The following is a 72,089-nucleotide window of genomic DNA, read 5'->3' as shown; positions in this document are numbered from 1 at the left end:
CGCAAAATGATAGGATGTTGCCTAAAATTGTCATGTATGATATGTGGTTCAAAAAATGTCATAGTGCAGTATATTGTCAAAATAGTATGTTACTCAACAAAACATCAGAGTATAATATGTCGTCTAAAAAATGCTATAGAATAATATTTCATTGCACAAGTAAAAGTATAGTAACTTTTCAAACTGTTCAAATTCTTATAAAATGTTGCTAAAAAACGTCATAGTAATATGTCAATTAAAAAAGCCCACAGTATAGCATGTCGCACAAAAAATGTCATAGTATAGCATGTCGCTCAAAACACGTCATAGTATAGCATGTCGCTCTAAATACGTCATAGTTTAACATGTCGCTCTAAAAACGTCATAGTATAGCATGTCGCTCTAAAAACATCATAGTATAGCATGTCCAAAAAACGTCATAGTATAGCATGTCGCTCTAAAAACGTCATAGTGTAGCATGTCGCTCTAAAAACATCATAGTATAGCATGTCCAAAAAACGTCATAGTATAGCATGTCGCTCTAAAAACGTCATAGTATAGCATGTCGCTCTAAAAACATCATAGTATAGCATGTCCAAAAAACGTCATAGTATAGCATGTCACTCTAAAAACGTCATAGTGTAGCATGTCGCTCTAAAAACTTCATAGTATAGCATGTCGTCCAAAAAACGTCATAGTATAACATGTTGTCCAAAAAACGTCATAGTATAGCATGTCGCTCTAAAATCTTCATAGTATAGCATGTAGCTCTAAAAATGTCATAGTATAGCATGTCGCTCTAAAAATGTCATAGTATAGCATGTCGCTCTAAAAATGTCATAGTATAGCATGTCACTCTAAAAACGTCATAGTGTAGCATGTCGCTCTAAAAACGTCATAGTATAGCATGTCACTCTAAAAACGTCATAGTATAGCATGTCACTCTAAAAACTTCATAGTGTAGCATGTCGCTCTAAAAACGTCATAGTATAGCATGTCGTCCAAAAAAACGTCATAGTATAGCATGTCGCTCTAAAAACGTCATAGTATAGCATGTCGTCCAAAAAACGTCATAGTATAGCATGTCGCGCTAAAAACGTCATAGTATAGCATGTCACTCTAAAAATGTCATAGTATAGCATGTCACTCTAAAAACGTCATAGTGTAGCATGTCGCTCTAAAAACATCATAGTATAGCATGTCGCTTTAAAAACGTCATACTATAGCATGTCGCTCTAAAAATGTCATAGTGTAGCATGTCGCTCTAAAAACTTCATAGTATAGCATATCGTCCAAAAAACGTCATAGTATAGCATGTTGTCCAAAAAACGTCATAGTATAGCATGTCGTCCAAAAAACGTCATAGTATAGCATGTCTACAAACATCGTAGTGTAGCATGTCGTCCAAAAAACATCATAGAATAGCATGTCACTCTAAAAACGTCATAGTATAGCATGTCACTCTAAAAACGTCATCGTATAGCATGTCGCTCTAAAAATGTCATAGTATAGCATGTCGCTCTAAAAACGTCGTAGTATAGCATGTCACTCTAAAAACGTCGTAGTATAGCATGTCGCTTTAAAAACTTCATAGTATAGCATGTCGCTTTAAAAACGTCATAGTATAGCATGTCGCTTTAAAAACGTCATAGTATAGCATGTCACCCAAAAAACGTCATAGTATAGCATGTCGCTTTAAAAACATCATAATATAGCATGTCGCTCTAAAAACATCATAGTATAGCATGTTGCCCAAAAAACGTCATAGTATAGCATGTCGCTCTAAAAACATCATAGTATAGCATGTCACCCAAAAAACATCATAGTATGGCATGTAGCTCTAAAAACGTCATAGTTTAGCATGTCGCTTTAAAAACGTCATAGTTTCACCTTTAGTCCACAAAACGTTGTTATGTCTTGGCTGTCTGAAGTAGGTGAGGAGCAACACAAAAACAGTCCAAATGCTGGTTTTCAGAGGGTTAGACGAGTATTTATTTGAAAGAGTAAGTTTACAACAACACAACATGTGAGGGGGTTAAAAGCAAATGGGTGTTAGTAAAATAAAAATAAATAAACAGAACTAAAAGTGAACTTCATGTTGACATTGATGGGCATTCCAACCAGGAACAAAGTAAAAGATAATCAATACGAAAAAAACCTCTTCCTTTTCACCTCTTAAAACCCAAAAACACACCGCAGTAGCACCCTAAACTAAAACTACCAATGGGTTCCTGTTTTCCTTTGTGAACAATTCAAAGGTCCCTCTCTATCTCCCCACACATCCACCAACCACTGGAACACATCTCCAAAGTTCTGCTGGGCCAGCTCAGCTTCCCCTCAGAAGAAGTGGTGCCACCTGCCAGATGAAGGAGCCTTTTGAGAGGCAGCTGGCATCGTGATTGGACTGTACTTTGGTCTGTTCCAATCCAGCTTCAGCTCCAGAGACAGCAGGCGGGACGAGTCAACGGAGGCCGGGTGGACGAAGGCATGCAGCTGAGTACAATCCAGAAAACAACAGAGGAGGAGTGCAGCGGCCCAGAGCCAGAACAAACAGAGTAGCATCATATGTCTTTTAGAAAACATCATAGTATAGCCTTTGGTATGAAAAAACACCATCATATACATCGTATATTGTACAAATAACAAGTCAAAGGAAAGAGACATACATTGTAGAATTGTAGCAATTGTGGGCTGACTGATTTACTGATTAGCAGTATTTTATTTTTTACTGATTTACGGTAATAAATAAATTTAAAAATGACGCTACATTGGCTCTGAACCTTTATCTACCTGTGGTCGCTCTGTCTTCTGTAGGATTTGATTGGTTATACGTCACAAGTGAAACTCCTTTCCCTTAACATCTGCAAACAAAAACGTATCAACAAAGTTTTCTGTTAGAGTTTGTGTTCTTCTTCTAAGTTTAACTCCAAGATTTTAAATAATTTCATTTACTGCAAATGAATATCTACTCCAAATGTCTCACTAATAATCATTATCAGCCTTAAAAACCCACAAAACACCCCTCTATACTCGACCACACTTAGTACAGTCTGGTTCCTCCTTCTATAAATCTGCTTGGAATCTTCCACTTCCTGTTTGTCAAAGTGGCCTTCTACCTGGACAGGTTTTGTTGGCGCTCATTCAACAAACATTTTGGGTAACTGCACTTTAATATGGATGGATGAGACTGAATTAGAGTCTGTTTTAATGAGACTGAGTTAAGATGTGTAGCTCTGTCATTAAATAGGAAATTATTTCTCAGAATTCACAGAGAAAAGTCTGAAATGTTTGCTAGATTAGCGTCCCACATGTTCTTTGGCTCAGCTAAAGCTAACTCTCTCCAACTTCTGGATCTCTTGAGTTGCTTGTTGTTAAAATATCTTGCTAGAGGTGCTGAAGCTCAGAAAGTCTGAGATGTTTGTTCAAAATAAGCTCATTCTCAAGTCTGATCTGAACTGTCCTCTTTTGTTTGAACTTTCCCTAACCTTAGGAGTTAATGACAGAGCAGCACATCCAGACTCAGTCTCATTTATGTAGAGATTAAACTTCAGTGTCATTCATTGATGTTAAAGTGCAGTTTTTCAAATGTTTGTTGCACACGCTCCCGACCAAACCAGTCCAGGTGGAAGACGATGTGAAGAGAAAGCTCCAGAGGATGAATATCACACATTTACGTTGGAAATAAATATCCTTTAATTAGACATTGTCATGCAAATGTTGGATTTCCCTTTAATGATGTTCAAATCTTTGAGTGTTTTGTTGATGTTGGTTTCTAAATGTTTTCTGACACTCGGCCCAAAGATTAAAACCTTCTACGGCTCACAAGCTGCAACAATCCACACATTATCAACTATCTTTCTGACTAAACTAAGATAAAAAGTGAAAAACTGCCTGATTCCTGCATCATGAATGTAAACTTTTTGGTTTTTATGTCAGTAAACTGAATATATTTGGGTTTGACATTTTATAAACCAAAACAAGAAATGAATTACTGGAGAAAACGACAGATTAATGGACAAAGAAAATGTGTTTTCCAACATATATGGCTGAATTACTCCATTAAAAGATACATACAATTCAAATTCAATTTTATTGATATAATGCCAATTACAGGTCAAATTGTCTCAAGATGCTTTATTTTGATATTTTTTTGTCATATTTAAAATATGACAAAGTAAGAAATTTAAAGCTCTTGACAAATCCAATTTATTATTTGGTTTTTAAGAGACTAATGGACAATTAAAATAAGTTTCTCCACTAAAACTAATAAACATGAGGTCAAATAGAAGGAAGAGTTTTAAATACTGCAGTCCCACGACAACAAGAATAAAGTTTGTCAACAAAAACTAAATCTGCTGGTGGATTCCATTAAAGTCCTAATAATTGATAATAAAGTGTGATGCTAAAAATGTCTAATGATATGAAGTTGAACATGTGGATGGAGGTTGATAAAAGTTGACCTCCCTTCATTTCTCTGGAGCGACTCCATGGATTTTATGGATGGTGGTTAAAGACCTACTCTTCTAGTGGTCTTCCTTCTAGTCGCTGTAAAAAGTCAGTCCATCCTGGCCGACTTCAACACCTCTTCATGACAACTTGTTCTGCCTCCGACCTGGTGGAAACTCCAGAAACTCGGGAAAACCCGTCGAGACTCGAAGAACTCGTGGAGACTCGAAGAACTCGTCGGGCGGGGGAAGGTGTGGTGGGTGGTGGGGGGAGGTGGGGGAGTAGAGGGGGGAGGCCGCCACCCACCTCCCCGCCTACTCTCCGCCCTGACTCCACCCAGACTCCGCCTTGGCCCTGCCCATGTGGTCACTTCACAAACTACGATGCCAAAGGGACGACGAATTTATTTCTTTGTATCTGATCTGTAGCTCAGTGAGTTAAGGATTTGCCTATGGAGCTGCAGGTCGCTGGTTCAAGACCAGACCCTTCTTAAGTTTTATCAAAATTCTGACAAAGACAAAGAAAGAAAACTGCCGGTGGTCGGTCTTGAACCTGCGACCTTCCACTTGGTAGTCCTCTACTTATCCCCCTGAGCTATTCGCTCAGATACTAATTCTACTTTTTTTTGCGCATTTATCATCTATTTTTTTTCATTTTCGAGTTTTTTTTTAACTCGAGTCTTGACTCGACCGTTTTTCTCAGGAGGTTGGGCTTCAGCCTTTGTGCTGGAGGGTGGAACCCTCAGTTCCAAGACTTTCCAAAGCCTCCACACCTCCCGAGTCCTCAGGACCTGAGCTTTCACACAGTCTGAGGGCTGAAATTTTCTAAGTCCCACAGTAGTTCTCTGTTAGTTTGAACCTTCAGACAGCCTAAGGGCTGAAATTTTCCAAGTCCCACAGTAGATCTCTGTTAGATTTAACTTTCAGACGGTCCAAGGACTGATATCTTCTAAGTTCCTGAGTAGTTCTCTGTTAGTTTGAACCTTCAGACAGTCTGAGGACTGAAATCCTTAAAGTTCTTGAGCAGTTCTCTGTTAGTTTGAACCTTCAGACAGTCTGAGGACTGAAATCCTAAAAGTTTCTCAGTACTTCTCTGTTAGTTTGAACCTTTAGACAGTCTGAGGACTGAAATTTTAAAAGTTTCTCAGTAGTTCTCTGTTAGTTTGAACTTTCTGGTTAACAGAAGCCTTAAAACTTGTGACCATGAGTCTTGATTTCACATTTAGACTATCGATCTGAGTTATTCTCAGACTTTCACCTGTGGGTTTTTTAGAAATCCTGAACAAACTTTGATTCTCTTCACTGAACAGTAAACTTTGTGGAGATCAGAAGGTAACATTAGTTTGATCGATGCCTTCAACTACTAGTAGACTTTATCTGGAAAGCAGTTTTCTGAAACGAGTTCTTAGTAAATCTGTCCACAATCAAACCAAGAACATAGAAAGAGGAAATGTTTGAAGAAACAACTTGATGTTTTAATTTCAGACTAGAAAACACTTTAATACTTTTATCTGTTTTTGCTCTTTTTCATCGTTTTATTTTCTCTTCTGTTTAATTTGATCTTCTAAAGTTTAACTGGTGTCTTTTCAAATGTTTTGTCTTTAGTTTGATTCTTCTTAAATGTTTAGTTTTTCTCTTTTCTCTTTTCTCACCTTTTATTCTTTTCTAATGTCTGATTTGATTTCGAAATATTTTGTCTTTTTAATGTTTAATTGTTGTTCTTTCAGATGTTTTAACGGCTTGTTTGAAAAATTTCCTTTTCTTTCCCCTTTTTTAATTTTTGGATTAAATCTTTAAGGTTTTTCTTTTTAAATGTTTTACCACCTTTTAATGTTTAATTTTCTTTTTAAATCCTTCATTGTATTTTCTGTTTAATTCCTACTGAAAGTTTTATTGTCTTTAAGATTTAATTTTCTACTTAAACATTTAATTTTCTAATTAAATGTTTTGTCTTTTTAAAGGTTTAATAATCTAATTAAATCTTTTGTATTTTTAAATGTTTAATATTCTTTTTGTTTAATTGTATTTTTTAAATGTTTAATTATCTAAAATATTTCACCTTTAATGTTTTATATTTTTGTTTAAAAATTTTGTTTAATTTCATAATTACATGTTTTGTATCATCTGTTGAATTATCTAATTAAATATTTTGTTTGTTTAATATAATTTAACTGTATTTAATGTTTAATTTTCTTTTTAAGTTTTATTGTATTAAATCTTTTTTCCTTTGATTCAATTGCTTTTTTTTAGTATAGTTAATATCTTTAATCTTTTTTTCTCTCCAGATTTTAACCCCAACCTTAAAAATGAAACAAACCCTTAAATCACAATGAAAATACTTCTGTTGTCACAATCATGAGTTAGTCAATTATTCAGTTTATCAATTCAACTTTATTTGTTTAGCACCATTCACACAGATCACAAAACTAAACAAGCAAAGAGAAAAAATTATGCTAAAACTATGATTAAAACTCAAAAACATATTTTAAAATAAATATTTAACATGGTAATAAAATTTGTTGTGTCCAGGGGATGGAGAGAGTTTATTGAAGTCTTCTTGGGCTCACATGGGAAATCATTTAAAATATAAACTTGATATTCAGTCTAAGGAAACTGGAAACTGCAGAGCGACAGAAGAACCAACAATATCTCCTGTTTTCTCCTTTAATGAGTCAACTCTTCTTGTGCTTTCAGACCAAAGAACTACAGACTCTTCACAACCTGCTCAAACTCTTGGTACAGGACCTCACCACACGGGTCAAGAAGGTTTCCTTCTCATTTCTACTCTGAAGCTCACCTTCTCCTGCTCAAATTGCTAACAAATGTTTCTGCTGCTCTAAAGTCTGGTCTCCAGAACTTCCTAAAAACTCTCAAAGTCTCTTCTGCTGCAGGTTGCTTTGTAGAACTGTTCCAGAAAACCTCACTAAACCACATGAAGGGGCCTCAAGCTAGTCGTCCAAATGAAACCGTACAAAAACCAAACTAGCACAAACCAAACGCTAAAGTCTCCTGCAGCCTACCAGAGAACCTCTGAGAACAGAGAATCAGGACAGGAACTCTTACCTTCTGGACAACCAACGCTGGTTCTCAAACAAGAATACAGAATGTGTCTGAGCAGAAACCTCTGAAGACTCACTACAGCCAAGACAAAGACACAACTCAGCTGTACCAAATCCACTAATCACTGCACACATGAGCACCATGTGCAAACTGTGGCTAAAGAACCTCATTTACCAAGACAACTATCCATTACAAAGCCCTAAAACACACCAAGAAACACATTAAAGACTATTTTACTGCTGGAAGCTGTAAGCCAATGCCAAAAGAACAAACTGAAGCAATGGAGCCAAACCCGGTTCTGTGGTGAAGAGAAACAGAGGAAATGTTTGGCTGCAGCTAAATAAACCAGGAAGACACTGAGCTGCTCAGGTGTTCCTGATAACACCAAGCAGCCACCTGGACAGCCAATAGGAACACAGCTTCCTGGAAGTCCAGAGGGCTGGCTTAGTCAAGGAAATTTAGTTTAAAGTTGAAGCAGAAAGTTAACAAAGAAAGTTGAAAACCACCTTCTGATACCTGAAATCTCTGAGTTTTCACACAAAGAACGCCTGAACATGTCAAACTGGTTCCATAGTAGAACCATCATTGTAAAAACGTCATATTATGGTGTGTTGCTCAAAAAACATTGGGACCCGGCTGTCTAAGGTTGCCGAGGAGCAACACAAAAACAGGACAAACGCTGGTTTCCAGGGGGTTAGGAGGATATTTATTTGAAAGAGGAAGTTTACAACAACACAACATGTGAACAGAAAAATCACAAAGTCTGTCTTTAGTTCAGCTGAAAATATTAGTTATTGTCTTTTTTATTGACCAAACTTTTCAGGAAGTAGATGAAGAATAATTAAAGCTCTCATGTAGAAGTCCAACTTATTTTGGATCCTTGTGGAGAGTTTAATCTTAGAGTTTGTAAAGATGTTGAGTTTTTAGAGTCACATGGATTGTTTTGACATTTAATAACGGAGTCCTGAAATAAAATTACAGTTGTGGATTTCTGTCATTTAGTCTGGACTAAACAAATAACAGCAGCATAAATGTCAAACGTCATTATGAGGAGTCTGGATTGAGGTTTCTCACTTGATAATGATCAAAACATGAAATTTAGGTTGGTTTAAAGGAATATTCCACCTTAAATCTTTGAATGTTGACCGAAAAGGTTGGTTTCAGGGAGTGTTCCACCTACAAGGTCCTCAAACATCCACCTTAAAGGAACATTCCACCAAAAATCCTTGGACATGCACCTAAAATGTTGGTTTAACCGAGTATTCCATCCAAAATCCTCAAAGAGACCTGAGGGGCTGGTTAAAAGGAATATTCCACCTAAAACCTCAAATATAGACCCGAAAGGGTGGTTTAGAAAAAATCCTTCAATGTAGACCAAAAAAGTTAGTATGGAGGAATAGTCCACCTGAAATGTAGACCTGAGAAGTTGGTTTGGAAGAATATACAATCCTAAACATCCTTAAATGTAGACTAAAAGACGGTTTGGAAGAAAATTCCACCTAAAATCCTCCAATGTAGACCTAAAAGGTGAGTTTAATGGTATATTCCACCTAAAATTCACTACTGTAGACCTTGGAGGTTGGTCTGATGGTATATTCCACCCGACATCCTTGAACATAAACGTAAAAAGTTAATTCAAAGGAATATTCCATCTAAAATCCTTCAAAGACCAAAAAATCTTGGTGTAAAGGAGTATTCCACCTTAAATGTAGACCTAAAGGATGGTTTGGAGTAATATTCTACTCTAAAATCTTAACCCTATTTAGGTTAGTTTAGTATGTCGTCCAAAATGTGAAAAAAACGTCATAGTTTAGTATGTCATCCAAAATGTGACAAAAACGTCATAGTTTAGTATGTCGTCCAAAATGTGACAAAAATATCATAGTTTAGCGTGCCATATGATGGACTAATGTAAAGTAGGCTGTGAAAAACACTCCAGAAAGGTTTTCTTTAAAAAAAAAAAAACATCATGAATTTTGGCGCAAAAAAACGCCATAGTATATTATGTCGAAAAATGTCATTTTTCAACATGTTGTAAAAAAGTGCCATATGATGAAATAATGTAAAGGAGGCTGTGAAAAACACTCCAGAAAGGTTTTCTTTGAAAAAAAATCATCATGAATTTTGGTGCAAAAAAAGCCATAGTATACTATGTCGAAAAAAAAATGCAATGTTTCAACATGTAAAAACGTGCAATATGATAAAATAATGTAAAGGAGGCAGTGAAAAACATTCCAGAAAGGTTTTCTTTGAAAAAAAAAATCATCATGAATTTTGGCACAAAGAAACGCCAGAGTATACTATGTCAAAAAAAAATGCAATTTTTCAACATGTAAAATCATGCCATATGTTGAAATAATGTAAAGGAGGCAGTTAAAAACACTCCAGAAAGGTTTTCTTTGAAAAAAAAATCATCATGAATTTTGGCGCAAAAAAATGCCATAGTATACTATGTCGAAAAAAAAATGCGATTTTTCAAGATGTTGTAAAAACGTGCCATATGATGAAATAATGTAAAGGAGGCTGTGAAAAAGACTCCAGAAAGGTTTTCTTTGAAAAAAAAATCATCATGAATTTTGGCGCAAAAAAAACACTACAGTATACTATGTCGAAAAATGCAATTTTTTAACATGTAAAATTGTGCCATACGTTGAAATAATGTAAAGCAGGGCGTTAAAAACACTCCAGAAAGGTTTTCTTTGAAAAACATCATGAATTTTGGCGCAAAAAAACACCATAGTATACTACGTCGAACAAAAAATGTCATTTTTCAACATGTTGTAAAAACGTGCCATATGATGAAATAATGTAAAGGAGGCAGTTAAAAACATTCCAGAAAGGTTTTCTTTGGAAAAAAAATCATCATGAATTTTGGCACAAAAAAACACCATAGTATACTATGTCAAAAAAAAAAGCAATGTTTCAACATGTTGTAAAAACGTGCAATATGATAAAATAATGTAAAGGAGGCAGTGAAAAACATTCCAGAAAGGTTTTCTTTGAAAAAAAAAATCATCATGAATTTTGGCGCAAAAAAACGCCATAGTATATTATGTCGAAAAATGTCATTTTTCAACATGTTGTGAAGACATGCCATATGATGAAATAATGTAAAGCAGGCTGTGAAAAACACTACAGAAAGGTTTTCTTTGAAAAAATAATCATCATGAATTTTGGAGCAAAAAAACGCCATAGTATACTATGTCGAAAAAAAATGCAATGTTTCAACATGTAAAAACGTGCAATATGATAAAATAATGTAAAGGAGGCCGTTAAAAACACTCCAGAAAGGTTTTCTTTGAAAAAAAAAAATCATCATGAATTTTGGCGCCAAAAAAACGCCATAGTATACTATGTCGAAAAATGTCATTTTTCAACATGTGAAAACATGCCATATGATGAAATAATGTAAAGGAGGCCGTTAAAAACACTCCAGAAAGGTTTTCTTTGAAAAAAAAAATCATCATGAATTTTGGCATAAAAAAACGCCATAGTATACTATGTCGAAAAATGCGATTTTTTAACATGTTGTAAAAACGTGCCATATGATGAAATAATGTAAAGGAGGCCGTTAAAAACACTATGGTAAGACTTTCTTTGAAAAAAAAATCATCATGAATTTTGGCGCAAAAAAAGGCCATAGTATACTATGTCGAAAAATGTCATTTTTCAACATGTTGTAAAAACGTGCCATATGATGAAATAATGTAAAGGAGGCAGTTAAAAACATTCCAGAAAGGTTTTCTTTGAAAAAAAATCATCATGAATTTTGGCACAAAAAAACGCCATAGTATACTATGTCGAAAAAAAATGCGATTTTTCAAGATGTTGTTAAAACGTGCCATATGATGAAATAATGTAAAGGAGGCCGTTAAAAACACGATGGTAAGGTTTTCTTTAAAAAAAAAAAAATCATCATGAATTTTGGCGCAAAAAAACGCCATAGTATATTATGTCGAAAAATGTCATTTTTCAACATGTTGTAAAAACGTGCCATATGATAAAATAATGTAAAGCAGGCTGTGAAAAACACTCCAGAAAGGTTTTCTTTGAAAAAAAATCATCATGAATTTTGGTGCAAAAAAACGCCATAGTATACTATGTCGAAAAAAAAATGCGATTTTTCAACATGTTGTTAAAACGTGCCATATGATGAAATAATGTAAAGGAGGCAGTTAAAAACATTCCAGAAAGGTTTTCTTTGAAAAAAAAATCATCATGAATTTTGGCGCAAAAAAACGCCATAGTATATTATGTCGAAAAATGTCATTTTTCAACATGTTGTCAAAAAATGCCATATGATAAAATAATGTAAAGCAGGCTGTGAAAAACACTCCAGAAAGGTTTTCTTTGAAAAAAAATCATCATGAATTTTGGTGCAAAAAAACGCCATAGTATACTATGTCGAAAAAAAAATGCGATTTTTCAACATGTTGTAAAAACGTGCCATATGATGAAATAATGTAAAGGAGGCCGTTAAAAACATTCCAGAAAGGTTTTCTTTGAAAAAAAATCATCATGAATTTTGGCACAAAAAAACGCCATAGTATACTATGTCGAAAAAAAAATGCAATTTTTTAACATGTAAAGTCGTGCCATACATTGAAATAATGTAAAGCAGGGCGTTAAAAACACTCCAGAAAGGTTTTCTTTGAAAAACATCATGAATTTTGGCGCAAAAAAACACCATAGTATACTATGTCGAACAAAAAATGCGATTTTTCAACATGTTGTAAAATCGTGCCATATGTTGAAATAATGTAAAGGAGGCCGTTAAAAACACTATGGTAAGGTTTTCTTTGAAAAAAAAATCATCATGAATTTTGGCACAAAAAATGCCAGAGTATACTATGTTAAAAAAAAATGCAATTTTTCAACATGTAAAAACGTGCCATATGATGAAATAATGTAAAGGAGGCAGTGAAAAACACTCCAGAAAGGTTTTCTTTGAAAAAAAAAATCATCATGAATTTTGGCATAAAAAAACACCATAGTATACTATGTCGAAAAAAAAATGTGATTTTTCAAGATGTTGTAAAAACGTGCCATAAGATGAAATAATGTAAAGGAGGCCGTTAAAAACACTCCAGAAAGGTTTTCTTTGAAAAGAAAATCATCATGAATTTTGGCGTAAAAAAACACCATAGTATACTATGTCGAAAAATGTCATTTTTCTATGGTCTCCTCTGATCAGACAGTGGGATGCTGGGGTGTTACTCGACTGACCGTCTGTGCTTTGTGAAGGGGAGGATCTCACAGCGCCATCTGCTGCTCGCTGAGGACAGTAACTGCAGAACGATCCGAGCTTTCATGTCAGTCTCCAAAACACCAGAAAAAGTCTCTAGATTTGTCGGTAGTCGCTTTTGACAAAAAACAAAAAAAAAAAAAACAACTCGCCAGGAGGATTTGGAAAGTCGCCAGATTTATCGAGAAAGTCGCCAAGTTGGCAATATTGAACGTTCCCATTAAAAGCAATCCATGTACATTGAAAATAAATCAGAATTTGCTCATTTCTCAACCGATTTTCATGTGGTTTACTGTATTGTCAATGTCAAAACACGTGCTATTAATACAGAACATTTGATTTAAAAAAAAACGGAAGAATTCTTTCTACATTCATCCATTACATATATAAATTTAAATTTTACATTGCATATAATTAGATATATCTCTATATGAACAAAAAAGAGAAAGATAAAAATATACATATATAGAAATGTTTTTAGATCAAATAATAAATTATATTTATCTCTCTCTACAGCTATAGGCTGTTATATACATATAATATGGAGATAGAATAGAACAGAATAGAGTTTATTGCCATTTACAAGAAACAGGTACACTGAACTGAATCATTAAGCATGACAAAAATAATTTAAAATACTTAGACACACACAATTGACATATGAGCATATAAATGCTAATAGCATGAAAGCAGGGATACAAGCAGATAAGTATTATTTATTTAGATACAAACACAAGTAGGGTGAATAATAAGTGTGCATTGGGTCACAGTAGGTCGTCTATAAAGAAACAGTAAAAGTGTAAATTGTCATGAAAATAATGAAACTCAATAAAACTGAGTTCCTGCATCCTTGTCAATGATGCACTTCCTCTTCCAAGATGAGCTAGGAAGTTAAACTGATGGAATGACACCAGGTCTAAGCCGACAAACCTGCCCAGCCCTGTCAAACTCACAGGTTTAAAATGATCACTGCAGAGCAGCCACTCATCATGTGCAGCAAACCCCTCTCTCCTCAGAGCTGCTTCCACTTCCTCCTCAACACATAGTCTCTGGGAAACCTACATGGAGTAAAAAAAAAGTAGACAGAGAAGTAAATAAGTCTGTACACAACATATTTAAAAAGAAATCATTCTCAGAAATTAAGTACAAAGAACCAAATTCGCCAATATACTGGAGACCAGAGCTATTTAATTTGATAAGTATAACCTTGTTCAGTAACATTTCAATTATTTGAGAGCGATCACCATCACTCATTTCTAGGCAATGATACAGTAGTAAATCATTTTCATTTTGCTGCAGAAACTCCCTGAGGTTTTCTGGGCTCTATCATAAAAACTAATCATGAATTATGAACAGTAAAGTCTGATTATTGCTGTATTGCATAAATCTGCTGCTACAGAATGATAAAGAGGCTATGAAGAGAAATACTGTTTTCCTGCTGTGGAAGAACTACATTATTTAGATTTCTCATGTCATTTTTAATAATAAATCTGCTCTGCATCATAAATTATCGGCCTGGTTTTACATTTTAAAATGTATTGGAACAGAAAAAAACCCCACAATTTTTACTCAATAATGTGGTTTATTTAGAATAAACAAGGCAGCACCAGTAGGACAGCAACATTCACACTTCATCACTTTATTTCGTTTCACACCTTCAGCTTATCACATGACCAGCTTAGTGTCCTGTTATCGTTAGAGGCAGCGTTTAAACGGAGCACCATTTGAGTTTAGAACAGAGATGATTTAACCTGAACAGTTCGCTGAAGCATGATGATCCGTTTCTATAAATCTGTGCTGTGCAAAGTTCCTTTCTGTTAGCGTGTCTGTACTGCATCAGGGACGATCACTGAACTTTATTTTGCTTGTCAAAACCTAATTTTGTCTCCGGATGACATAAAAAACACACATGAAAACTATGAATGATCATATTTAACTGGTCAGTACTTGTTGTATGACTTCCAAAATGAACCCTCCTGTCGTCCTGCAGGTCAAATTGACCCGTTTTAAAGTTTGAAAATGTGGGAAAAAAAAAAAAATTTTCACAGTGAAACTTCTGATGTCCACATTTTCAACAATTTTGGGAAATCTTTGAACATTTTTTGGTGAAAAAAAAGAAATGTTAAAAATGTTTAAGAACATTCAGAAAATAATCAACCAAAATCCAGCGAATTTCACTGGATTTTGGTTTATTTTTTAAATGAATGTTCTTGAAGAAAATAGAAGTTTTACTGACGTATATGGAATCACTTTAGATATTTTTAGGATTTTTTTGAAAATATTAATTTTCTTGCCAAATTTGGGGATTTTTTTTAAATAAAACTTTTAAGGGAAACTTTTAAAGAATTATTGGAATTTTCTTCCTGAAGGTTTTACAAATTTTCAGAAAATTGGGGAATTTTTTTGCAGATTTTTTGGATTTTTTTTCAAAGAAACAATATTTTTTGGTGCATGTAAATGAGGACAACAGGAGGGTTAAAGGCATCACTTCAGAGAATCTGTTTCCATAAATTAAATCCAGATATGATAAAGGCAGAGTTTAATTTTCACTCTAAATCTGATGTTTCGGTACCAAACGCTTGCCTTCTGTCGGCTTATTTAAATGTGTTTTTCAAAGCTTTCTTCCTTCAGAGATGAAGTCTCTAGAATTAGCATCTGGAATAAACTATTTTATCTTATTTTACTATCGCTTCACAGAGCAATAAAGTCACAGTCACCATCTGTTGGGTGAAACAATCTGTGCTAAATCCTCCAGAGCTGTCACACACTCACATGCCATCAATTATTTTAATTGGAATTATTAGTTCAGGTATTTAATCACATTTGGGTTTGATTCAACGATGTGCCGAGTACACCTGAACTTTATTTGTCTTTCCCCATAAAACTTTACAGATTTCAGGAGGATTCTGAGGATCAGTTAAAGGGCCACATGGTCTTGATTTTCTCTGCTGACCAGCCTGAAGGTTGGAGAGCACATCTGTGTGTGAGAATAACAACCAGAGAGGCCTGGAAAGAAATGAAAAATGGCACAGGCTCCTTATTTCCTTTGAGATTTTCAGACAAACAGCTTTGGTGCACGCCCTGCTCTCTTCCTTTCACAGACAGAGAAAATAAAGCAGTGATTTCTTTGGCTGTAGGTGCATCAGACTGAAGAAAAGACTGCAGGACGAGGAGGTAGCAGCTGTAGATGCAGTTAAAATGGTTAGATGTGGTCCTGGTTAAGGTGTGAGCAGCTCAGACAGGACTGGGCTGATGTCTGAGGTTGAGCTGTGGTCGTAGATAAGGCTGAGGTCTAATGATCTGAGAGGAGACAATAAAAAACATCAAGCTTCGTCTGAAGGAAAATCCCGACGGAGATGATTGTGAACACGTGGCTGAAAACATACTTCATCCCAGGTGCTTGTGATGATGTTTTTCGTAGCCTACTGCATTGTTGGAGCCAGTACCTGTCAGGAAAAAAGCCATTGTGACGCCGGGAAGATAAACTTTATTTCATTTTCAGCTGTAGTTTCATTTGTTAGCTGTCCACTTACACTACTTACCCAAGTAGTCCTTGTAGTCCTTAAAGTATTTGTGCCTCAAGCCACGTCCATCTGTGGATAATATGAGCAACATGTGGTAAAAAGATGACAGCTGATGTCCTTATTATACACAGTGGATTCTGATTGCTTGTTTAAAAGACAATTAAAAAGGCATATAACTCAAAATGTGAAATTTGTGCAATACATGTTTATTTTGGCTTTTATTTTCACTTCAGTCCATTTTCTGTTAATCTTTCCTGTTATTTGTATTAGTATACAGTTTACATCTTGTACTTGTGTTATTTTATCCTTCTTATTTGATTTTTTCTTATTTATTTTAATTCTCATTTTTTCTAGACACTTTACACACTTAAGACACTTAGCAGACTGTGACACTATACACAAACACTTTTAGAAATATACATTTTGAATTTTGTATTCACGGTTATTTCTATTTTACTACTAACCTCTGTGTAGTTGTGTATACTCCACTAACCTTTGTTTATTGTACTCTGGCAAAATAATTTCCTCCGGGATGAATAAAGTAGATCTTATCTTATCATTAACAACCGATCTTGTGGCTTTTTACTGATTCATCACATTTTTAGATCTATTTAAAATGAGAAAGCTGGTGGTGCTTTAGCTGGTGACAGACAATGGAACATTACATCTGAATTTGTGAAAATGACCAGAGGCATCCCACAAGGCTCAATCCCGGGGCCTCTTCTGTTCACTCTTTATGTGGATGATATAGTTCCTTCCATAACTGAATTATAAATCTCTATGCTGATGATACCATTTTGTATGTTGCAGTTCTGGTTTTAAATCTCTTCAGTGCTGCTGTGCTGATTCACAAGAACATAAATAACCAAGCATTACGTCTTAATGCAGGTCTTAATGCAGATTAAGCTAAATTCATGATTTTTACAATAATATTTATTACACTAATCTTGTCATCTTTACTTAAAATATGCACAAATATTGAGTACAAGTATCCCAGAATTAGGATTGATTAGACAGCTTCATTTAAATACAGTGTGACCAAACTGGTGAGTAAATTATGGCTTGTTTTTTTTCATTATTACAGTAATAATAAATCAGTTCTCAGTAATCAGTGGTGGATCGTGGTGACATTTTACACATACAGCTGTGACTCTTTACCACTCGGTTTGTCATTCTGGACTCTGATGTATTACTGGTGACAGTTATGACACTCACTGTGAGCTGTTTACTGAAGCTGGGTGGACCTCCCTCCCTGTAAGGGACGACAGATTCTGAATTTTATTTATTCATAATGCCTCTACTTTACTTCACTGCTGTCTTTTACCAAACACACTCATTACTGGATTATGTTGCAGATGCAGGTGTTTCTGCTGAGCTTGGAAAATCCTGTTTTAATCACTGCAACCGACAATTACACACAGTCTCAAGCCAACAGCAGACAACAGTCTCAAGCTGGACTTATTTAGTCAAGGTTAGGTTTTTAACTTTGTCTTCTATCACCTCTAGCTGCTGTTGATTTTGCTGATTCGTTCGCTTCACATTTTTACTGCTCTATTTAATCTAAATAATAGTTCTGACTTTAAATTAAGGTTGAATGTATGAATGTATGAATAAATTCAGGAGTAAGAGGTAAAACTTTCTGGAGCAGTTCTGTTAGATCAGATTTTTGGCCACATGGGTAATAACTCAGCTGTACGTCATGGAAAACCTCATAGTCGTACCAGAGTTTCCACGCTGCTTGATGCACTGCCCTCGGTTCGGGATACCAGCAGCAGGGTTTCCTGGGTTGATGATGTGACATTCGTAGCCGGTAGGACAGTGAAGAGGCTCATCTCCATCCTCTGTCGTACTGCAGGCCTCAGCTAGCAGATAAAGGATGAACTGAGCATTAGAAGACAGAAGAAACACCAAGAACTGCTTTATTTAACCCTCGTGTCGACCTGCGGGTCAAAATTGACCTGTTTTAAAGTTTGAAAATGTGGAAACAAATATTTTCACAGAAAAACTTCTGATGTCCACATTTTCAACATTTTTGGGAAATCTTTGAACATTTTTTGGTGGGAATAAAGAAATGTTAAAAATGTTTCTAAAGAACATTCACAAAAAAATCAACCAAAATCCAGCAAATTTCGCTGGATTTTGGTTGATTTTTATGTGAATGTTCTTAAAGAAAATATTAGAAGTTTTACTGATATACATGGAATCACTTTAGATATTTTTAGGATTTTTTTGGAAGATTTTTACTCATTTTTTGAAAATATTTACAAGAATCTTCTTGCCAAATTTCTGGGATTTATTTATTTTTTTTTAAATAAAACTTTTAAGGGAAACTTTTCAGGAATTATTGGAATTTTTTTGCTGAATTTTTGGATTTTTTTCAAAGAAAATATTTTTTTGGAGGCCCATAAGTGAAGACAACGGGAGGGTTAAACTTGTTTTACTCATATTCACTGAACACAGTTTGGACTGACTAGCTTTTAGACCAGGGGTGTCCAACATGAGGCCCGTGGGCCAAAAGCGGTCCTCCAGAGGGTCCAATCCGGCCCTCAAAGTGTAAAAATTCCACAGAAGACATTAACTGCAGATTGTAAATTAGTAAAACTATAAATTTAAAATCATTTCTAGACCATGACAAGTTGTTTTGATCAAAAAGTAAAATACGAGATTGTTCATTGTTCTTTTGTCGTTCTGTGTCTCATTTTTGGGATATTTTGTGTGGCTTTTGTTGTTTTTTGTCTGACTTTTGTCTTTGTCTAATGTTTTTGTCATTTTATTTCTCGTTTTTGTCGTTTTGTGTTTGCTTTTTTGTCTCACTTGTGTTGTTTGTCAGTTTTTTGCGCTTTGGAACTTTTTAGTCTCATTTTTGTTTTGTTTCATGTCGTTTGTGTCATTTTTGGTCATTTTGTTTATTGCTTTTACCATTTTGTGTCTCGTTTTTTGTAATATTTTGTCTTGTTTTTGTTGTTTTTTGTCTTTTTAAAAGTAAAATCCTCTATGGTTCAGTTCCAGATAGCTGTGACTAAATGTTGTGTTCCTTTGTAGACACTCTGTGATCTGGAAGTTGTAATGTGGAAATGACAAAACTGAGGCTGAATGTTGTTGAAATTGAACTTGTTTTTCTTCAGAAATTTCAGGATGTTCATGATGTTTTGCAGAAAGGTAACTCCTTAAATGTGAGCATTTTCAGAATGTACTTTTTTGCACTTAAACACATGAAAAATTCGGAGTTGTGGTTATTTATAGGTTATTATACTGTGATTTTACTGGTCACTGGAATCAAACTGGGCTCCAGAGGGGCTACTGAGAATTTACTGATTCTTGCAAACTGATGATCCAGAGCTGCAAGTGTTTGCTCCTGCTGAGCGTATTGAGCGGTGAGGTGTGTGTTCTCACCTTGCAGGACCTCCTCAGGACCGTCTAACAGCCAGCCGTTGCCCCCCAACCACCGAGGCTTCGGCTGCACCAGCCAGTCCAGCACTGTTCAGAACACACAAACACACACAGCACTCATTCATTCCCAGGTTTCTTTCATTAATAATGTCATTTTCTGTTAACCCTCGTGTCGACCTGCGGGTCAAAATTGACCCGTTTTAAAGTTTGAAAATGTAGAAAAAAATATATTTTCACAGTGAAACTTTTGATGTCCACATTTTCAGCAATTTTGGGAAATCATTTGGGAAAAACGTTTTTTGGTGGAAAAAAAGAAATGTTAAAAAAAATGTTTCTTTAACAACATTCACATAAATCAACCAAAATCCAGCGAAATTCGCTGGATTTTGGTTGATTTTTATGTGAATGTTCTTAAAGAAAATATTAGAAGTTTTACTGATATATATATGGAATCACTTTAGATATTTTTAGGATTTTTTTTGGAAGATTTTTATTCATTTTTTTGAAAATATTTACAATTTTTAATTTTATTTTAAATTTTTATTTCTTGCCAAATATGGGGGATTTTTTTTTAAAATAAAACTTTTAAGGGAAACTTTTAAGGAATTATTGGAATTTTCGTCCTGAAGGTTTTGTAAATTTTTATAAATTTGGGAAATTTTTTGCCGATTTTTGGGATTTTTTTCAGACAAGGGAACAATACTTTTTGGTGCCTGTAAATGAAGACAAAAGGAGGGTTAACTAAATAATCATAATGCTATCACAGAATGACAAAAGACTCAACAAGTATCAGGTAAATCTCTAAATCTGCTCTAAGGTAATTAAGAGTCCATTTTAAAGTTCTGAACCCTGACTGCTGGTTGTTCTGACCTGGTGGCGGCTGAACAGACTCCAGACAGGCGTAGATGCAGCCGTTGTAGCAGCAGCGTTTGTGGCGTTCACACTCTGAATCTGAGCGGCAGCCCGGCACGTCGCAGGCTCGCTCCGGCAGCATCTGGGGCGGAGGTGGACACCGGTCGTTCTTTTGGTGCTGCGTGGACTGGGGGTGGTTTGGATACTCGTAGTCCTGAAGGACAGAGAAACAGACAAAAACCCAAAGTGTGAATGACATTAGGTTTGTTTCTACTCCAGGATTCACTAGAATGAATAAACGGCAGAACACTCTGAATACTAAAAACACACATTTAATTAATCACTTTAGAGAGATTGCATAATTAAAAATGTTGTTTTGCAGCAGAACCTGACAACTAAAGTGCTTCTTTCACAGGACAGGCCTTCATCAGTGCCAGCTGGGATTCAGAAATCACAAAAACACACCAACAGAAACATCTTGCATAACTCCACAGGGACGTGTAAACACCAGAGGATGCACTTCATCTGTGTTATTTCATACAGTGTTCATTAACTATGAAATGTGTTTACCCTTTTTATTACAGTCTTTAGCACACATCATCTAGGAACCTGGGATTTGTTTACAACATGTTATTCTAATCCATCTAGTAGATTATTACACTGGATAGGTGTGGTGGCCTAAAAGCTCTCCTGTTGTTGAATTACACCCAAAGAAAACTCATCACTGTGTATCAAAGCTACAAATTTAGAAGTTTTTGCAAAGCGCTTTCCTCCTTCTTCACTCGCTGCAGCTCGAGGACATCGGCTCACCTACAGCTCTGCTAAAACGCTGCTAAAGTTCCGTCTGCTGGATGATTTCACAAGTAAATCAGTCACACACTCCATGTTTGGAGTTGAAACGGAATCTGAGGAAGAATAAGGGTATGGAAAGACCCACCCTGCAAACTGACAGGATTGATTTCTTATGTTTGTTACGTATGAAACCCTGGAGGTCTGAATCAGTGTTTCTGAGACTGTAATCAATACGTTGCAGTTTCTAAGTGGAAATACTAAATGGCTTTCAACTGCTTATTTTCCCCAGGATGTATCTTTTATATAGTAAAAAAAAAAAAAAAAACACTGTATGGATATGTTAACAAGGCAAAAAGCTTGATTTGTCAAAGGAGAAATGCTCCAAAATGAGGAACATATAATAAATACTGAAATAAAGTTGCAGTATGTGACAATTTTAGAATTTTTTTTTGCAATGGGATAGATAAACTTTAACTTTCTGACTAGGTGATGGGATGCTACAGCCATGTAGATTAGACTAAGACAATATAAGACAATAAAAAAGTCCCTGCACTGGATGCTTATAGTCGCTGGTCCATGCAGTAGACGGCAGCTTTCAACCAGCAGAGGGCGGTAATTAGTCTGACTGAGGAGCTGGATTCCAAACTGAGGTTTGACTTTATTCCACATGCCTGCTTGCTAACGTCTTTGGTCTTGACTGGGAAGGTGATTCAGTGTGGGAACAAACTGGGAGAAAGTAGGCCACAGATCCATGAGCCGAGTGAAGACGCACTTCAGCAGCTCTGGTAACACAAAGTGCACAAATACATCAACGCACCCTCTTTTCTACCAGATCTGCTCCTGTGTACTTTACTCTGGCTAATGGAATCACAGTTATTTCATCTGTAGTTCAGTCATTTTCACCAAGCTGCAGCTGTTTTATTGATTCTAGCTCGTGTGGAGAAACTTGTTTTGCTGTTTTACTCTGAGGGTATCGAATAACACATGATTTGTGCCACAGCATAAGTGGCAATTTATTGTTCTGGGTTTCATACACATGGGGAATATTAGAACATAATCCCAAGAGCAGCTGCCTGGACTAAACATTAACTCGGATATTTTCTCATACAAGCTGCAGTGTGATCAGATTTCATTCTTTCCTTTAAACGGCCATAAAATGAACAGCGCTGTGGGGTTTTCCTGTCCTGATTTCACTTCTACAGCAGAAAAACAAGAGCATTCTGATGATATGTTAATGATAGGCCACTGCTGAGGTGCTATTCGGCGTTTTTCTTTGAACTCGTTCACATTCTGACCTGGTTTTTACAGTCTTTTAAGTTCTAGATCAGACTGTTTTTTTGTCCTGAAGCTTTGACAAACAGAACAACCAAAGAATCAGTCTTTCTGTGACTTTGTCCTTCAGTCATGTGCTGCAAAAACTCTCAGTCTTACCAAGTCTATTTGTCTTATTTTTAGTCAAAATGTCTCGTCCTACGTGATTGAAGATAAATTCACTTAACAAGAGACATTTCAGCAGATGGAGGGACTTGTTTTAAGACAATGCATCTTAAATATCTTGTTAAGCCAAACAATCTTGAAATTGTTTTGAGATAAATTTTACAAGAAAATTCAAAATAAGTTTAACCCTCGCGTCGTCCTGCGGGTCAAAATTGACCCGTTTTAAAGTTTGAAATTATGAGAAAAAAATCTATATTTTCACAGTGAAACTTCTGATGTCCACATTTTCAACATTTTTTGGAAATCTTTGAACATTTTTTGGTGGGAAAAAAGAAATGATAAAAATGTTTCTTAAGAACATTCACAAAAAAAATCTACCAAAATCCAGTAAATTTCACTGGATTTTGGTTGATTTTTACGTGAATATTCTTAAAGAAAATATTAGAAGTTTTACTGATATATATGGAATCACTTTAGATATTTTTAGGATTTTTTGGAAGATTTTTACTAATTTTTTGAAAATATTTACAAGAATTTTCTTGCCAAATTTGTGGGATTTTTTAAAAATAAAACTTTGAAGGAATTATTGGAATTTTCTTCCTGAAGGTTTTGCAAATTTTCAGAAATTTGGGGAATTCTTTTAGCAGATTTTTGGGATTTTTTTCAGACAAGGACACACTATTTTTTGGTGCCTGTAAATGAAGACAACAGGAGGGTTAATACATCTCAGATTAGGAGGTTACATGAAAGCGAAAATCTATTTTTGAGTGAAAAACTGCTTCTTTTTGCATGTCTGGCTTATTTTAAGGCCCCTAAGCTTGACAATCCTGGTAAAATATAGATTAAAATAAGTTTTCCCAGCTAATTTTAAGATCTCAATATTCTAAATGTCACATCTTATTTCAAGAAATCTTACCAAGCCATTTTTTACTTGTTCTATTGGCAGATTTTTTTCACTTATTTCAAGGTAAAAGTTCCTTGAAATAAGTTTTTTCCTTGTTTTGAGGGGCATTTTTCCAGTGTGTGGGAGAGCTTCTCCGACTCCGCTGATATTTCCTGGTGCCCCAGAAAGAGCTAGCGAGAGAGAAATTGGTGTTTTTACACGACGCTGGATCTGTAATTAGATAATGGTTTTGTGGGCTACACATGATCATTAAAGCTGTGCTGTTTATTTGGCAGGCTCACCGACCGCTCCTCCAAACCGCCCCGGAAAAACAAAAGCAAATGTTTGGCGCTGACGGTGGCATCGCACACACTGCATGAACGTTCACCTCAAACACACTCATTCATCCTGGCATCGGCCGGCTCGGTGGGTGGAGGGGATCTTGGAGTGGATTTACACCGTGGAATGATGGGGGGAACAATGGAGGTCTCAGTGGCAGCTTGTAAAAGTTAATTTGCAATCCTGTACATGAGCCTAAACTGTTTTGAGATCAGAGTTAACGGGCAGTGTTTGTGCTGAGTGGCATTTATTATCATCGCTCATGACTTGCAGGTGTGGAAATCATATATTTCAATGGTTTGGAGTGTTTTGAGCTCTTTTTTCATAACTAAAATGCTCTGAATCTTGAAGACTGCTTTGTTTTAAAAGTTGAATACACTTCATCAGATGTTTGTTTGAACTTTCCTGTTTAACGCTGTTCTAATCAACTTGTGAAAGTTTTAATCACAAAGATTTGTTGCTCGACTCCACAGTTCCTCTCATCTCCAGTCAAACATTTTATAACTTTCAGCTGATTGTGTTTAATTTTACAGTTTTGGTCAGGTCTTCTCATGAACATTGTTGACGGATGGAGTAAATCTGCAGCTAGCTGGTGAACATAGTGAAGCTTTTAAAGACTAAAGAAGGAGAATTTTTTCTCATGAGTAGGTGGAGACAAAACAGAGATAAAAATGAGAGTTAACATTCGGCTTACATTGACTAGGTGGACAGAAACATGAGTCCAAATGCTTGTTTCTTTCATGAAGCTATATGACAATTTCAAGGGATTTTCTCAACTTTCTAAAGACTGTCTTTTATTTTGCAGTTGGATCTAAAACTGCTTTCTGCCTCCAGCTATTGTCCATGGTGGTAGCCTGATTGAAAATCTTGTGGTTTCACACAAAAACCAAAAGTAATAACTGAATTTCAGGAATTCTTTTATGGTATTGTAGCCTAGAGACTACTTAAAACTATATACTAAATATGAGAGTTCATATTTAGTATATAGAAGCAACAAACTACATTACAACAAACTTATATTCTTATTTTACAGTTATTGCTACTAATTGTCTAATTTGCATAGGGTAGTTCTGGACGGTGATGTCATAGAATAGGTGGAAAGCTTTGAGTTCCTGGGTTCAGTCATCAACGAAACGAGAACTGCATCCAAGAGATCACAAGAAGACTAGCAATGGCCTGAAGCGTTGTGCAAAACATGACCAAGCTATGGAAAAGTAAACTTCCTTCATTCCTCAAGGTCAGACTACTGAGATCAGCAGTCTTCACAGAAGCATCACATGGCTCCGAATCCTGGACTATGAAGTCAGCAGATAAAATGAGATTGGATTCTTTTGAAATGCTGCTGCAGGATCCTGAGGACACCACGGATGGACAAGAGAACAAACACATCTGGACTCCAAGAGCTAGGAGTTGAAAAACACTGCAGGCTAACATCATTGCAAGGAAACTGAGCTAAACTGGTCATTTTACCAGACATCACTGCCTGGAAAAAACAGTCATTCAAGGGATGGTTAACGGAAAGAGACAGAGAGGTAGACCTGCAGCGTGTTGGCTGGACGACATCAAAGAGATCACAGGAAGTGGAATTGTGGAGGCTACTAGAGCTGCTGTAGACAATGGCGCTCTCTCATTGGAACCACACTGCATTTACTGATGCTACGTGACTTTAGAAGAAGCAGCATTGGATAATATCACTAGTTATCATTGTCAAATTCTGCTGTTGTCCAACGCTGCAGGTTTGTAATAAACTTCTAGGAAAGACTCCTACAAACAGCTGGAAGCAACAAGCTGAACCTCCTGTTCAGCCTCATTAATCTGTCCTGTCGTCTTCATTCAGGTTAAATCTTATTTTTACCAACAATTCGGTGATACTGTTGGACAAACTGATTTAATGCTTCTTCCACTTTCACTCAGACACTTTCTTTGGATTCATTGCAGCTTGGACGCTTGAATTTCAGTGAAGACACTTGATCTGAAAGATCTGGGGTGATCTGAGGGGTGACCAGAGAGATTTAAGAGTTGTTGGTGGAAAATCTCTCTGTTGCCAAATAATAAGAATGCCTAGACTATGAAAGGTAAAAAAACCGAAGCAGCTTGTCTTGTTTGCTGAGTGTTCATGTCTCTGGTATGTGTTGACCTCAGTCTGTAACTTCAAGTTCACTGCATCGACGCCAGAAGACGATAAAATATGTCAATATTGCAGTTTAAACTTGGTCTGCTTTGTCTACGTGGCCAATATAATCTCATTTTATCTAGATAGAAATGCCAATAGTTCATACAAAGTTCACTTTATTTAACATGTTTTCATATATTCAGTGGCACTCCTAAACTCCTAATGCAGGGAAGTCGAACTCATTCTAGTTCAGGTTCCACATTCAGTCCAGTTTGATCTCCAGTGATCAGAAAAATCACAGTTAAATAACCTATAAATAACCACAACTCCAAAGTTTTCCTTTGTTCTAGTGCAAAAAAAGTACATTCAGAAAAAGTTCACATTTAAGGAATTATCTTTTAACAAAACATCATGAACAACCTGAAATTTCTGAAGAAAAATAAGTTAAATTTCAGCAACATTCATCCTCAGTTTATCATTTCCACATTACAACTTCCAGATCACAGACTGTCTACAAAGGAACACAACATTTAGTCATCTGGAAATGAACCATAGAGGATTTTACTTTGTGATCAATATGACAAAAGTCCGACAAAAACAACAAAAGCAAGACAAAATAAAATAAAAATGAGACACAAAACGACAAATGAACAATGATTTTTGATCAAAACAACAAAAAAAGACAATAAACAAGACAAAATTTTACAAAAATGAGACACAAAACAACAAACACAAGAGACAAAGCCACATGACAAAGGACCCAAGCGAGACAAAAAGGAAACACAAAGTGACAAAAACGGGAAACAAAATGACAAAAACATGAGACAAGCGACAAAAATCAAATTAAAAAAAGACAAAAATGAGACAAAATATTACAAAAATGAGACACACTTGTCATGATCTAGAAATGATTTTAAATTTCTAGTTTTACTAATTTACAATCTTCAGTTAATGTCTTCTCTGGAATTTTTACACTTTAAGGGCCGGATTGGACCCTCTGGAGGACCGCTTTTGGCCCATGGGCCTCATGTTGGACACCCCTGGTCTAATGTGTAAAACCAGTAGACGTCCCCTTAAAACTGAACATGGATGCAGTGGAGAAGCGGTACAACTACTACTACTTCTCCTCAGGGATTCACTCCATCTCCTGCTAGTTAGGTCCATTAATGAGATAATGGATAATTACTGAACGACTACTCCCTTCTCCCCTTGTCTCATATCCCATCAGTTCTCTGAGTTTCCTACAAAAGGTCATGCGTGTCGGTCCTGTTTGTGTGACTTTGTGTGTTCCTGATCCTTGAGCTTTAGACTCACTGATGCTACAGATTCATCAGCTTCACCATTAACTGTAATTGTTTCTCTCTCAGGACTCGTGCTGCTGGATGCCAGACCGGCTGCCTTCTCCAAATCCTGAGCTCCATCACATAATCTCTCTCACATCTCTCTGATGTTCCACGTTGTTTGTTTACCCTCCTGTCTCCCGTAGAGACGCTGCCAGCAGACCTGTATGTGACATTCACGTCTATCTGTGGGCGTATTTTCCTCTTTTTATCTCTGCGTCTCCACCACTCTATCTCTCTTCCTCCTTGGCTTGTTCTCACCCAGTTCATCCCTTCTTTCTGGTGATGAAGATCTGTAGAATCATAGCGGCTCTAACTTTGATCTCAGCAGCTCATTCTGTGTTTTTAACCCTCGTGTCGTCCTGTGGGTCAAACTAACCCGTTTTAAAATGTGGGAAAAAAATATATATTTTCACAGTGAAACTTCGGATGTCCACATTTTCAACATTTTTGGGAAATCTGGGAACATTTTTTGGTGGAAAAAAAGGAAATGTTACAAAAAAAAATGTTTCTTAAGAACATTCACCAAAAAAAATCAACCAATATCCAGCAAAATTCAAATTTTCTTGCCAAATTTGGGAGATTTTTTAAAAATAAACTTTTAAGCGAAACTTTTAAGGAATCATTGGAATTTTCTTCCTGAAGGTTTTGCACATTTTCAGAAAATTGGGGGATTTTTTTGCTGAGTTTTTAAATGTTTTTTCAGACAAGGAAACAGTATTTTTTAGTGCCGCAAATGAGAACAACAGGAGGGTTAAATCTCTGTCTCTGTGATTTAAGGAGACTTTGTGGTTAAAATTCACTGGAGACGCCGTCTGGCTCCGTAACTGAACCGAGATCAGACCGTTTGTGGTTCCATGCAGAGATTTCAGACAGATACAAAGATTTTCTGCTTCCTTTGTGCAAGGAAACAGCCCAGACACAATCAGACCAGAACCCTCTCAGACGTGTGCACCCACAACACTGCAGTGAGCACAATAAACAAGGAAAAACTGTCTTCTGTCACCTCAAGTGTCAACTTAAACCTGCCAGAACGCTCCATGAAACTATCCACAGCTCACATCTGGTTAGCTTTGGGGTTGTCAAGGCTAATTTCCTGTCTGTATACTTGCAGACTTTTGACAGAAAGACAGATGGACAAGCCAATAGAGAGGGACACAGCGGCCAAGCTGTGGAGGGAAAACCGACGGGCTGCAAATCAGTTGGAGAGGAGAATAGTAATGAATGACTGGAAAACAGGTAGAAAACAGCTGTGAAAAGCAGTCCTTGAAATGTGAACATGCTGGCAGGGCGGTGGTTTGTAGCCTTGAAATGCAGACGGACAGACTGAGGTGGAATAACTGCAGATAACTCATGTCGGGAAAACAGTTTGTAATATTTTCTGTCTTCTCAAGTCACAGCAAGAGGAAGCATCCGTGATAAAAGGAGAATAAATGAACCAACAGCTGATGTGGCAATGAGTTTTAGACCAGTAATGTGCTGCTACTGACCATCATCTGACTGGGATTAGTCCTGCTTAGAATCCAGCTCACAATACTACTGATAAACTGAATTAACTGCCTTCTTTAACCCTCGTGTCATCCTGCGGGTCAAAATTGACCTGTTTTAAAGTTTGAAAATGTGGAAAAAATATATTTTCACAGTGAAACTTCTGATGTTCACATTTTCAACATTTTTGGGAAATCTTTGAACATTTTTTGGTGGAAAAAAAGAAATGTTAGAAATATTTCTGAAGAACATTCAGAAAAAAATCAACCAAAATCCAGTGAATTTCACTGGATTTTGGTTGATTTTTAAGTGAAGTTAGAAGTTTTACTGATATATATGTAATCACTTTAGATTTTTTTAGGATTTTTTGGAAGATTTTACTAATGTTTAGAAAATATTTACAAGAATTTTCTTGCCAAATATAGGCAATTTTTAAAAAATAGAATATAATTTTTTTTCTTCCTGAAACTTTTGCAAATTTTCAGAAATTTGGGGATTTTTTTGCTGAATTTTGGGATTTTTTTCAGATATGGAAACAATAATTTTGGTGCCCTTAAATGAGGACAACAGGAGGGTTAACTCCTAGAGATTCAACAGTTTATCTCTGCAGTGTTTTCCTACCTCCTGGCTTTTTGTTCATACTTGAATACTTGTTAAATAAAAAGGTCACTTAATATGAAATTCTGCAAACAGATAAACCTACTGATGACTGTAAACAATAACTTTGCTCATATTTTTATATATTTGCATGACTGACTCCTGACTCATCAGTGCCTGTTTGTTTTGTGGAGAGCATTTTATAACGTGACAGAGTGACTAACTAATGACCTATTAGTCACGTTATAAACACACTTCCACCATGTTGGCTGTTGTGGTTGGAGCTATTCAGTTTTCTTTCACAACTTGAATTTGCAAGTTAAATGTCAGCATAGTTGAACTCCATTCAAAAATATGCAGATTTACCCCCCACACACCCACGACTCCGCATTCATCAGAATGAACTGCAATCAATACAGCATTTCACAGGTTTAAATAGAGATGTGTCTTTTTAGAGCCACAGATCTCCATGGGGGTGCTGTGAATTAACAGCTCTCAGTCTGAGGGAATACATGCAGAAACTATTCACAGATTACCTAAAATATCGCCTTTAATGCAGGCTGTGTGAATGTGGCTTTTAAATAGCTGATAACCAGACAAACCACCAAAACTTAACATTTCAAAGTGTGGCCAGGCAGGACAGTCATGCAGATCTGTGAGTCATTAAGTAAGTAATCAAATAATTCAGTTAAATTTCACTGATTCTCAAACATTGCAATCCAAATGTTCCTTTAACCTTCGTGTCGTCCTGCAGGTCAAATTGACCTGTTTTAAGCTTGAAAATGTGGAGAAAAATATATATCTTCACATTGAAAGCTTCCACATTGTCAACATTTTTTGAAAATTATTTTAGTGGAAAAAAAGAAATGTTAAATATAAAAAAAAAAAAAAAAAAAAAAAAAAAAAAAAAAAAAAGCTTCTTCAAGAAGTTTCGGGAAAAAAACCCCAACAAATATTCCAGCAAAATTTGCTGGATTTTGGTTTTTTTTTTTTTTTTTTTATTTGGAATGTTCTTAAAGAAAATATTAGAACTTTTACTGATATATATGGAATCACTTTAGATATTTTGGTGATTTTTTTGGAAGATTTTTATTCATTTTTTTGAAAATATTTTCAAATTTAATTTTTTTAATTTTTATTTCTTGCCAAATTTGGGGATTTAAAAAAAAATGAATAAAACTTTCAAGGGAAATGTTTAAGGAATTTTCTTCCTGAAGATTTTGCACATTTTTATAAATTTGGGGAATTTTTTGCAGAATGTTCTCCTTCAGTTCCTCCAATCACTCATATTTGTAGCATCCTTACTTTCTCAAATGCTCCAATCTTTCCTCCATCAGTGCACAGATCTGCTTCATCAGCCCCATGCCAAGTCAAACAGGAAGTACTGGTGTTTGTGAGCATCTGTGGGGCCTCTGTGTTAATACCAGGTGCTGTCAGGACAAACCACGTCACATCACATAAAACCAACTGTAGAGATTTACGATGCTAGCGTCAGACACTGACATGTACAGGCAGATGTCCGGGCTGATGGTGTTCTGGCTGCATAATGAGCTGCTTTATGTGTGTTCTGGGTGTGTATGGATGGGTGGGGATCCAGGATGGGAGTCTGGAATGTGACAATCTGGAGCAATGATTTGGTAAAAGGGTCAAACTTATACATTTGGAAAACACAAGCGAGACAAAAAGGAAACAAAAAAAGACAAAAACATGAGAAAAACGACAAAAGTCAGACAAAAACAAAACAAAATATAACAAAAGTGAGACACAAAATGATGAATGAATTACAAAAAATAGACTTGAAAGAACAATGAACAATCTAGTATTTTACTTTATGATCAAAACAACTTGTCAGGGTCTAGAAATGATTTTAAATTTATGGGTTTACTAATTTACAATACAACCTACATGTGAGTGAAAATTATGCAGTTTTAGCTTTTTACATTTTCAGTGTCTATTTCTTACATCATCTCCCTTATTATACAGGATAGCATCCATTATGTAGGATTCATTATTTAGCTTCATTTTCCTACAGGTTTCTACAAAACGCATTTAAAAATGTAAGTGATGCTTCATGTTTCAGGGAAGCACATAACATGAAAGGCTTTAGGAAATCCACTATATCATACATTAACCCTCGTGTCGTTCTGCGGGTCAAACTGACCAGTTTTAAAATTTGAAAATGTGAAGAAAAAAAAATTTCACAGTGAAACTTCTGATGTCCACATTTTCAACATTTTGGGGACATTTTTGAACATTTTTTGGTGGAAAAAAGAAAAGTTAAAAATGTTGCTTAAGAACATTCACAAAAAAAAAAAAATAAAAAAATCAACCAAAATCCAGAAAATTTCACTGGATTTTGGTTGATTTTTATGTGAATGTTCTTTAAGAAAATATTAGAAATTTTACTGATATATATGGAATCACTTTAAATATTTTTAAGCATTGGAATTTTCTTCCTGAAGGTTTTGCAAATTTTCAGAAATTTGGGGAATTTTTTTGCAGAATTTTTGGATTTTCTTCAGACAAAGAAACAATATTTTTTGGTGCCCACAAATGAAGACAACAGGAGGGTTAAAGATTGATTTGAGATTCCAGTTTTAGATAAATTTCTCTTTCAATCAGATCAATAAGCTCTCTTTTACTGTATGACATCACTTTACCACAGTCCACATGTCCAGTACATACTGGAAATATATAACAGTTCTTAGGTTATTCACAGTTATTATTCAGATGTAAAAACACATTAACGTGCACTGACCCATAGGCCAAAGACCAGATCATCAACTGGACCCGTAGAAAGTGTAAAACCAAAAAAAGAATCAATCGATTTTCAGCATTTTCTAATTCTAAAATCACCTTATTCTACATGTCTTTGCCAAATTGCCAAAAGTGTGCTGTTTTCTCTCATCAGATTCTGTTAAAAACAAACCAAACAATCTCCTCACTGCAACCGTAAAGCCACATCTGGCTGCTACCAACAGTGTCAGGACTAAAATCATTTTAGGCTGACATGCAGAATAAGGTGATTTTAGAATCAGAAAATGCTGAAAATCCATTGATTCTTTTTTTGTTTTTACAGTTTCTGTGTGCAGTTGGTCTTCTGCCCCCAGGTCAGTTTGAATAATAACTGTTAACATCCTAAGAACTGTTATATATTCCCAGTATGTACTGGACATACTGGGGATACACAGTAGGAGGATAGTCAAGATGATGTCATACATTAAAAGAGAGCTTATTGATCTGATTGAAAGGGAAATTTATCTAAAACTGGAAACTCAAATCGATCTTTGATGTATAATTTGATGTATGGTAATGGATTTCCTAAAGCCTTTCATGTTATGTGCTTCTCTGAAACATGAAGCATCACTATTAATATGTAGTTCACATATAGTTTTCCCCAAATGTGCTTTAATTAAGTGAATTAGAGTCATTTAAGTAAAAAATGACTCAGATTCTGTGGATGTTGAGCATTTCTAATTTTCACATTACACTTGGCCTTGAGAAAATGTCAACATTAACTGGTTCAGTTAAGGTTTGCTGTCATCATGAGTTATTAATCACACCAAACAAACTGTCAAGTGAAGGAAAAATGCATATATTTATATTTTAATGAGAGACTAAGCAGAACTTTAATGATCAAAATGTTCTTTCTGTATCTGCAGACTCACACAGTAAAGTATTTCTGATTTCCATTTATATTTTTAATACGTTGAAACTGGAATTTAGTGTGTATTCAGATCTGGTTAAAACCCGACAAAATACTGAAAACATGAGACCAAGAATGCAAAACAGGAACTGAGCACACTGGTCTAGAGTTTGTCACACATTTACAGATCTTTAGTTGAATACAAGTTGTGAGATACTGACTGTAGTTTGTCTTTCTGCACGGCTCCACTGTTAGAAATGAGACTGAGGATGTGTGGAAGAGAAAAAAATGAAAGATTGAAAGATGGAATGATTAAAAGGTTCGGGGGAAAGAAGCAAACTCCATCTGTACAACTGTCTCAGCATGTTCCAATTACACAGCAGCTTTGAAGCAGAGTCCAGCAAGATGGAGCTTTTGGAACATCCAGAGAGCAGGAGGAGTCAAAGGAAAGACATCTGAAAAAGGCAAAACGGAAGGTGGCACAGAGAGAGGTGCATGGTGAGAGAAGACGGCCAACGACGGCATAAACAGTCAGAAAGTGAGAACATTGAACCGTGAAAGGTTGCAGAGAGGAGAAGGCAGCACGCTACAGTGAGTCCTCGTTAGAGACGATCAGTCAGCTAAACTGAGTTAACAAGCAGAGGCCTGGTCTCCTGGAAAAAATGCTCCCCTCAAAACAAGAAAGCAAAACTTATTTCAAGGAGCTTCTACCTTGAAATACGTGAAAAAATCTGTCAATAGTAGAACTGAAAAATGGCTAGGAAGCCAGCTGGGAAAACTTATTTTAAGCTCTATTTTACCAGGATTGTCAAGCTTAGGTGTCTTAAAATAAGCCAGACATGCTTAAAAAAAGAGCAGTTTTTCATTCAAAAATAGATTTTTGCTTTCATGTAACCTCCTAATTTGAGATGTATTAACCCTCCTGTTATCCTCATTTATGTGCACCAAAAATATTGTTTCCTTGTCTGAAAAAAAATCCAAAAATTCTGCAAAAAATTCCCCAAATTTCTGAAAATTTGCAAAACCTTCAGGAGGAAAATTCCAATAATTCCTTAAAAGTTTCCCTTAAAAGTTTGATTAAAAAAAAAAATTGGCAAGAAAATTCTTGTAAATATTTTCAAAAACGAGTAAAAATCTTCCAAAAAATATCTAAAGTGATTCCATATATATCAGCAAAACTCCTAATATTTTCTAAAGAAACATGTTTAACATTTCTTTTTTTCCACCAAAAAATGTTCAAAGATTTCCCAAAAATGTTGAAAATGTGGACATCAGAAGTTTCACTGTGAAAATATATATTTTTTCCCACATTTTCAAACTTTAAACCGGGTCGATCTCAGCCACAGGATAACATGAGGGTTAAGTAAATCTCCTAATAATACTAACTCTCAGTCCTCAGGTCAGCCTGAAAACCTCTCACCTCAGCCCCAGATCTGCCCTGCTGGTGTGAAGCAGCTCTCAGACACAGAGCCAGTATTGTGCTGCGGAGCTGTGAGCTTTCACCTACTTTCACTCTGCAGGACATTAAGAGCAGCCATGAGGCAGAAAAAGAGAAATCCACACACTCACGTGAGCAATAGGGGCAAATACACAGAAGTCAAAGGTGAGGTTAGCAGCCCCACCTTATGGTTGAGTCCTCTCTTCCTGATTCTTCTGGCATCACTTCCTGTGGACAGGACCAGTAGGGACAGCAGCAGCAGACAGCCCGGCATGGTCCTGCAGCCTCAGCTCCAGATCTCCTCTGCAGCTTTTCTTCCCTCAGAGGTATTCCTTCTTCCTCCTGCTATCCCAGGGCTTCCACCAGCTCCTCTTCTGTTGCTTTTCCAGCTGCAGCGGCGACTCTCGGCCAGAGATTACAAAAGCCTCTAAATCCTCCCCGAGAGAAAAGTGCAGGGCAGAATGACGGGGCAGAGGAAAGGAAGAGGGGAACAGTACGGAGGGGATGAATAGAGGCGGTTGTGGGGAAGAAACGGAAGAAGGAGAACGGTCAGGAGGGGAAGGGAGAAGCAGCAGCTGACCGATCATCGGTTGTTGGAGAGCTGAAGCCGTCTGCTGAGTGCACATGTCTGGCTGAGAGGAGGGAGGTGGACGGAGGGAGGGGAGGGCAACTAGAGAGCGACCTCCCCCTTTTGCCCCCTTGTTGCATCTTGCAGCACATCTGGTGATCTTTATGTAGATCTGACAGAACTGTGTTGCTCCACGGAGGGACCATATTTCATCTGCTGTGGCTTTTTCTTTACATCAGGGGCGTCAAACTCACTCTAGTTCAGGGGAAACATTCAGCCCAATCTGATCTCCAGTAAAATCAAAGCATATTAACCTATAAATAACTCAATTTTCTTTTTGCTTTGTTTTAGTGCAGAAATGGTATGTTCTGGAAATGTTCGTATTTAAGGAATTATCTTTTTACAAAACATCATGAAGAACCTGAAAGTTCTTAAGAAAATAAAGTTCAATTTCAAAAATACTATGCCTGACTTCATCATTTACACAACTTCCAGATCACAGAGTGTCTACAAAGGAACACAACATGTAGTCACAGATATCTGGAACTGAACCATAGAGGATTTTACTTTATGATCAAAACGCCAAAAGTCAGACAAAAAAAGACAAGACAAAATATTAGACAAAAAAGTTACAAAGCGTCAAAGAAATGGACACAAACGAGACAAAAAATTACCACAGGAACAAAACACAAAATATAGACAAAAAAACACAAGTGAAATAAGAAGAGAACACAAAACAACAAAAACAACATGCAAAACAATGAATAAAGCAAAACACAAAATGACAAAAGTAAGACAAAAAATACAAGTGAAACAAAAAGGAAACACAAAATGGCAAACAAGAAACAAAATGACAAAAATATGAGGCAGACAACACAAAACAAAAAAAGACAAAAAATTAGACAAAAAAGTTTCAGTGACAAAAAAATGGACAAATGACACAAGACACAAAAGGACGAAAATGAGTTTGTCGGAGGAAGAATGAAAGCCTCGGCTGTGTGGTTTGAGTGTGTATTTTAACTATTAACTGTCCAACACAAGCGTTTACATTCCAGAGTTTTCTTCGGGACTGGAAATGCAGCGTGTCCGTGAACACATGAATCCACGTGAGTGAGTGTGTGAACATATATGTTTCTATGTTCATGTGTGTGGAGGATGATTCCAGCAGCACTGACCCTCACAGGATGGAAGCATGTGGAGCGTTCCAGGGAAAGGGGCCTCCCTGTCTCTTTCTCCATCTCGTGCTTCACTGGTCTTCCTTTTTTCACATATTTCCCAACAAGTCGCTCCCTCTAAAACTAGGACATCTCCCCGCCCTCCACCTTACCAGCAGACCTTCCTCCCCGTCCCCTCCCCTCCCCTCGCCCTGCTCTCAGTGTCTTGCTCTGAAAGGGAGAAAGAATGCTAAGCCCGCACAAATCTCAGTCATTATTGGTTTTACAGGAGCGGGGCTCATGTCGCTGGGAGGCCCCGGCTTCACTTCCACAAAGAGTAAAGAGCAGGGGGGAGGAAACAGAGAGGACGGAGATAGAGGGAGAGGGCAGCGGAACAGAATGCATGAATGGATATGTGTGAGAAAGGCAGGGACATGAATGTGACCACAGAGGAAGATCTGGCTGCACTGTGTTGGTGTAAATCTGCATTACATGATCGTTTCCTGCACGCTTTAACTCCTCCCTTCTACAACATACATGAGTAGCTCACAGCGATAGTGGCGACAGAGTTAGCACTCCAAATTAGTAGTAATTATACTGCCTATATCAGGGGGGTCCAACATGCGGCCCGTGGGCCAAAAGTGGTCCTCCAGAGGGTCCAATCAGGCCCTCAAAGTGGAAAAATACCAGAGAAGACATTAACTGCAGATTGTAAATTAGTAAAACTATAAATTTAAAATCATTTCTCGACCATGACAAGTTGTTTTGATCAGAAAGTAAAATACTAGATTGTTCATTGTTCTTTTGTGTCTCATTTTTGAAATATTTTGTCTTTTTTTTGTTGGTTCTTGTCATCTTTTTGTCTAACTTTTGTCATTTGTCTCACGTTTTTGTCGTTTTGTGTTTTTATGTCCATTTTTTGTCACTTTTTAACTTTTTTGTCTAATTTTGTCTCTTTTTTGTTTTGTTTCATGTCGTTTGTCACATTTTTGTCATTTTGTGTCTCATTTTTGTAATATTGTCTTGTTTTTTGCCTGACTTTTGTCGACTGTCTCATGTTTTGTCGTTTTATTTCTTGTTTTTGTCAATTTTTGTCTCGTTTTTGTCCTTTTGTGTCTTTTTTGTGTTGCTTGTGTAGTTTGTCCATTTTTTGTCATTTCTCTTTTTTGTTTTGCTTCGTATCGTTTGTCTCATGTTTTTGTCATTTTGTGTTTCCTTTTTGTCTCGTTTGTGGTTTTTTGTCTTATTTTTGTTATTTTGTGCTTCGCTTTATGCATTGTTCTGTGTATTGTTTTTGTTGTTTTGTTCCTTGTCTTTGTTGTTTTGTGTTCTCTTTTTGTATTGCTTGTGTTTTTTTGTCTATTTTTTAAATTTTGTTCCTTTTTTGTCATTTTTTGTCTTGTTCATGTCCATTTTTTTGTCTCTTTGAGCCTTTTTTGTCTAATTTTTTGCTTTGTTTCATGCTGTTTATCTCATGTTTTTGTCGCTTTGTGTTTCTTTTTTGACTCACTTGTTTTTTTTTGTCTATATTTTGTGTTTTGTCCCTCTTTGGTCATTTTTTTGTCTCGTTTATGTCCATTTCTTTGATGCTTTGTAACTTTTTTCCTAATATATTGTTTGTTTTGTCTTTTTTTTGCCCTTTTTTGTCATTTTGATCATAAAGTAAAATCCTCTCTGGTTCAGTTCCAGACAGCTGTGACTAAATGTTGTGTTCCTTTGTAGACACTCTGCTGGCAGATTAATTTTAGCCATAGCCAAGTGAAGCAGAAGAACCAAAAACTGCAGTTCCATGAATGGCCACTAGATGCTGGCTCAAAAAGGAGTGAATCCCTTTAGACCAGGAGAGTCCAACTCATTCTAGTCCAGGTTCCACATTCAGCCCAATCTGATCTCCAGTGGACTGGACCAGTAAAACCACAGCATAATAACCTATGAATAACCACAACTCCTAATTTTTTCCCTTTGTTTTAGTGCAAAAATGTTCACATTTAAGGAATTATCTTTTTACAAAACATTTTGAACAACCTGAAATTTCTGAAGAAAACCAAATTCAATTTCATCAACATTCAGCCTCATTTTATCATTTCCACATTACAACTTCCAGATCACAGAGTGTCGACAAAGGAACACAACATTTAGTCATCTGGAACTGAACAATATAGTATTTTATTGTATGATCAAAACGACAAACAAAAAGACAAAGCAAGACAAAATATTACAAAAACGAGACACAAAGTGACAAAAAATGGAGAAACGACACAATCAAGACCAAAAAAAGACAAAAACGAGACAAAAACAATGAATAAAGCAAAACACAAAATGATAAAAATGAGACAAAAACACAAGCGAGATAAAAACGAAACAAAACGACAAAAACGAGACAAATGACAAAAGTCAGACAAAAAATGACAAAAAACAACAAAATATTACAAAAATGAGACACAAAATGACAAAAGAACAATGAACAATCTAGTATTTTACTTTCTGATCAAAACAACTTGTCATGGTCTAGAAATGATTTTAAATTTATAGTTTTACTGATTTACAATCTGCAGTTAATGTCTTCTCTGGAATTTTTCTAAAAATATTCCTAAGCATGGATATTTACAGACTCTGAAGTGATTTTCATTCATCAACTTTGATTTCTTTTTCTCTAAATGAACCCTAACAGCTATGGTAGTGATACTTCACTTGATTTCTCTTACCGTGCAGACTTTTCTTGGGAACTTCACAGCTAAATACCAGCCAGTTTTTAGGAAATTACACGCTGTAGAGGCAAAAATGTGGGCTAGATTTTCGACAGGCCTGGTCTGCTGGAGTGGAATGGAATTCGGCTGGTTTACAGCAGCAGACCGTCTGCTAATATTCCCACGTGTTCCCACATACTTCATCCATATCCTGCCTACTTTCACACACTGGAATGTCCAGTATACATCAATATTAAATAAACTAAACACTTCACGAACAGGATGTGAAACAATCTGTTGTACAGACAAGAACTTCTGATGCAGGACGACGTACCTCAATTCAAACAAGCAAACAGATGTATTCATTCAGTTTGGACACTTGGATTCATTTCAGCTCTTACATGACAGATGTTTAACCCTCGTGTCATCCTGCGGGTCAAAATTGACCCGTTTTAAAGTTTGAAAATATGGGAAAAAATATATATTTTCACAGTGAAACTTCTGATGTCCACATTTTCAACATTTTTGGGAAATCTTTGAACATTTTTTGGTGGGAAAAAAGAAATGTTAAAAATGTTTCTTTAGAACATTCACAATAAAAAATCAACCAAAATCCAGCAAACGTCACTGGATTTTGGTAAATTTTTTTGTGGATGTTCTTAAAGAAAATATTAGAATTTTTACTGATATATATGGAATCACTTTAGATATTTTTAGGATTTTTTTGGAAGAGTTTTACTCATTTTTTGGAAATATTTACACAATTTTTTTGCCAAATTTGGGGGATTTTTTTTAAATACAATTTTTAAGGGAAACTTAAGGGAATTTTCTTTCTGAAATTTTTGCAGATTGTCAGAAATTTGGGGAATTTTTTTGCTGAATTTTGGGATGTCATTCAGACAAAGAAACAATACTTTTTTGGGTGCCCATAAGTGAAGACAACAGGAGGGTTAAACAGCTATGAGTGCTGTTAATTGGCATCTGTGTTGACTACAAGACAGAAATTAGAGAGAGAAGGAAGGAACACCTCAGATATAAAGTCTACTGAAGTCCAGACAGTCGGTTCAGAGACTAATTCCACTGGAAGGACTGATTTCCTTTCATCTGACGGCGTTCTCTGGAGGCAATAGGGCTCTTTCTGCAGGCCTCAGGGGGCTTCATATCACATGAACTACTCTCTGATGGTCAGGATTAATTCCAGTCTGATTCGTGGTGTAATAGTTGGTAGCCGTCCAGAGGCAGATCTGGTGCCTCCTTGGTCACAAATGATGTTCATACGAGAACAGTGAGTTTGATTTTCTACAAGCCAACGAGGGATATGAGTGGCAGATGTTTCATAATGAAGGCCAGCTTGTGCATCTGGATGGAATATGTGAGCTCGGACACGGACGGAGTTTAATGTACGGTTATTTGTTGTGTTGATACTCTGAGGTTTCTGTCTAACTGAAATATTTACAAGGTGAAATATGTGCCGTATGTCATACATGTTTATTGTACCTGTCTGCCTAAAACTGAGGTTTGGTTTGTGATTAGGGCTGGGCGATATGGCCTAAAAAAAAAAAAAAAAAAAAAAAAAAATCCCGATTCATGATTTATCCAATTTTTTTTTATCCCCTACCTAATCTCATCACGCCGGAGTCCAGTCTACTTCATGCAAATGAGCTGCAGCCCTCTCCAGGTAAACACACCTGATCACAGCTGGAAATGCGCTGCATGTGGCATGCTGGTCTGGTTGTGGTGCGTTTCTTGCTGCGATCCGGTGTGTTTACCCAGAGAGGGCCGCAGCTCATTTGCATAAAGTAGATTGGACTTCTACTTTATGCAAATTGGATGCCGTGTGCGAAGATTCCACACAGTGAAACTGTCCTCAAACTTCTAAACTAGGCGTCAGTGACCTAAAACGAGGACAGATTCAGCTGCTGCACAGATTATTTCTCGCTTCAGATGCTTTCAAAAATACTTTTCGGTGACGTGTTTTTGAAATAAAAGGGAAAGTTTGCGGCCGAGCTGCTGTGTTTATCCGACTTGTCTGCAGGACTGTCCAGCTGAAAGCTCGGTCACGTGACCACGTAGCGGCCTGCTGTTGCTCAGCGCTGTCATGTGACCATGTTGTGGTCCGCTAGTGACCGCCCACCGTCCATGCCATTTTCAGATGTGGTGCGTTGCCGTGCAGGAAAATAGCATCTAGTGGACACGCGCCTTTAGATCTGCACCGCTCGCCGCCATGTTGTGTATCAAGCGTGGGGGGGGAGGGGGGCGCACTCTGAACTACGGGAGCCCAGCAGGAAGGCGTTGGTGGCGGATGTTGATGAGAAAATCGATTTTCATTAAGACAAATCGACATTAAGTACAAACTCGAATTAATCGATAAAATCGATGTATCGCCCAGCCCTATTTGTGATTTATCTAACGAGGTGTGATAGAAAAGTTTAGCATTTGCACCCTTGGTTTCACCCTCGTGTCGTCCTGCGGGTCAAAATTGACCCGTTTGAAAGTTTGAAAATGTGGGAAAAAAATATTTTCACAGTAAAATTTCTTATGTCTACATTTTCAACATTTTTTGGGATATGTTTGAATATTTTTTGGTGGAAAAAAAGAAATGTTAAAACTATTTAAGAACATTCACACAAAAATCAACCAAAATCCAGCAAATTTTGCTGGATTTTGGTTGATTTTTATGTGAATGTTCTTAAAGAAAATAGAAGTTTTACTGATATATATGGAATCACTTTAGATATTTTTTGGATTGTTTTGAAGATTTTTATTCATATTTTGAAAATATTTACAACAATTTCTTGCCAAATTTTGGGGATTTTTTTAAAATAAAACGTTTAAGGGAAACTTTTAAGGAATTATTGGAATTTTCTTCCTGAAGGTTTTGCAAATTTTCAGAAACCTGAGGATTTTTTTTACTGTATTTTTGGATTTTTTCAGACAAGGAAACAATATTTTTTGGTGCCCGTAAATGAGGACAACAGGAGGGTTATATTTGCCAACCATACCTCTTCCGAGTTGTCACCTGGTGCAGCAATACTCCCAGAGCTCCTGCCAGGCGTGGATCAATCCCTGGAAGTCTGGTTCTGATAACACATTAAGCACCATCTGGGAAACACACTGGATCTCCTCCTCTGTAGCAAAAACAAAAAAACAGACGCCAGCGCTGTTTAAGACTTTTCAACTCTTAAACTAACGTTACCAATGAGCCCAGGTTTTACACATGGTCAACTCAATAGTATCTGGACACATTTTGACTCATTTCCAAAACATTCTAAGTCAGTTTTGACGTGTTTTGGTCTTTTTTTTCCGGACATTTTTGACTTTTTTATTATTTTGGACAAATTTGGAATAATTCTGAGAACATTTTAGAGTTTTAGTAATTTCAAAAGTTTTAGAGTTTTCGTCATTTTCAACATTTTTGATTAGCTAGTTTTGTGTTGTTTTGGACAATTTGTAATGTGTTGTTTCAACTTAAAATTATAAGTGAAAGGGCTGCCTTAAAATTCTGAGTTGAGTCAAACTTATTTTGTTATCTTGATTAAATATCTCTTGCTGTTTCAACCCTTTGTGTGACTTTAGTTAATTTGGATGTGTTAATTTATTGAACTCCATAGGGTAGTTGTTTGAACTCGCAAATCTATTTTAGGTCAATTAAATAGTTAGTTGTATGAACTTTTGTTTTTGAATTGATTCAACTGTTTAGGGTAGTTATTTGAACTTTGGAAAACTTTGAAAATTGTGTTTAGCAAAACCAAATTAAAAAGATCAGTTAAAACTGATTCAACTAAATAAATGTTAAAGTAACCTATAGATAACTAGGGCAAGTTAGTTTTTAAGAGAAATCTAATCAATGTCACATTTATTGGTGCACGTCTTGTCAGCAGTCATGACTTAACATCCTGCATACAGTGTAAACAAAAAACAAGTATCAATGTGATCAATACTGCCCTTGAAGAGAACGAGTGGCTTCACATGTGCTCACTTGGTATTCACCATAAAACTGAAAATGCTGTCAGGCCACAGCCACAGACGTATCAACAACACTTTCATCTTTTATCTTCAGGAAGCTCTGAAATGCTACCTAAATTGCAAAGTTGTTATCGAAGCCAGGGTCTTGAAATTGAACAAGGTCTCCTTCCAGTCCAAGTTTGGTGTTGAGTGTCATCAATGGTCTCAGGGGTAACCCTTCTAATAGAACATTTCAACACTTACATCACTCTTTGCTTTGTACAGCTCAAAGAACCTCATCAGATACTGGCCCAGCAAAGAGGGAGCCTCAGGTCAACAGATGGAAAGGGGGCAACTCTGCTTCAACCTGTTGAATGAAGGCAAAAAAAAAGTTAAGGTCAAAAAGTAAGCTTTAATCTATGCTTGAACACTTTGAACAAGTCTTTATTTTAGCTCAAAAACATTCATCATGTCTTCGTGTTGATATATTAGTTTTGGATTCTTTGGCAAGAAAATTCTTGTAAATATTTTCAAAAAATGAGTAAAAATCTTCTAAAAAAGTCCTAAAAATATCTAAAGTGATTCCATATATATCAGTAAAACTTCTAATATTTTCTTAAGAGACATTTTTAACATTTTTTTCCACCCAAAAATGTTGAAAATGTGGACATCAGACGTTTCATTGTGAAAATATATTTTTTTTCTACATTTTCAACCTTTAAAACGGGTCAATTTGACCCACAGGACGACACAAGGGTTAACAGCACTTCCACTCTCATAGCTTCATTCAGCAAGCATCAGCCCCGTCCCTTCATTTGCTTTTAATGTGCATCTGAGAGAACATAAACCTCTGACTGGCTGATTTATTCATAGACAGCATGTGAGTTTAGTTTGTATTTGCAGATTTAATTTGAGTGATATAATCAGATACAGTATGGACGCATGGATTTTGTTGCAGCTTTTATACCAGGGGTGTCCAACATGCGGCCCACGGGCCAAAAGTGGCCCTCCAGAGGGTCCAATCCGGCCCTCAGAGTGGAAAAAATTCCAGAGAAGACATTAGCTGCATGTTTTTTGTTGTTTTGTATTTCCATTTTGTCTCATTTTTATTGTTTTGTTTCTCGCTTTGGTCATTTTTGGTCTCGTTAGTGTCATTTGTGTAATTTTTTTGTCTCGTTTTTGTCGTTTGTCCATTTTTTGTCAAATTTTTCTGTCTTGTTTTTGTTTCGTGTGGTTTGTCTCATTTTTTGCCATTTTGCGTCTCAGTTTTGTAATATTTTGTCTTGTTTTTGTTTTTTGTCTTTTTTTGTCTGACTTTTGTTGTTTTGATCATAAAGTAAAATGCTATATCATGACTAAATGTTGTGTTCCTTTGTAGACACTCTGTGATCTGGAAATGTGGAAAATGTGGAAATGACAAACTGAGGCTGAATGTAAACTTATTTTTCTTCAGAAATGTCAGGTTGTTCATGATGTTTTGTAGAAAGATAACTCCTTAAATATGAACATTTTTGCACTAAAACAAAGGAAATATTAGGAGTTGTGGTTATTTATAGGTTATTATGCTGTGATTTTACTGGTCCGGTTTACTGGAGATCAGATGGAGCTGAATGTGCAACCTGACACCCCTGTTTTAAATGATTTATTTGACTATAAAAAGACCGGGAAAATAGGATACTGCCTCCTCCAATTTATGAGACTATCAACGAGATACATCAGAGCATAAATGGAAAACTTTCCACTCTGGTAATATAATAAGATAACGTTCCTCTGCACGATGCTGAAACACACATTTCTCAGGTCTGACGTGTAAGATATGGTTTCATCTGCGTGCCTCTTTAATGTGGGAGATATGGAAGCACGGCGGCCTTGATGAGTTGAAGTGGGACAGCTGTTTAAAGGATGTGGTTTGGCACCGGCTGATGGAAAAAACAGAAGATGAAGAAGATCAAGGTGGTAAAAGGAAGTAAACAAGAGGGTGGAGGACGGATAAAAGGAGAGGAATGGGACAGAGAGCAACTCGCACAGACTAAACAGTCAGCAGACTTTTTATGGTCTCAGTTGAGAACTTTAAAATCCTTGTATTTATACAGAGAACTGAAGCTTTTGTTGGCTAAAACTGAAACGCTGTGCTGAACTCGGACAAAAAAACCAAAAATCAATCTCGGCACATTCTTGGAACCTCTTTGCTGTTTAACCCTCCTGCTGTCTTCATTTACAGGCACCAAAAATATTGTTTCCTTGTCTGAAAAAAAATCCAGAAAATCTGAAAAAAAAATTCCCCAAATTTCAGAAAATTTGTAAAACCTTCAGGAAGAAAATTCAAGTAATTCCTTCAAAGTTTCCCTTAAAAGTTTTATTTAAAAAAAAAAAAACAAAAAACAAAATCCCCCAAATTTGGCAAGAAAATTCTTGTAAATATTTTCAAAAAATGAGTAAAAATTTTCCAAAAAAATCCTAAAAATATCTAAAGTGATTCCATATATATCAGTAAAACTTCTAATAGTTTCTTTAAGAACATTCACATAAAAATCAACAAAAATCCAGTGAAATTCTCTGGATTTTGGTTGATTTTTATGTGAATGTTCTTAAGAAACATTTTTAACATTTTTTTCCACCAAAGAATGTTCAAAGATTTCCCAAAAATGTTGAAAATGTGGACATCAGAAGTTTCACTGTGAAAATATATTTTTACACATATTCAACCTTTAAAACGGGTCAATTTTGACCCACAGAACGACACGAGGGTTAAACTCTCATCTCTGAGGCCGGATTAATCACTTGTCAGCATCAGTATGTCTTTCTCTGCCAATCAGAGAGGAAGTCTGAGTTCAACTGCTTCCCCTTCATGACTGTTTCATTCCTGGATCATTATCCTTTATCCTCTAATGGCTCTAAGCAGCACAAAGTCAGACTGTTCTCAGCTCGCTTCGAGGAGTTTTACTCTTAGTAATTGCTTCTTTTCTGTCATTTTCTCTTGCCTTTTTCTTCCTCTTACCTCCCCTCAGTTTTCATCTCCTCCTCTCTGACATACAGCTATCATCTCTTTCTTTTTCTCTTCACCTCTCCTCCTCTCTCGTCCTGCTACTGAACACTCTGAACTCAGGTAGCTGTGCAGCATTCCTCCACATGACCGTGAAAAGGAAATCTATTTTAGCTGTTTCTGCAGCGACCCTCAGCCCAGGGGTCCAGTGTGGGGTCAGAGTGACGGCGAGGCTTCAGTCCGTCCCGTTAGACTTCAAAGGACTTTCTGTGTTTCCTGCTTTATTGGAGCTGATGTTGGAAAGGGTCAGATTTAAACCGCCTCATGTCCTTGCTGCTCCACTCTTTATCTTCTTATGCTCACACACACCAACAGTGGGCAGAGATCCAGGTGAAAACTGACTTTATCTAATGATCTCTTCCCATCACATCTTTGCTGCTTGCATGTATGAAAACACAGTTAATGAGACAAATTAATCCCAAATCAGAAGCTCTTTTTAACCACATCTGAAGGTAAACAATTCTGAAGAAGCTCCAATAATCCGATAATCTGACTACATTCTGAAAACATCCTCTGAATGATCCACTTAAGATATTATGACTTCATTAACATTAAACCTTCAAGGAACATTATATGGAATAAGAAGTATCCTGAAAACATTCATCAGATTAAAATGTTGTCTTTTAAACATTGCTGGACCTTGTAGGTAACGTTAGCCACTGTTGTGTTCCCTGATTTCTGGGTCAACCAACGTATCCTCTGAAAAATGGTCTGACAGGGTCATTGTTATTTTCCTCAACCGTTCTTCTACTGAAATCCCAATTTAATACAGTTTTATTTATCGAAACAATATGAATATAGGTAGATGCAGGCTGGTCTACAGGAATCTGTTGTTACCATGTTAACATGAGATAATTGGATTAAAATGGCTAAATATGCTGCAAATACCAGCTTTTTATGAATATTCATAATCAGTTAGGCTTATAAATCGATCAGGTAAGAGTAATGAGCACTGTGGTTAACTTTCAGATGTTTTTTTTTCCACTCTGCGACCAACTTGATTGGGAAAAGTGTAGGTTTCAGTTGACCACTATTTTCTTTGCTTGACTGGTCCTAGCATACGATCCCCTAGACCTAAACACAGAAAATGCTGCCATTATAACCTGATTCTGATGTTCTCAATGTCTTTTTATTGGAATGAATTCCTCCCTACAGCAACAACCACATTTGAACTTGACCTCAGTCTCTTACACAAATGAAGCTCATCGCTCACAACATAGATAATTTGTGAGGATTAAGGAAGTTTTATTTGCCAGAAAACGCTGTTTATTTGTACTTTCCTGTTTTTTTTCTTGCTCAGTCAGACATGTTAATCCTTTAAAGTGAAGTGCAGACAGTTTATGAGTTCAACAAACCCAGAATGCAGTTAAAGGATCAAACCCACTCACGGATCCAGTAACCTAACAGTTTTTCTTTTGCTCCACTTGAACCAGCAGCAACCGTTACTCTGATAATAGGTGGCCTCCTGTCAGAAATGACTGTGGGTTTGCATCTGAGGGTTTGTGTGTTTGGTTTTCATGTAGCGCTTCTTAAAAACATGGATTATGTCTCTGTTCTGTCTGCTGGATCAAAGCTCGCGGCATTTTGAAGGCAGCTCTCTTGTTGTGGTAAGTTTTCTTTTCTGCAGTCTTTTGTCATCAGGTGTGTGAGTGTGTATATCTCATGTCTTTTGGAGTGTGTGGGGGTGTTTTCCACTGTGGGCGCTGTTTGTAAACCTCCCTTTGGAGTTTGTTATTGCAAGTTTATGGAGAGTGATATGTTTATTTATGCTGCTTACTGTATATTTGCATTGTTTCAGGTCTGACATGTTTATCTGATGCCTCCTGTTGGGTTGTTGGTTTTAAAAGCTGGTTGTCTGTGGAATCACAGGAGTGCCATAATAAAAGATAAATCTGTTTAAAAAATAAGGAAATAAATGTGTAACTATAAAAAGGAATAATTAAAACATAAATCTGTTAAAAATAGGGAAATAAATGTATAAATATAACAGGAATAAATGAAAGAATAAATAAAAAACAAATGAGTTAAAATAAGGAAATAAATGTATAAATATAAAGAGGAATAAATAAAAGAATAAATTAAAAATAAATCTGTTAAAACAGGAAATAAATGTGTAAATATAAAGAGGAATAAATAAAACAATGAAAAATAAAAATTAAATCTGTTAAAAATAAGGAATGTGTAAATATGAAGAGGAATAAATAAAAAAAATAAATCTGTTAAAATTAAGGAAAGAAATGTGTAAATATAAAGTGGAATAAATAAATGAATGAATGAATAAAAGAATAAATAAATCTGTAAAAAAAATAGGGAAATAAATGTGTAAATAGGAAGAGGAATAAATAAAAGAATAAATAAAATTTGCTTTTACTTGATGGACTGAGCTGTCAATCAAGGCTTTGGGTGGGGCTTTCTGTCCAGGTGAGTAGTCAATACCTGAAAAACACAAAGAAACAGAACAGAAAAAAGAAAAAACAAAAGGAAAAGGGAAAAGCAAAGACAAAATTTAATTTACATTTCTATATATTTTTAATTTAATTTTGGATTTATTCTTCTTTATATTTACATTTATTTATTTTTTCCACTGATTTAAAATTTTTAAAAATTTATTCATCTTTATATTTACACATTTATTTCCTCATTTTTTAACAGATTTACTTTTTAGTTATTCTTTTATTTATTCCTGTTTATATTTACAGATTTTTTTCGCTGATTTTTTATTTATCATTTTATTTATTCCTCGTTACACATTTATTCCATATTTCTAACAGATTTTTTATTTATTCTTTTATTTATTCCTCTTTAAACTTACACATTTATTTCCTTATTTTATAACACATTTATCTTTTATTATTGCACTCAGACAGTTGCATGTAACAAATATTCTGCAGCAGAGGAGGAAAATGAAGAAAAGCTTCTCTCGCTGGATTCCAAGCTGCACTGGGACATAATTCGAAAACAGATTCCCTAAACTATTCAGAACTTATTTTGTTGGTTCAGCAATATAATTTGGCATTTCAGAATGCTTTGCGGATGCAGTATGTAAAAGAGAGCACGCTTCATACAGTTTGCTTAGTTTGAACCAGAAAAAAACTGATGCAACCTCCTGTAATGTGCTTCTCTGCCTTACATCTGTACATTTTTTAATCTGAAATTCTCTTTGTGGTCAAATATCTGCATATACCTGCATTTTTCAGCTTGGTCTTTCAGCTAGTAATGCAGTACCAGCAGCTCTTCACTGGAGGGAGCCAGAGTCACATTTAAACTTTGCAGCCCAGCATTCATCCACACCTGACACAGAACAGAATGAAATCATTCAAGAGCAAAAGAGTTTCTTTTTGACAACAAATAGAAAACACAGGCTTTGGTTTTTTTAATCAACTCGTGAACTTAACGGCTGAACTTTATGACTCGACATTTGTTGTGTCATTGTCATTTTGTGGGAAAGTGACTGTGTTACTGCAGTTTAATGCATTCCAGAAAGTGAGTTATTTCTGCTCTTTAGGGACTGTACACAAATTACTGGTAGTGGGGAGGAAGGGTGAACATTACACCATCATCCACAAGATTATATAGGTCCCTCTTGTGCTGCCAAAAAGGATAAGAGCTCTGAAGGTTAGTAATTTTTGCTGTGTGGTCAAATGTCCTGCTGGGGAAGCTGCCGCCGTCAGGGAGTGCTTCTCATGCACATGACTACCAGGAACTAAGATTTCCCTGCAGAACATTGCATCATAACAAAATTAATAATGCTATACTCTTCATTTGTCATTGGTTTTTGTGCAGTGGCTGCTCAGCGTGTGTTTTATGCTTTTAAAAAACCACACGCACACATGAAACTAATCATATTGGTAATGTTCAAGAGAAAATGTCCGTTTGTAACATTTTTTTCCTGAATTTTTTGATAGTAAGTCATGCAGATCCACTGGATTTCATCATTTTAGATCTGTATATACATTCTGTGGTGCACTTGATTGAAAGAGCTGCTCCAAAGACTCCAAACCATCCATGTAATAACTCTCAGAAAGATGCCATAGATATACAGGCAGGTGACAAATTAAAAGAAAAATCGAAACCCTTTATTTCTACGGTGAGGGGCTCACAGTTTGGGTCCAGTTGTGCCCTTAGATGGAAGGGTCACTGGAAATCAATACAAAACTGTCCTGAGTAATGAATGAAAGATTTCTGTCCTTATGAGAGTGGTCTCTTCCACAGTGACAACACTCCCCTCCACTGGGCACGAGGAATCACTGAAGGGTTTAATGAAAGTGATGTAAATGATGTGCTTCACAGTCATCAGTTTTCATTCCAGTGGAAAACCTATGGGAGATTTCTGACCGATATGTTCATCGTTCATCATCAAAACACCAAATGAAGGAATATATTTAGAAGAATGATGTTCCACCTCTCCAGTAGAGTTCTTGAGACTTGGAGAATCAATGTTGAGGAGCATTGAAAATATTCTGGTGCCTTACTAAGACATTCTACTTTGGTTTTTCCTTTCATTTGTCACCCAACTATAGATAGAAAAAGTCTCATCTTGAAGCTGCAGATTACTTGTTTGGACTGAAAACTCAACTGTCCTTGCCTTTGTCCATTTTTTTAACAGTGACCTTTAGATCCAGATGCCGTTTCAGGCTCAGCAACCACAAAGAATTCTCTAATGTTCATGTCACGTCCTGTTCCAGCTCTTTGTTCATGTCATGGTTCTTGGCGTCAGTATTCTGATCCCTTCGACTCATCTGACGGAGGAGGAGCAGGAACAAGGCAGAGACGATGAGTGCGACGCCCGCCATGAGGAAGCCCGTCCCGTAGTCGCTCATCTTGTCAATGAAAAACCCTGAAAGGAACAGGAAGTAAAAGTTTTAAAAAAAATAATAAAAAAAATAAAAAAATAATTAAAAAAAGGGGCAGTGGTGGCACAACGGTTAAGTTTCTGGAATACTGATCAGAAGGTCAGAGGTTCAAGCCTCGATGTGGCCACTGTTGGGTCCTTGAGCAAGGCCCTTAACCCTTCCTGCTCCAGGGGGCGCTGTACCGTGGCTGACCCCTCGCTCTGACTCCCCCAATTGGGGAGAGATGCGAAAATCTGAATTTCCCCTCGTGGGATTAATATGGGATAATTAAAAAAAAAAAAAAAAGTCTTAGCGCTGACACATCCATGTTTTCAACAGTCAATATCACAACTCTAAAACAAGGAAAATTGGACTGCATAAAGATCAAGTTCATCCTAAGGCACTAAAGTCAGGGAAGGAACTATAATTAGAATACTTTGATGTATCATCAACTTTCATCAACTCTCTGGTCTTCAAAGTAAAAAAAACGGCTCAGAGAACGATACAGTAGATAAGTTAGAAATAGCCTCAGTGTCAGAGGAACCATGCTAAGTTAAAAATAGGACACCACAGGCTATATTTATAACTACTTTACTTCAATTAGCATTAGTTTTATCTGAGGTCAGTTTCAGTTTTCTTTAATACAACTGTTTTAGCAACTTGTTAAACAGAGAATATGGGACGGATTGAGGCTGATGGATGGATGGATGGATGGATGGATGGATGGATGGATGGATGGATGGATGGATGGATGGATGGATGGATGGATGGATGGATGGATGATAGATAGATGGATGGATGGATGATGGATGAATAGATGGATGGATGAATAGATGGATGATGGATGGACAGATGGTTGGATGGATGATGGATGGAGGACAGACAGACAGACAGACAGATAGGTAGATGGATGGGTGGATGGATGGATGGATGAATGATGGATGGATGATGGATGGATGGATGGATGGATTAAACAATAAATTTAGAATAATATAAGACAGGACTCTCAGTGCAAATGAAAGTTGAAATCACAACAAAAATTTTATCAGCCAAAGGGAAAGTCTAATTTCTTTGGGACTTACATTCTACAGAATAAAAGATTAGCAGCCTGTCATACTTCAGTAACTCAAAATGTTCTCATCCCCCGTTTCTTTCTCTCAAAAATCCATAAAAACCATCCAAACTACAGTTATGTGAATATGTTTAGTTTTCCACTCCCTGCAGCTGATTTACTGCTGGATGATCATAGGCGGGACACTTCCTGGCATCGCTGCCTCTGCCTGGGTGTTTTCTGGCTGTATTTACCGCTATTGTTTAGAGTCCTGTTTAAATGTGGGTCATAACCTCAGTAATCGGGTTCAAACGCTCGCTGCTTTGTAAGATAGGGCTGTCGGTGGCGGGGGAAGCGGTAAGTGTTGGATTGCATGGAGAAAGGAGAGGAAAATGAGATTTTACTTTAGTGGCTGAGAGACGCCAGGGGCAGTTTACTGCAATTTTAGTTTATTAGCTTTCCAAGTACGTTTTTCATTTTTTCACTATAGAATAAAGAAGATAATTCAAACAGATTGCAAATGTAGCAGACAGATCTGAAATGCTATCAGGTCACAAAAACTTACTTTGAAATGTGTTTAAACATACTTTGGAGGTGCAGTAAGACACAAAACATAAAGGACACCTATGCTTATAATGAAGTGCATTGATAAGATTATTATAAAATAATATAATTTACTGCCTTTAACATTCTTTTTATGATAAAAAGGAGTAAATTATGAAAAGCAGACAAGATGGATTTTTATACTACATAAGAAGTAAGATAGATGGATGGATGGATGGATGGATGGATGGATGCATGCATGGATGGATGCATGGATGGATGGATGCATGGATGGATGGATGGATGAAAGGATGGATGGATGTAAACATGGATGGATGGATGGAAACAAGGATGGAGGAATGGATGGGTGGATGGATGGATGGATGCATGGATGAAAGGATGGGTGGGTGGATGGATGGATGGATGGAAACATGGATGGATGGATGGATATATGGATGAAAGGATGGATGGAAACATAGATGGATGGATGATGGATGGATGATGGATGCATGGATGCATGCATGGATGGATGCTTGGATGGATGGATGGATGTAATGATGGATGGATGGATGGATGGATGGATGAAAGGATGGATGGATGGATGGATGGATGAAAGGATGGATGGAAACAAACAAGGATGGATGGATGGATGGATGGATGGATGATGGATGCATGGATGGATGGATGGATGCATGGATGAAAGGATGGGTGGATGGATGGATGGAAACATGGATGGATGGATGGATGGATAGATTGATGAAAGGATGGATGGAAACATGGATGATGGATGGATGATGGATGCATGGATAGATAGAGGATGGATGGACGGATGGTTATTTATCAGGAAGATATGCATAATATTTCATGTCTTTTCTGCAGATCTTATATATCTTCCATGACCTAACACTGCTATGGTTGATATTGTTATGGTGAATATGAATCACATGGAGAAATGAAAGTGGTTCCTCATAGTGATGAACCTGTAGGGAGTGTGACTCTGCAGTTTCTTTCATCTGCATGAAGTATTTTAGATTCTTCTGCATCTGTTTTTCTGTCTTTAACATGTAGTTTTGTCTCCATGCTTATCAGGATCATTTTGGTCACATTGGTCGTCTGTTTTTAACCAAAAAACTCAACAAGAGGTAAATGTTCGGGGGGGGGGCATTTGGAAGGTGGTGAGCTGTGAAATTAACACAACCATAAAGCGTCATGATATTGTAATTTTTGCCCGGATGCTCTCTGAATATAAAAATTTAGCAGGATTAACAAAATCCATTATTAATTTAAGGGCAGCGCTGCATTTCAGGAAGGTATAAAAATCTCATTTTGTTTGAATGAGGCTCACCGGGCTGCAGAATGATGTATAAGCACTCCCATTGTGTGATATTTAATGTGCTGGAAGAACAGGAGCAGGAAAACAGCAAACGACATCGTAACCTTGTGATTATTCTGAAGCTCAGCAAATGGATGTATTAACATATAGAAAATAATGACAATCTATTCTAATAAATTCCATTCAGTCACTGTAACATCTTGTTTGATTCCTCCTTGCAGTCACACAACGGAATTAATCATCATGAATTCTAAAGCACACTGAAAAAAATGCCCCTCTCAAAACAAGAAAAAAACTTATTTCAAGGAACTTTTATCTTGAAATAAGTGAAAAAATCTGCCAATACAACAAGTGAAAAATGGCTTGGTAAGATTTCTTGAAATATGATATTTAGAATATTGAGATCTAAAAATTAGCTGGAAAACTTATGTTAACCCTTTAACATTCTCACCAAGAAAAAGGCAATGAAAAAATTATTTCTTTATATTTCTCATCTCTTTGGGGCACAAAAAACAACAATCAATGTTTTTTTTAATGAAGAGACCCAGTGGTTTTTAAAATATTGACCTCTACCAAACAGCTGAGAAAAATTATTTGACCCTTTTAAATCTTTTTTTTTTTTTTTTTTTACATTTCAAATGACACAGTTGTGTTCAGCAGCTCCTTAGGCACCATAATATGTCAAAAGTATTACTTTACCTTTGAAAATCACAGCAAACAGAGGCCTCATGTGAGGAGTGATTGTGCTCGTGCTAACTTCCTGTGAGCAGACTAACTTCCTCTGCATGCTATTTCAAAACACAGTGACATCTTCTGGACTTTGTTTTAGTATAATGTACCTCAGAGTGGTACCTAATGAGGGGTAGAGATGGCTGAAACAGGTGGAATTAAGTAAAACATATTTTTCAGTGAGATATAGTGAGTCAAAATGTGCTCTACCAAATGGTTGAGCAGAACGTTAAAGGGTTAAACTATATTTTACCAGGATTGTCAAGCTTAGGTGTCTTAAAATAAACCAGATATGTTGGGAAAAACATGCAGTTTTTCACTCAAAAATAGATTTTTGCTTTCATGTAACCTCCTAATTTGAGATGTATTAACCCTCCTGTTGTCCTCATTTACAGGCACCAAAAAATATTGTTTCCTTGTCTGAAAAAAAATCCAACAAATCAGCAAAAAAATTCCCCAAATTTCTGAAAATTTGCAAAAGCTTCAGGAAGAAAATTCCAATAATTCCTTAAAAGTTTCCCTTAATTCCCGAAATTTGGCAAGAAAATTGTTGGAAATATTTTCAAAAAATTATTAAAAATCTTTCAAAAAATGCTAAAAATGTCTAAAGTGTTGAGACCATTCGAAAGTGGCTACTCAGTTGAGTTAGTTAGAGGAAGCAGGATAGGCATCTGGATGGAGGCATTTAGAAGCTAGGCAAATTTTCTCGCTTACCAGCTTAAAAACATTCCTCAGATCCCATCTGGGTTGTATCATATGGGCTACGGGAACCGGACCCGTTAGATGGAGAGCTGGTCCAGTAATTCTCTGATAGTTAATTAATTAATTTGATTGATTTAGGAGGTTACTGGCCTTAGGATTCAACAAAAGTGATTATATATATAAGGAAAACTTCTAATATTTTCTTTAAGAACATTTTGGTTAATTTTTATGTGAATGGTCTTAAGAAACATTTTTAACATTTCCTTTTTTCCGCCAAAAAATGTTCAAAGATTTCTCAAAAATGTTGAAAATGTGGACATCAGAAGTTTTACTGTGAAAATATTTTTTTTTCCCACATTTTCAAACTTCAATATGGGTCAATTTTGACCCACAGGACGACACGAGGGTTAAACTTATTTTGAGTTCTCTAATTTCAAGATTGTTTGACTTAACAAGATATTTAAGATGCATTGTCTTAAAACAAGTCCCTCCATCTGCTGAAATGTCTCTTGTTAAGTGAATTTATCTTAAATCAAGTGGGATGAGACATTCTGACTAAATATAAGACAAATAGACTTGACAAGATTTTGAGTTTTTGCAGTGCAACGAGCTGAAATGTTTCTTTCTGATATGAGCTTGTCTCGATGTGTTTTTTCAGCTGATTATCAAAGCTCACCAGCGATGGGTGGTCCTAGCAGGCCTCCGCTGCTGCGTATGAGCATGAAAAAGCCCAGAGCACTGCCCAGCCTTTGGATGCTCACAATCTCGGCCAGCACGGTGATGTGGATGGCGACCGTTGCTCCGTAGACCAGGCCGTAAGCTGCACTGAAAACAGCCAGCTGAGTGAAGGAGGACGCCAGCGGACACAGCAGGATCACCGTACCGAGCAGAGTCACCGTCACCGTCAGCTGCTGCACCTGGTTAGAGAAAGGACAGTTTGGAAAACACATTCTGGCTTTCCTGCAGAGAACCTAAATGAGAAGATTGATGCTACTCTCACGTCTTTGTGCTAAATATAAATCTAAACCAGGGGAGTCAAACTCATCTTAGTTCAGGTTCCACATTCAGTCCAATTTGCTCTCCAGTGGACCAGTAAAATCACAGAATAATAACCTATAAATAACCACAACTCTGAAAATGTTCACATTTAAGGAATTATCTTTTTACACAACATCATGAACAACCTGAAATTTCTGAAGAAAAATAAATTCAGTTTCAACAACATTCAGCCTCAGTTTATCATTTCCACATTACAACTTCCAGATCACAGTGTCGACAAAGGAACACAACATTTTGTCACAGCTATCCAGAACTGAATGATGTAGTGTTTTACTGTATGATCAAAACAAAAAAGACCAAAAAAACCAACAAAAACAAGATAAAATATTACAAAAATGAGACACAAATCGACAAAAGTGAGAAACAGCGACAAAAAAAGACAGACAAGCAAGACAAAAACAAGAAACAAAATGACAAAAACATGAGACAACCAACAAAAGTCGGACAAAAAACAACAAAAACAAGACAAAATACTACAAATTGAGACACAAAATTACAAAAACTACAAACAAAACGACAAAACATGAGACAAACGACACAAAAAAACAAAAAAAGGAGAAAAAATTCCACAAAAAAGTTTCAAAGCAAGAAAAAAATGGACAACACAAATGAAACAAAAAGACAAAAACAATACACAAAACACGAAATAAAGCAAAACACAAAATGACAAAAATAAGACAAAAACCACAAGTGAGACAAAAAGGAAACACAAAAGGACAGAAACGAGACAAAACGACAATAACGAGACAAATGACAAAAGTTTGACAAAAAAAAGACAAAAAGAAGACAAAATATTACAAAAATGAGAAAAAAAATGACAAAAGAACAATGAACAATCTAGTATTTTATTTTATGATCAAAACAACTTGTCGTGGTCCAGAAATGATTTTAAATTTATAGTTTCACTAATTTACAATCTGCAGTTAATGTCTTCTCTGGAATTTTTACACTTTGAGGGCCGGATTGGACCCTCTGGAGGACCACTTTTGGCCCACGGGCCTCATGTTGGACACCCCTGATCTAGAGCCATCTGCCAGTTAGCTTAGCTTAGCATAGGCCAAAGACTGGACTTGTGGACAGATTACTGGCAAAATAAATGTTTAAACTTCATGTAGAACCATTTCTTTCCACCAAATTCTTCTCACTGCATCTAAAACTGCGATAAATTAAGCTCATGTGACTTTAAATGAAGTCGCTTCTCTGTTCTTTAACACAATCTCATGCTAAAGGAAAAAAAAACATAAATATACAAAAAACGGCACATAAGACTTAAATAAGGGATTGATACTACTTTCATGTCTGCATGCTAATTAGTAGCTGGCTAGCTTAGCTTAGTTTAGCATAGGCCCAAGACTGTACCTGGGGACAAATAACCTGCAAATGTAATCCAACAGGTTTTCTTTCTATCATTTTTTTTCGTATTATAACTGCAACTGCAATAACTTCAGCTTACATGACATTAAATGAAATCGCTTTTCTGTTGTTCTACACAATCTCATGCCAAACTACACAAAAAACAGAGAAATATTTCCCAATTGGACTTGGCACGGAAACAAAACCCAGAAAATTATGCCAAAAGTAAAACAGAGGGAAAAGAAAGGAGTGACTATCGAGCTATTGATTATTTCTTTAAATTTCTGAGTCTGGGAAGAGAACCAGACAACCTGTCTCCAGGAACTTGCTGATATCCACTAAAAACAGTCCAATATAAGACCACAGATTGCCATTTCATCAGTGTTAAATTCATAAACCATAAATATGATGAAAAAAAATTCTGAAAAACTGACAAAATGAAAGGTAAGGGTCAAAAATGTGACAATTTTTTCTAACCTTTTCTGTCAAGAAATAAAAGGTGAACTATAAAGCCGAATAAATGGACAGATGGACTGTTGCAGTATCTGTGGAATGAACAGTTTCCTCTGCCACTGATAATTTCTTGTTCTGTTTCTGTATCTGACCTCTCATATTATGATTAACAAGCATCCTACATTCAATAAAGTTACATTCTCTCAGAAAGGTGTCAGTTATTTATCTATTAAATGATTTAGACCAGGGGTGTCCAACATGTGGACCGCGGGCCAAAAGCGGTCCTCCAGTGGGTCTAATCCGGCCCTCAAAGTGTAAAAATTCCAGAGAAGACATTAACTGCAGATTGTAAATTAGTAAAACTATAAATTTAAGATGATTTCTAGACCACAACAAGTTGTTTTGATCAGAAAGTAAAATACAAGATTGTTTATTGTTCTTTTGTCGTTTTTTTGTCTAATTTTTGTAATTTTTGTCTCGTTATTGTTGTTTTTTGTATTTTTTTTATCAGATTTTTGTCATTTTGTTTCTGGTTTTTGTCATTTTGTGTTTCATTTTTGCCTCACGTGTTTTTTGTCTTATTCTTGTCTTTTTATGTTTTGCTTGTTGTTTTGTGGGTAGGTTATTTATAAGTTATGATGCTGTGGTTTTACTGGTCCGGTCCACTGGAGATCAGACTGGGCTGAATGTGGAACATGGACTAAATGAGACTGACTCCCCTGCTTTAGACTATCATTACTACATTGAACATACCGTCTCCACCAGCCTCAGGTTTGCCACCCAGCCAAAGAACACTCGTCCAAACAGGTCCAACATTGCAGAGATGGACATCAGAGCAGCCGCCTGGTATTCCTCCACTCCTTTACTGCGAGCGTAAGGAACCAGGAACAGAGCTGGAGCGAAGAACCCCAGAGCGGCAAACACCCCAAACATGGAGTAGACCATGAATCGAGCGTTTGTGATGAGAGTATAATCTACGTAGCGAATGATTTTGGTCTTTAGTTCAGCCCTCTGAGCTGCTGAGTCTTTGGTCAAACTCGGTTTCTCCTCGGGGTCTTCAGGACATGCGTTAGCCGTCCGTTCATCCGCAGATATTTCCACTCCTTCCTCTTCTTGATTCATTGGCTTGAGCTGATCTTCTTCTGGGACCAGTTCCATGGACAAGCCTTCCTCCTCTGCTTTGACCTCGCTGGCATGACCAACATCTCTGGAGGCTTTCAGGGGCCTCAGCAGCATCCCACACACACACAGGTTGAGCTGCAGACCTCCGAGGATCAGCAGAGCCCCCCTCCAGGAGAAGCTGTCGATCAGCAGCTGGAACAGAGGCGTGAGGACGAAGGTGAGGATGCACTCTCCAGAGCTGGACAGGGCGTTCGCCATCGGGCGCCTTTTCTCAAAGTAGAAACCCAACATGGTGACGGTGGGGGTCCAGGTTAACGCATAGCCAAACCCTGCAACCAGCAGAACAACAAATCAAACTCTGCACTGCAAAAACTCAAATCTTAGCAAGTCTATTTGTCTTATTTTTAGTCAAAATGTCTCATCCCACTTGATTTGAGATAAATTCACTTAACAAGAGACTTTCAGCAAGATGGAGGGACTTGTTTTAACCCTGGTGTCGTCCTGCAGGTCAAAATTTACCCGTTTTAAAGTTTGAAAATGTGGGAAAAAAATATTTTCACAGTGAAACTTCTGATGTCCACATTTTCAACCTTTTTGGGAAATCTTTGAACATTTTTTGGTGGAAAAAAAGAAATGTTAAAAATGATTCTTAAGAACATTCACAAAAAAAATCAACCAAAATCCAGCAAATTTCACTGGATTTTGGTTGATTTTTTTGTGAATGTTCTTAAGAAAATATCAAAAGTTTTACTGATATATATGGAATCACTTTAGACATTTTTTGAAAATATTTACAAGAATTTTCTTGCCAAATTTGGAGGATTTTTTAAAAATAAAACTTTTAAGGAATTATTGGAATTTTCTTCCTGAAGGTTTTGCAAATTTTCAGAAATTTGGGGAATTTTTTTGCAGAATTTTTGGGGATTTTTTCAGACAAAGAAACAATATTTTTTGGTGCCTGTAAATGAAGACAGCAGGAGGGTTAATACATCTCAGATTAGGAGGTTACATGAAAGTGAAAATCTATTTTTGCATGAAAAGCTGCTGTTTTTTTTTTTAGCATGTCTGGCTTATTTTAATATACCTAGGCTTGACAATCCTGGTAAAATGTAGTTTAAAATAAGTTTTACCAGCTAATTTTAAGATCTTAATATTCTAAATATCATATCTTATTTCAAGAAATCTTACCAAGCCATTTTCACTTGTTCTATTGGCAGATTTTTGTCACTTATTTCAAGGTACAAGTTCCTTGAAATAAGTTTTTTTTTTTCATGTTTTGAGAGGAGCATTTTTCCAGTGCATGTTCTGGGTTTGGTCTGCATGTGTGCACGATTACATCAAACTACTTACCATTTAGAAAGCCCACAGTCAGGTACAGCTCAGTGATGTTACGAGCAAAAGCCCCCAACATGATTCCCAAACTGCATATCAGTCCACCCATGATGACCACGGAGCGGTGGCTGTAGCGGGCGCTGAGTGCTGACGCTAAAGGAGCTGCAGAGGACACAGCATATATGCAATGAAATAAATTAATATGGTGCAAGAGAAATGCTGTGAAATGTGCATTTATGCACCCAGTTTAGATTCTGCCTTTGATTTTAAAAGATATAAAGATGTTATCTCAGTAACTATATGCACTAAATTCTAAGAGATTTAAGAGTTTTAACATTTATCCGAGAGACGCTTACTGTCTCAGTGTAGATATTTTACTCCCACCTTCAGGATACTAGGATTTTATTGTATTTTGCTACTTTTTTATTGAACAAGGTGGTTCATCCACCACCTTACAACTGATGTCAAGTTGAGTTTTAAGATGTAAGAGAGCCCCCTGGTGGTCAGGAAGTATGAGTTTCTGCTGAGTCATCTGAAGGATTTGACATTTAAAAAGCGTGGAGGCTTTTGAAAGATATAGACATGACATTTAGGTAACTTGTTAAAAATTGAGGCCTATAAAACACGTCCTGGTGTCCTACAGTCTAGACTTCATCATAAAGACTCGTGTACCTGAGGTAGAAAAGAAAGTGCTGATAGTTACCCACGACGTGGATCGTTGCCACAGCAATAGAGGTGATCCATGACGTTCCTGTTGCTGTGGTTCCAAAGTATCGATGTATCTCAACATAGAACACACCGAAGGCCTTCACGACCCCAAAGGTCAGACCGAAGACGAGGAAGCAGGAGAGCAGGACGAACCAGGCGTAGCCGCCATCGAGGGCTTCTGAAGGAGAAACCACCGACCTTCTGCTCTGAGCCTTCACAGGAGAGTCCATGACGAGCTGCACTGCTTCCTGCAACACTCAGACACCTAAAAAGAGACCAAAGGGTTTTATTTTGGGGTATTTTGTACAGCAACTAGCAAATCTGGAAGCCAAGAAATTGATTTCTTGTGATGTTCGGTGTCATTTGTTTTAGAGGTCTGACATACAAACTGTGATGTGAGAAGGAGGGTTCGTTTGAAATGTAGGAAGTATTTGTTGGGAACTTCTTGACTCATGGTAGTTGAAGTTTTGTTTAGATAATTTAAAAAACAGCAAAAAACTGAGTCTGAATGACTATAATTTGGACATAATTCCACTAAATGGTCATGTCACATGCATGTAGATACTCCAGTCCACATATTTATGCAACTATTAAACGGAGATGCTTATACTTTTTTATTTTTTTATTTTATTTATTTATTTTGAAAGATTTTTTTTCATTTTATGCATTTTTTTTTACTTCAGTTTTACTCCATTTACTTGTGCACTTCACTATGAGTATATATTTTTACATTTTAATGTAGGATTTTAGTTTGTTTTGGACTATTTTTATATTGCAGAACAGCTACTTTTACTTTAGTAAAGGATCCACAAAAGTCTTCCACCTCTTATTTTTATGCAGCATTGGAGTAAGCCTGATAAGGTTCTTTGAAAATAGATAAATATTAATTCTAAAAATGATCATTTAGACAGTTGTTTGCTTCCAACAGTTTGGTGAAGCCTCTTTTCTGTTTGAACATATCAGTGACCCCTATGCAGAAGCTCAGGTTAATAAGAAATGTTTTTTTGCATTCATGGAACTCTGATTTCAGCTCCAACAAACACATCTGGGGTCCTGATATTATGGACAGCTTCCAAAATTCTGTTGAAAGCATTTCCAGAGGCACCGTGACATTCAGCAATAGGGTATAACCCTCAAATATCCACAAACTTATGGCCGTTTGGTGCAAAAAGTACCAAACCAATAAAAGCTCATTTAAATCCACATCAGCCTATATTCTCAGGTTCATAGTTAAGCTGAGCTTGCAGTCATCTAATCTCTGTTTCCAAACCATAATGGCTAATCATTACACTGACTATTGTGATGTTGCTGCTTTTGCACAATGCTGGCAATGAAACTTCATTCATAAAAGGAACATGCATTATAAAGCAGTGCTTTTAACAATCTGTGTCCCGTCATGCATAACTTATTGTTTGAGAAACGCCTGAACTAAAATCTAAAGGGTTGGATTATTCTGTATCTGTCTTTTTCTATGAATCATGCATGACTCTGTCTCTCTAATGCCGTGACCTAAACTTAAAATAGTGATCAGGAATGAACATGAATCTTTTTGACTCTAAGCTTATTTAGAATTCCAGGTATTTCAGGTACATAAATGAAAATCTCAATGAGTGGATTTGAAATGTTTAAGTTTAGGCCCTGGTTATTGAAGCAGAGTAAATCATTTACTGTATGACCAAAGGTCTTCTGGGACACCGAACTTTTTCATTTTGTACAGAAGAGACCTGTATTAAATTTTCGTTTATTCTAGGATGTTTAATTCATGTCTGGGAAACTGGCTGCCAGAGTGTTTATAGAATACAAATTAAAACTGTTCCATTGTGAGCTGTTTGTCATCTCTTTGGACCACAGATCAGATTTACCATGCATGACGGAATTTAGCTGTTTTCCGTTGATGGAAAAATACATTAAACACGTCATAATAATAATGAAGCTTCACAGAACCTGTTTACAGAGGACCTTCCAGCTTTTTAATTATGAAGATTACCCACCTTCGATGTGATTTGAATGAACGCTGATGTGGGTTTTGACTTCAAAAGCTCAAGCTGGAACTAAAACTTCACAGTAGGAGCCACAGATTTTTATACAGGATATATAAAATGTAAAATCATGCATCTACTGCACCTGCTGGGATCAAGTTGAAGCCATCATGCGCCTCCTGCAGGCCGGCTCTCCAGGCTTTGCTGAGGTTTCAGAAGCCTCCAGCGGTTTCCATGTGCGGTGCTGGCGTTGTCACTCCCACTCAGCAGAAGATGAAACATGCCTGCAGGAGGTCCTAAGCGAGTTCAGGTTAGGAGGCACCGAGGGGTCAAGCATGTACAACCGGCAGGAAAAAGACAGAAGAGGCAGAATGTAAAGTCAGCAGAGGGTTAAAAAGCTCACTGAGTAAAACATTGATGGTGACATGTGAGCGGCTCACCTGGACTGACCTTTGCAACCTATTTTCTCTGGATTCCTCAGCGTGTTGACGTGTTGAAAACAAACACAAGCGCAGGGCAGTTTATCTGACCTTTTTTTTATCAGCTGTTTCGTATGCCGGCACGTGTGAGATTCACAGTCAAGAGCAAGACGCCAAAAAAAGCAGATCTGAACACCTTTACCATCCATTAACTAGAGGAAGGAAACATCTGCTACTAGGACTGCCATAAAAACTGTAAATGGAGGTTATATATCAGTAAAACGTCTAATATTTTCTTTGAGAACATTCACATAAAAATCAACCAAAATCCAGTGATTTTTTTGTGAATGTTCTTAAGAAACATTTTTAACATTTTTTTTCCACCAAAAAATGTTCAAAAATTTTCCAGAAATGTTGAAAATGTGGACATCAGAAGTTTCACTGTGAAAATATTTTTTTTTCTCCACATTTTCAAACTTTAAAACGGGTCAATTTTGACCCGCAGGATGACATGAGGGTTAAGACGGATCATGAAATGTTTATTTTAAAAGGACATAAAACCAACTTTGTGTCAAATAATGAATTTCTCTCCAACATGAAATATTTATTAGACTCAGAAAACAACAGTTAGATTTTAGAGAAAAAAAAGGTGTCCTTGGCTAATATTTATTGAGAGTTTAACATTAAAAACAGCTAATCAGGTTCACATTTGACCTATTTGTTTGATCACATGCAATAAGCCAGGAAGTCAGCTGGATAGTCTGGCCTGGTAGCATTTTACACATTTATTAATCCATTCTTGACACAAAGGAAGCAGCAACCATAAACACTGTTCTAGTCCTAATGTCTGGTTCCTTTATATAGAGCAGGGGAGTCAAACTCATCTTAGTTCAGGTTCCACATTCAGCCCAATTTAAACTCAAACGACCAAAAAAAAAAAATCACAGCATAATAACCGATAAATAACCACAGCTCCAAGCTTTTCCTTTGTTTTAGTACAAAAAAAGTACATTCAGAAAATGTTCACATTTAAGGAATTATCTTTTTTTATCTTTTTTTTTTTGTTGTTTTTTTTTTTTTTTTTAACAAAACATTAGGAACAACCTGAAATTTTGTAAGAAAAATAAGAGCAGAGTTTATGAAATTTCAGGTTGTTCATAACGTCTGCCACTGTACTTTTGCAATGCTCTGTTCTTTCATTGTTTGTTGCACATTTTTTGTTCTTTTTTTTTGTAAAGATTTCTATTTGTCTTTTACTCCACTACTTAGTAATTTTATTTTCTTATCTTATTTACCGTGTCTGTTTAAAAGGAAGAAAGTCATGTGGAAATTCATTGTACATTGTGTATAATGACAATAAAGCTTTCTTATCGTTTCTTAAAAAGATAGTTCAGTGAAAAATTTGGAGTTGTGGTTATTTATAGGTTATTATGATGTGATTTTATTGGTCACTGAAGATCAAACTGGGCTGAATGTGGCCCCTGAACTAAAATGACACCTCTGACCTAGAGTCTGATCCCACCATACTTTGCTTTATAAAAATAAGGACAGACCTGACTAATGGAGACATGATGAACGCCCACATGGGGATCAAACTACAGACAAAGCAGAGGCCGAGTCAGACACAGCAGGACGCTCGGCGACTCCTTTCATGAGTGATCAGTTTTTCTCCTGCTAACATCTCTGCTGCCGCCTCCCAGACATCCAACACGACTCCTCTGATGATCGCACCAAAGCAGAACCAGCAGGGTTGGGTTACAAGGAGCTCGCTCAAAGCAAAAAGAAATTAGTTTGCCACACATAGAGCCCAGATGATGCTGTCTCATGGTCATCAAATCTGTAATACATTCTTTCAAGTCAACAAACAAAAGCAAACTATTTTTATTTTCTGAAAACCTGTCCTCAAAATTGGACTGTTTCTGTGATTAAATATTAAACACTGACAATTTGGCAGCACAACAAGAACATTTTTAATCCAAAAAGTTTCGAAACAACATTAAAAGTGTTAGAAGGAAGTAATTTTGAATATATTAAATGCTTGTGAATTGGCACGCTTGGATTCATCTGCTGTATTACTGACTCAGCCATTAACATACAGGAAGGACGGCCTCTATCTGAAATGTGACAACACTTCATTATCCCACAAACAGCTCCGACAAATGCCTTGTAAATTTCGCCTTAAACTACCTCTCGCTGGTGCCGTCTGCCAATAAACTTTTGCAAACTATCAATCCAGCTCATGAACTGCCTCTTTTATGAGCTGTAGAGTTCACTGGAGAGGCGTCGAGGTTTACCGGATTGTTACGGAAGACAGTCAACCTTTTCAAAGCGTCCGAGCCAAGTTTCTTCTCTCTACTGAGTCAGCAGACGAGCAAAGACGGCTCGAAGTCTGGATTTAATAGGAGCAACACGTTATTCTTTACGGACCACTGATCACATTAAATCTGTGGCTCAGCACTGAAACACTTAACCCTGGAAAACCCACTGTTGTACAAATACAACATCAGTTCATCTGTTTTAAATATTATCTATCTATAATATTTTTGCTCATTTTCTTCTATATTTGAGTTTATATAATTATTTATATTGATTAGTTTTATTTTTTGCATATTTTTTTCTATATTTGGGTTTGCACATTACATATTATTATTATTTATATTTTTAGCTTTACTTTATTTTTTGCTCATGTTTTTCTATATTTGGGTTTTTCTATATATATATTGTTTATTTAATTTTTTGCTCATTTATTTCTATATTTGTTTGATATATGTATTGCTCATTTTTTTCTATATTTGGGTTAATATATTATTATTATTTACATATTTTTTTTAACTTTATTTCATTCTTTGTTCATTTTTTTCTATACTTTGATATATTTATACAGTGTTTCCTCTAGCATTTCTTCCAGCAGCAGGCTCTCTGGGGAGCTGTGATACGTAAACAAATGACACTTTACTATAGATTTTACTTGAAAAACCTGTTTATTGAATGGCCAGTTGAAAATGGCTTTCTAAAGGCTGAATGTAAAAAAATATATATATATTTGAACAAGCTCATCTGAAAATGCAGTCAGTAGTTATTCATACATGGAGTGTAGCCATTAGCTTAATGCTATCAATAGTTTACTCACGTTAGCGACACTGAGTTGGCACCGGGTCCAAGGAACTGACGCTACCGATATGCTACGTAGCGTTAGCTGGACATCAGTATTTAGTGAATGTCTATTTAACTTGTAGAATCTATCATGAGTTATCTTCAGCTAATAACTTTTCTCCGGTAAGTCGCTGCTCTATTTTCTAGACGTCACTCCTCTGATTGACCTGCTGCCTGGCTGCTGGACGTGACGTCACTTTAAGGCGACTAATTAACGTCGTATCAACCCGACGTATCAGAGAGTAGATACTGAACAAGATAGTTATCTGTAGTTTACCTTAGTACTCGTGAGAACCCGACACAGTGCAGAACTCTGCTGTGAAGGTGGAGACATGCGGCGGTGGTGTGTTTGCGACAATAAAAAAAAAGAAAAAAAGAAAAAAAAAAGAAATTTGAAGGAGCGGCGGCTGGGATTTAGGAATGACGGCCCGCTGCTGCTGAATGAATGTAGAGAAAACTTCCATCATTTATACACCGCTTAGTCCTCAGTAGGGTCGCGGGGGGGGGGGGGGGCTGTAGTCTATCCCAGCTGACTTAGGGTGAAGGCAGGGGACACCTGGACAGGTAACAGTCTGTCGCAGAGCTACATATAAAGGCAAACAATCACACTCACATTCACACCTACGGACAATTTAGAATAATCAAATAACCTCAGCATGTTTCTGGACTGTGGGAGGAAGCTGGAGAACCTGGAGAAAACCCACACGTGTACAGGAGAACATGGAGACTCCATGCAGGAAGATCCCAGGAAGGCCAGGAGGCAAACCGGGGATCTTCTCACTGCAAGGCGACAGAGCTAACCACTACTCCACTCTGCAGAGGAAAAACACACACACACACACACACACACACACACACACACACACACACACACACACACACACACACACACACACACACACACACACACACATATACATATATATATGATTTTCGTGTTTATTTTATTTATAAAATATTTATTAAATAAATATAATATAATATAAATATTTATTATTTTTTCGATATCTGAGTCTTACAGGGTTAAATGGTTATACCGGGGCGACTCGCTGGATTCAATCTGCATACTTTCTGCATTTCAAATTTAATATGCTGGAATGCTATTCGAGGATCACTCACACTCGTAGTTTGGGTGTTTTTAGACTTTATCTGGTGGAGCTCAGGGAGGAAACAGAAGCTGTTAGAATAAAAGAATCAGTCTTCTTCCTCTGCATCTATCCAGCAGCTGGGGAATAATTCACACCAGATCTCCAGGATATATTTATGTAATATCACATAACGCCACATTCACACAGGAATATTACACAACACCACCACTACTACTGTTACTACTAATATTAATGCCATATAATAGAACTCACATAATAACATGAGGGGAAATATTGTCAGTAATTTCACTTTTATGAAAACCTCTCTTTTGGTGCAGAGAACGCAGACATTTACTTCCCAGCAGGGGTTCTTATAACGATTAAAGATTTATAAGAGCAGGTGATAAATAATAAATCTACGGCGGGGATGACTGTGGAAGGTAGAGCAGCGGTGGAGATGGAACACCTTCTGAATAATGAATCGGTGCTGCTGAGGCCTGACAGGTGATGTTATTAGCTGTGGACGGATCCTCTCATGTAGTCTGGACTGTTGCAGCAGCAGAGGCTTGTTTGTCTGTGGAGGCTGCTGAACATGTCGCCCAAACAAATCCCAGAGAAATAACGCTCAGTTTCAGATCTCTGCCTGTGAGGGCTGTCCACGAGCTGCTGGCTTTATCCATCATCATGAAACTTTTATCACGGCTTGTGTTACACAACCGATGGGCAACGCTGGCTTCATCTCAAATTCATGCAACTCAACATGACAAAGCAGCGACTTGTGAGAGTTTCAGCATGTTGATTCTGCTGCAGATTCTGCTGACTAAAGCTTTGTTGTTGTTTGCTTCTGGTTTTGAAACGACTCAACAAGTCGCTGATGCAATAACTTTGAAATACTGTTTCACTTCTTTAAAAGAAAACTGTAAGTTGGCCGACAAACAGCTTCCTCTCTTTCTCCTGATGTAAGAGGCTGTTCGGTTGAAAGCTCTGAAAGGTTAGGGCCTAAGAGGGGCTGATCTAGAAAAAGTTATCCATGCTTTTATTACTTTATTTTAATTGCCCCCTGGAGACCAATGAATCTGAATGACATGGCGCTTGGACTACTGGAACTCCCTGAACGCCAGCATTCTGCAGCAGCTCATCTCCTAACCGGGACAAAGAACGCTGGTGCTTTCCTCACTTCACTGGCTTCCGGTTAGGTTCAGGATTGATTTTAAGATTCTTTTATTTGTTTTTAAGTCTCTGAATGGACTCAGAACATTTATCTGACCTTGTTAACCCTCATGTCGTCCTGTGGGTCAAAATTGACCCGTTTTAAAGTCTGAAAATGTGGGGGGGGGAAAAATTTCACAGTGATATATATGGAATCATTTTAGATATTTTTAGGATTTTTTGGAAGATTTTTACTCAATTTTTGAAAATATTTAGAAGAACTTTCTTGCGAATTTTGGGGATTTTTCCCATTTTTTTTCTCCATTTTTAAAACACGTCTTGTCCACCCTGGCATCTAGCTGAGCAGAGTCACCTCTACTGGATCTTTATCTGTTTAATTTTACTGTCTTATTGTTTTGCTTTCATTGTTTTCATATTATTGATGATTTATTTTATTATAAAGCACTTTGGTTGGCCACAGGCCTTTAGAAGTGCTATATAAATACATCTGATGTTGACATTAGTTCACCCGTGCAAAGAAAAAAATTGAAATAAATGGCTTTCATTTACAACAAATTGCCGCCCAGCTGAATAAATACTGGCCTCTAGCCGTGCAATCACAGAACCAGCGGGGTCCTAAATTTGCATTTACAACGAGACATATTTGTGGACGTAACCAGAGAGAAGCAGCAGCAGCGAGACAGAACTTCTCTGAATACCGATGAAGTGTCCGGTGACTCTCACACATGCATGGCAGTAATTGCTGCAGAAGCTAACAAGCCGGTCGGTGTGTGTGATGCAATCAGACACTCGACTGTGTGATGAGCCAAGGTCATCGTAGAAGAACAACCAAGTGGTAATCATACAGGGAGGGAGTGTGCTGCCGTTGGCCGGCCGGACCTCATTCCTGCTCCCTGATTAGTGCTGGAGCCAAACGTCTGGCAAATCACTGTAATTACAGCCGTCTCTGTGTTTGTCCACTATAAAAGACGAGTCTCATCACAAAAGCTGCACTGCATCGAGAAGTTCAGTGGAGATTCAAGTCATTTTCGTGATTTTGTGTTTCTCAGCAGTCTCCAAATGGCTGTTTAACGCTGCTGTCCTTCAGCAGCAGACTCCATGATATATATTCATATATTCAACATGACAGAGCCTGATCGGTCTCTGATGCTTTCATTAAAAGATCCCTGAGTCTGAGAACTCTGCTGCTTCCTGTTTAACCCTCATGTCGTCCTGCGGGTCAAACTGACCCGTTTTAAAGTTTGAAAATGTGGAAAAATATATATTTTCACAGCAAAACTTCTGATCCACATTTTCAATATTTTTGGGAAATTTTTGAACATTTTTTGGTGAAAAAAAGGAAATGCTAAAAAAAAGTTTCTTGAAGAATGGTCACAAAAAAATCAACCAAAATCCAGCAAATTTCACTGGATTTTGGTTGATTTTTATGTGAATGTTCTTAAAGAAAATATTAGAAGTTTTACTGATATATATGTAATCACTTTAGATATTTTTAGGATTTTTTGGAAGATTTTTCCTCATTCTTTGACAATATTTACAAGAATTTTCTTCGCCAATTTGGGAGATTTTTTAAAATAAAACTTTTAAGGGAAACTTTTAAGGAATTTTTGGAATTTTCTTCCTGAAGATTTTGCAAATTTTTATACATTTGGGGAATATTTTGCTGAGTTTTTGGATTTTTTTCAGCCTAGGGAACATTTTTTTTGATGCCCATAAATGAAGACAACAGGAGTGTTAAAGATGTTTCTGTGAGCTCATTTTCAGGCGAGTCAGGCTCGGCAAAAACTGCCCCTCGGCATCTTCTCCACTCTGTCTTCTTCCACAGAAAAAAAAAGGTTTAGTCAATGATCATTTAAGATTCAATCCTGCTTAAAAACCAAATCATGTCCGCTCACACTACAGCTCACACTCCACGTCTGCACACCGCTATAAGACATCCTTTCATCCGTCTCCACACACTCCAGCCCCAGCAGTGTCTGGCAGTGGGTTTTGTTTTTAGCTGAGTGTGGATTATTCTAGTGAATGAAGTGAGAACAGCGTGAGGGAGATTCCTCCAGAGGGTGGCTGAAGGAAATTCTGCAGACACAAACACAAACTCAGCCCAAACACACCCAGGGAGAACAGATTTGACCTTTTTAGATGTGGATGACTCTTCATTCACAGCACATGAGCAGGTGAAGCTAATCACTCCTCCTCTTCACTCCTCTGGGATGCTGTAAGAAATTAAAATACTCTGTCAGAACGGAGAGAAATCTGAACCCTTAGATCAGGGGTGTCCAACATGAGGCCCACGGGCCAAAAGCGGTCCTCCAGAGGGTCCAATCCGGCCCTAAAAGTGTAAAAATTCCAGAGAAGACATTAACTGCAGATTGTAAATTACTAAAACTATAAATTTAAAGTCATTTCTAGACCATGACACGTTGTTTGGATCAGAAAGTAAAATACTAGATTGTTCATTGTTCTTTTGTCATTTTGTGTCTCATTTTTGTAATGTTTTGTGTTGTTTTTGTTGTTTTTTTGTCTTTTTTTGTCTGACTTTTGTCATTTTGATCATAAAGTAAAATCCTCTCTGGTTCAGTTCCAGGTGACTAAATGTTGTGTTCCTTTGTAGACACTCTGTGATCTGGAAGTTGTAATGTGGAAATGATAAACTGAGGCTGAATGTTGCTGAAATTGAACTTGTTTTTCTTAATAAATTTCAGGTTGTTCATGATGTTATGTAAAAAGATAATTCCGTAAATGTGAACATTTTCAGAACGTGTTTTTGTTTTTGCATTTAAGCAAAGGAAAGATTTGGAGTTGTAGTTATTTCCAGGTTATTATGCTGTGATTTTACTGGTCCGATCAAATCAGATCAAATGTGGAACCTACTAAGATGAGTTTGACTCTCCTGATCTAGACAATAACTCGGGTCAGGTCTGAAACTTGGAGAAGTCGGTTGAACGGAATATTTCTATTCCTCCATCTGTCTCGCCATGTAAACATGCTGGTAGCTGAAATACTCTGTCCTTTTATGACCCTCCTCTTCCAGATCTGCTTCCTGCATCGTGTCCTCCACCTTTGCTTCACTGCTGCAGCCTTTGCTTGCCTCTCGGTGG

At 36.7% G+C, this 72,089-nt stretch overlaps 2 protein-coding genes and 1 long non-coding RNA gene across 11 annotated transcripts in view; 1 reads left to right on the top strand and 2 right to left on the bottom strand.

Annotated features, from left to right (window-relative positions):
- Positions 1 to 2,740, top strand: part of LOC129348567 (uncharacterized) — a 13,629-nt gene extending 10,889 nt beyond the window's left edge. The window contains exon 5 of the long non-coding RNA XR_008601160.1: positions 2,238 to 2,740. This is a non-coding gene — a long non-coding RNA (uncharacterized LOC129348567). The remainder of the gene's footprint in view (positions 1 to 2,237) is intronic.
- An 11,551-nt stretch (positions 2,741 to 14,291) lies between these two features.
- Positions 14,292 to 35,271, bottom strand: wfdc1 (WAP four-disulfide core domain 1). 5 transcript variants are annotated; one of them, XR_008601188.1, is made up of 7 exons: positions 34,753 to 35,247; positions 20,514 to 20,709; positions 19,647 to 19,730; positions 17,975 to 18,115; positions 16,263 to 16,322; positions 16,116 to 16,175; positions 14,292 to 16,029 (listed from the first exon to the last, which is right to left on the bottom strand). XR_008601188.1 is itself a non-coding variant. In XM_055009272.1 (7 exons), exons 1-6 carry the CDS (start codon positions 34,840 to 34,842, stop codon positions 16,117 to 16,119), a joined length of 621 nt encoding a protein of 206 aa, XP_054865247.1. In that variant the 5' UTR covers positions 34,843 to 35,229; the 3' UTR covers positions 14,292 to 16,029; position 16,116. The 5 variants fall into 5 exon arrangements, 4 of the variants coding, with proteins under 4 accessions (XP_054865247.1, XP_054865250.1, XP_054865249.1 ...); XM_055009272.1 differs by having other exon boundaries at positions 16,272 to 16,322; positions 34,753 to 35,229; XM_055009275.1 differs by having other exon boundaries at positions 14,292 to 16,175.
- Positions 35,272 to 41,979: 6,708 nt separating this feature from the next.
- On the bottom strand, positions 41,980 to 70,265 carry si:dkey-246g23.4 (uncharacterized protein LOC559426 homolog). 5 transcript variants are annotated; one of them, XR_008601186.1, is made up of 11 exons: positions 63,602 to 70,265; positions 63,307 to 63,457; positions 61,178 to 61,447; positions 60,493 to 60,636; positions 58,774 to 59,471; positions 55,832 to 56,072; positions 50,551 to 50,802; positions 49,150 to 49,256; positions 48,337 to 48,401; positions 43,187 to 43,289; positions 41,980 to 42,105 (listed from the first exon to the last, which is right to left on the bottom strand). XR_008601186.1 is itself a non-coding variant. In XM_035942569.2 (6 exons), the coding sequence occupies exons 2-6, from the start codon at positions 61,410 to 61,412 to the stop codon at positions 50,630 to 50,632; spliced, it is 1,491 nt and encodes a 496-aa protein (XP_035798462.1). In that variant the 5' UTR covers positions 61,413 to 61,447; positions 63,307 to 70,265; the 3' UTR covers positions 49,315 to 50,629. The 5 variants fall into 5 exon arrangements, 1 of the variants encoding a protein (XP_035798462.1); XR_008601187.1 differs by having other exon boundaries at positions 63,612 to 70,265; XR_008601185.1 differs by having other exon boundaries at positions 63,307 to 70,265.
- Between the last annotated feature and the right edge of the window lie 1,824 nt (positions 70,266 to 72,089).

The sequence above is a fragment of the Amphiprion ocellaris genome, chromosome 3, assembly GCF_022539595.1.
Source record: "Amphiprion ocellaris isolate individual 3 ecotype Okinawa chromosome 3, ASM2253959v1, whole genome shotgun sequence".
Lineage (NCBI taxonomy): Eukaryota > Metazoa > Chordata > Actinopteri > Pomacentridae > Amphiprion > Amphiprion ocellaris.
The sequence above is the reverse complement of the archived record's forward strand: the minus strand, read 5'-3'. Positions and strand labels throughout refer to the sequence as shown.

Bases quoted from the DNA above. Each gene is read 5' to 3' on its own strand.
- wfdc1 (XM_055009274.1), bottom strand. From the start codon at position 34,842: ATGCCGGGCTGTCTGCTGCTGCTGTCCCTACTGGTCCTGTCCACAGGA. The intron at 20,710-34,752 runs GTGGGGCTGCTA...TCTGTCCTTCAG, and splicing joins AGAGAGGACTCAACCATAAG to GACTACGAGTATCCAAACCA. The intron at 19,731-20,513 runs GTCAGAACAACC...TGTTCTGAACAG, and splicing joins GTCTGTTCAGCCGCCACCAG to TGCTGGACTGGCTGGTGCAG.
- si:dkey-246g23.4 (XM_035942569.2), bottom strand. From the start codon at position 61,412: ATGGACTCTCCTGTGAAGGCTCAGAGCAGAAGGTCGGTGGTTTCTCCT. The intron at 59,472-60,492 runs GTAAGTAGTTTG...TGCTGGTTGCAG, and splicing joins GACTGTGGGCTTTCTAAATG to GGTTTGGCTATGCGTTAACC. The intron at 56,073-58,773 runs GTATGTTCAATG...TTCTCTAACCAG, and splicing joins ACCTGAGGCTGGTGGAGACG to GTGCAGCAGCTGACGGTGAC.